The sequence below is a fragment of the Falco rusticolus genome, chromosome 13 (assembly GCF_015220075.1).
Source record: "Falco rusticolus isolate bFalRus1 chromosome 13, bFalRus1.pri, whole genome shotgun sequence".
Taxonomy (NCBI): domain Eukaryota; kingdom Metazoa; phylum Chordata; class Aves; order Falconiformes; family Falconidae; genus Falco; species Falco rusticolus.
This window is the reverse complement of record NC_051199.1, coordinates 8,871,280-8,943,368: the sequence shown is the minus strand read 5'-3', so window position 1 is coordinate 8,943,368 and position 72,089 is coordinate 8,871,280. Positions and strand designations below refer to the sequence as shown.

General features: G+C 41.5%; 1 protein-coding gene across 5 annotated transcripts; it reads right to left on the bottom strand.

Moving 5' to 3' along the window:
• Nucleotides 1-14,048: 14,048 nt before the first annotated feature.
• Nucleotides 14,049-71,517, bottom strand: PXYLP1 (2-phosphoxylose phosphatase 1). 5 transcript variants are annotated; one of them, XM_037407344.1, is made up of 8 exons: nt 71,392-71,517; nt 69,762-69,924; nt 64,580-64,725; nt 54,120-54,251; nt 30,213-30,374; nt 29,199-29,325; nt 18,743-18,882; nt 14,049-16,391 (listed from the first exon to the last, which is right to left on the bottom strand). In XM_037407344.1, the coding sequence occupies exons 4-8, from the start codon at nt 54,196-54,198 to the stop codon at nt 15,460-15,462; spliced, it is 1,440 nt and encodes a 479-aa protein (XP_037263241.1). In that variant the 5' UTR covers nt 54,199-54,251; nt 64,580-64,725; nt 69,762-69,924; nt 71,392-71,517; the 3' UTR covers nt 14,049-15,459. The 5 variants fall into 5 exon arrangements, with proteins under 5 accessions (XP_037263241.1, XP_037263238.1, XP_037263240.1 ...); XM_037407341.1 differs by lacking the exon at nt 64,580-64,725; XM_037407343.1 differs by lacking the exon at nt 64,580-64,725 and having other exon boundaries at nt 69,774-69,924.
• Between the last annotated feature and the right edge of the window lie 572 nt (nt 71,518-72,089).

Sequence of the window (72,089 nt, the reverse complement as noted above, 5' to 3'; positions counted from 1 at the left end):
TAAGAATGAGTGGTTTGGTCTATAAACAGCAAGAATATGCCATTGGTGCAAGGGTCAGAGAGGCAAGATGCAAATTAAATACAATTTCAAAGATGCTCCTGTACTGTACACTTTATAGCATCAAACCGGCACTAGGCAAAATAGCTGAGGTTCTGGCGAAGATCAGACAGACAAGACACTTTTCTTTCACTGCCCAGTCCATTTTGGTAAAAGGGTCACCTCTTGGAGTATACACACTGGCGTCACGGCAGTGGGATTTAATCTGATCTGGCAGTCTTATGCCTTAAAATACAAATACTTACATTTAAAAAAGCAATCGTAAGTAGGGAACTCAAATTATCATTCTTATTATCATGCAAGTTGGATTAATGGAGAAGAATCAACAGTGTAAACCACTATCCATCTAAGGCAACAGGAAATTTTTTGAGTTACCCACAAGAATTTAATACAGTCTGTAATGTTTCACATCCAGTGTAAAGTCAAAATTCAGGCTATAAGACGTTGGAAGTCCTGTGCATTGCTGTTAGGAGTAGTGCTCAACCTGTAAATCCCTATCCACAGTACAGTGAACCCTTATTTGAAAAGAAAGCAATGCAAATTTCTTAACCCTTCTGCACCATAAATTGCAAACTGGCTCCTTCAAGAAAAATCCACCAAAATCCTGTAAAAATATGCTAAAGCCAAACAGCCTTTCAGCAATCCACCATGCAGACCAGCCCTCTTACACCACAACCTACAGAGTGGTAGATCCTGGGTAATGCCTGCATTTGCAAAAACACTGAAAGATGGCACACACTCGACAACACCCAGCTGCAGATTACCTCTTTTTTCACTGCCTTTTCTCAGAACGGAGGATTAAAGCCTTTCTGTTCGAGGTAATTGCACAAGGAGAGCACATTCTTTGAGGGCGCATACACACCTGAGCAGCACACAGAACTCAGCAATCGCTCCTAAAGGAGCAGCACGGATTCTCTATTCAAACAATAAGATCTTTTTGCTGATGCTTTTACAAGAAGAGTTAACCTAAGCTCCAGGATACTGGATGTGTTCATATATTGATCATATGTATAGTGTATTTATGTTTTAAGTTTTAGCAAAACACACAAGAAAGCATAAAAATATAGGCTCCAAAAAAAGTTAACTCATCAACCAGGTTGACAAAAAGTCTCTTTTCAAATAGCATCTCATTTCTGCTCTGTATTTTATCCTGAGGAATCCTGAAGGGGCTTTGAAAAATGCAACAAAGCACTGTATAAATTACATAGATTATATTATCATTTACCTCTCAGATGAACTCTAGCACCAGTCTGACAGTGAGCAGCAAAGCTGCACAGCAGGCTACAGCTTGAAGCAGAACAGCTTTCTATACTAAAACTGCAGGTGGAGTTCAGAGCCGATGTAATTACAGAGTCTGGAATTTCATCAGAATGCTAAGGTTAAAATTCCTTTCACTACTTCTTGTAAAACTCTGTAGGACTTGAATTAATAAAAAGGTTTCCCTCTAGCCACTTGGACTTTGAATTTACATTTCTTCACTCAACTGGCAGTTTCAGTGGTCAGTAAAATCACAGAGGAATCTTATTCTCAGATAGAGCTTCCTGACAGACACTGCGTGTTGGAAGGAGTTCAGGATTTTTCAGTTGGGGTGCAGGTGAGCTTTTCAAAGTTTGGTTCACAGCTCTGAAGGGGCCACGCTCATTTGCCTGGACTGTTAGCATCCATCAGGAGAATGGCATGTATCAATTTTTTAATGCAAATGCCATGCTAACACTTTCAGCAAGATTCATTTGAAATGGCTTCTTCTCTTGACACCAAGAAAGCAGACTTCCATGTCAAAAACATAATTTGGAACTTAGGCACCTGCTCTCCCTACATGCACTCTTCAGAGCAGATCAGCTGTCTGAGACTACAGGCACAGATCTGGAAATGCTCAGTTGCAGTACCTTTACAGACAAATGCCTATTGATAGAGAACAACAAAGAAAAAAAAAGAAGGTTCAGGATTTAAGAAGCCTGGTGTCTGGGCATTTTTATCCCATCTCTGATCAACTTCAGGGCCTTCAGAACATGCTTTAACTTCCCCTACAGATGGAGCAATTGGAGGATCTCTTTCCTCTGCCTGGTCATATACTGTCACAAAATCTGAACTTGGTGACTTCTGCATTCCTGTCAAAAGTTGTTGAAATCAGCCCGGGTTCAAAAGTTACCAAGGGGAGACCTCTCCCCAGACCAGTGCTGGGTGTGATTATAGAAAAGCCCTCCCTTCTGTGTTAAAATGCTAGCAGTAGGCCAGATACAGTCAAGTGCCAGATTAAAGCACCAAAGCTTTATGCTTTTCTCTCTTCCATACATCCAACAAATAGGCGATTTATAGAGCTGGCCTACCAGGCTAACAGCAGCACATTGACATTCCGACAGACCGAGGAAAACTCTTCAACAGAAAAGGCAGCTGCTAAAAGCGTTTGACAAGAGGCACCTAACTCTCCTGTACTGGCAAAAGTCATCTTCTGTTCCTGACATCTCAAGAAGGCAATGACTAGTATCTCTGTCTGGCTTTATATAGATAAACTATACACCTCTGAGTAGGTTTGGTAGGTACTGAATTGATATATGCTGTAACAGCTTGGAAATTTAGATCAATATTTAACAGGACAGACTGTAATCTCCTCTTGCAGGGAAGTGTTCTCATTACAAGATCTACTTTCTCTACAGAGAACATTGCTGGAAAAATCACATAATGAAATTTTTAAAATTCACATTTAGAAGGGCCTGAGGAAAGAGAACAGTACACACAGAGCAAAGTGTACCATTCAAGCCTGATTCTGACTTGACAGATTGGAGAGCCAGAGATAAAGCTTTTTTCCCCCCATGTACTTATTTATGAGAAACCCCTATAAAGATCTGTATTTATATACAGACACACAAATGCACATGAACTCACAAGCACCATTTGGATTCCAGAAAAGCCAAACTTTGCAACAAGTTTAAATAAGAAGTTTAAAAATTTCTTAAAAGAGTGGATCAGGGATTCAATAAGCCCTTCTAAATTCTGTGTCTGGAGAAGAAACCTCCATACACACGCCAATATTTCGAAGTTGCTTGAGCTGTCACTGATTTAACAGAAAAATATTTCAACTTCCTTAGAAAGAGAGAATATGGGGGGGTGGGGGGGTGGGTGAAGGGTGGAGGAAGTAGTGAAAGGTAACCGGTTAAGGAGATACAGATTTCTTCCTTGAAGATGTTTTTGGCAGGAATCTAGGAATGAAATCTACATTTGCACGCTCCAGTGGGAACTGAGAGAAACACCATCCCCGCCAAATTCAGTGCCTTTACTTTGATGGATAAGAAGTCATCATACAGCTAGCTGTACATGACTTGAAGACTTTGAAGAAGTGTACAACTTCCAAATATCCAAACTGATGTGTAGTTTGCCAGGAGACTACCATTAATACATGCCAACAGTATTTTATGTGTTGGATATTAGGAACATATTTCCATAGAATCAAAGAAAAATAAAGGATGAAAGGGACTTGGAAGTCACCTGTTCATCTCCTAGTTGCCAAACAAAGTCAACAAATGCTCCTAGGGAGATGCTTGTACCTCCTGTTCCTAAAGACACTGAAGGCCTGTGACTTTATTCCCCTCTCACCAGTTCATTTCACCATTCCACTAGCCTTATTCCTGCAATTTTTTTCTTAAATATCCAAATTCAGCCTTTTTCACTAAAATTGGTTCTTATCTTAATCATACGAAAGAAGAGTTTATTTCCATCCTTTTCATAGTAACCATATTTGCACTTGATTGAATCCTTCTCCCCTTTCAGTTTTCTCTTCTGGAGTCTACTCTACTCTCAGCCTTTCAACCATATTTTTAAGCATCCTCACTGTTCTTGAGGTTGTGTGTCCAAAAGCGAACATGCCACTTGAGATAAATCCTTCACCGGTTCTGAGAATGTGGAAGGATTACACCATACATTTTGCAGGCCATACTACTTCTCTAGTATCCTTTTCTCCCTTTCACTCTCCCTCACGCAGTCCACACACAGTAACATCACTTGGCTCTGGTTCTCCTTCTCTCATATAACTCTAAGGGTCCTCAAGAACACAGCCCCATCCCCACTCTGCTAAAAAAAAAACCATTCCTTCCAAACTGTCCTTCCTTATCCATTTTATTGCAAAATATTTGTATTTTGCCTTAATTAGTAACATCTGCAGAGCCCTTAGCCTTTGAGTTATCTTTAGAGTTACTTTTAATAAATATAGATGAGAGAAGACTGCACAGTTAACATCTTTTCATACTGATAAAATAATACATTTAAATGTGCTCAAGAGTTTCAAGAGAAAAGGAATTGTGACTGTTTCCATGACAAATTGAAAGCTTAAGAAAATGAGGATGAAACTACAGCCATGTTTCATCCCATCTATATTCATTATTTAAAAGCACACAGGACTGAGAAAACATGACCTGGATTCTGTACTGATGAAACAGAATATCATTTTAAAAAGAAAAAAGAAACTAAACCAATATTACATCTCCTATTCCGGAGCAGTAAGTAAATTGCTCATAGTATATTTAGAGTTGGAGGTATTCATAATGAACCATTTATTAATCCATCATCTTTCCAGCCACAAATTAATCACAATCCAACTTCATATCTTAATTTGAAGTGCATCCAGAAGTATTCAAAAGGGATTCCATAACATATTTCAGTTCTGAGCTTTCATGCCAACTGTTCCCTGCACCTGCTGTTTCCAGTACTTAATATTTGACATTCTGTAGCTTTCTCATCTCATTCACATGCTATTGGTATTTCTGTTCCCTGAGCAGACAGGTTCCAAGTCCTCCATACAACTACCGAAATACCTTGATAATGGACAGAGCTGGATAAAATCCATACCCATATTTATAAGGAAATACACATTTGTACAAGAGCTGATTACTTTCTGTCAAAGCATGCCAGTGCTGGTTTACTCCCTTTATGGATACAGCATAAATACCCTCAAGCAATAAAAAAACATCATTTGAAGCTGGGGTACAACATCAGCACAGGACACAAATTCAACCTATACCCAGATTTTTTGGATGAAGCAAAAGGTTGATTGGGGTAGCATTCAAGTTATTTGGAAATACCTTCTGAGGATTTGTGGTTAGGGAGACGAGATCTTCTCTTTCTAGAGAACCCACTGGCTTGTACATTGCATCACAAATTATGGCTGCCAAGATTTCCCTGCACAGTGAGTAAACGTAAATACTCAGGACTGCAAATACAACTGCAAGGAGCATGCACCTTAGTCCATCATTCACCCACACGATCACATTCCACAGTTTCTTTACTGTCACATCTTAAATGCCAGCAACTTTTTAACGTGCTCCATTAAGACATTACTATGATTTTTATACCAAAAAATTAAACCCTTGTTGACCTTAGCTTTGCTGCTGTTGTGCTTTTCGGCAAAGCTGTGTCAGTCTCTGCAGTGGTACTCCAAGTCCTGTGCCAGTCCCGGAGGTTAAAGCAGGCCTGGGTGATGCTCAGAGCCCTGGAGGAGAGGTGGGAGCTGACCAGGGGTCCCCCAGCCCACCTTCGCCCATGGCGGCTGGCAGAACCGTGAGCCCTCACAGGTCTGCCCGGGCCCAGCTCCCGCTTCACTCTCACAGTTCAGCAACAACGTGCCATGCTCCCCATGGCTTCACCTTTTGTGAGACCATCACCCTATTATTGCACATCCCACAGCCGCAGCAGCAGGAGGGACTACGTTTTATTCTCATATTTACTTTCCCTACGCGTTCTCCACGTGAGGTGATGGCCGCCTGCCCACGGATGAGCCTCCCGGCCACTGGCCATGGCGCCTCAGGTGCCTGAGGAGTGGGGTGCCACCTCCCACCTCCCTCCCCTCCAGCCTCACCTCAGCACTTTCCAGCTGGAACTCGCAAGGGCCAGAGGCACCGGCAGGAGTGACGGCAATGGCGGGGCTGGGTGGGCGCCATGAGGTCCCTGCCCGCCAAGGGCCTGTGCCCTGCCCTGCGCCAGCCGTCCCCGCACGGCGCTGCTGGTGAGGTGGCACCGAGCCCTGTCCCCGGCGGTGGCGGGGCACAGCGTGGAGCCCCGTCACCAACAGCCCTGCAGCTGCCTGGCCTGGCACGGAAAGCCGCGTGGAAGGTGGCAGCAAGGACGAGGTCCATATCTAGCACTTCCCAAGTGCCCACGCAGACATCAGATGACGACAGGAATGAAAAGGAGGACAACCACAGGAAAAGCTGGAGCAAATAAGCCGGGTTTTAACCCTGGCAGCAGGAAGCCAGTGGCGCAGCTGGTGAAGACACAGGGCGAGGTCCCAGCCACCGCTGCACATCACCACTCCGATGGCTGGCAGAGGGCCAGCCCTGTGGCAGGGAAAGCCGCCCTGCCCGGCAGCTATGGAGGGCAGAGAAATGCCGTTTTCCCTCCTGCCACATGCTTCCAGGATTTGCAGCATTTCTTCCATCTAGCGGGCTGCTGGCCCAACAGGCAGAGGTGAAGGTCTGCATCCCAACGGGCTGCTTTACAAAAATTAAGGAGAGCAATCAGTCAGTCCTTCATGAAATGGCAAGATTTGGTCAAATCCTGCAGTTTCTCGTGGCTAGCAGGACACACGGATACTGCTGTGACAATTAACTCCTATTCCATGGCAGCCCGAAGCAGCACAGACACTTAACAAGCCCTTAAGGTTAACGAGATCCTGCCTACCCCTGTGTTTAAACCGGCTGCCTTCCTCCTTAAAACCGCCACTTCAGAGCATGGCTGGCTGGCTCCAGTACCCTATTAAAAGCAAAAATATTTTTATCACTCTTCTACAGTCTGATGCATTTCAGCATTCTTTCTTACCAAAAATCCAATTACCACACTGCAGACTGAAGGAGAAGTTAATTATTAAGAGGTAAAACTTTCAATAAACCTACTTAACTGTGGGTTCACGTCTGAAGGGTTAGGAACACAGCTGAAAGCACAATAATTGCTGACAAATGCCCTCTTACACTAGCTCTATTACATAATAATGGACATCATTTAAACCCCTATGGAAGAGGTTTAAGCAAAAAGATACCTCTCTGGCACTTGAGATAGGAATAAGAACACACTCAAGACATTATTGTTGCCCGCTTGACAGCTAGCAATGTCAGTAGCCACTAATTATCCTTCTGATACCTGAACTGTGCATGTATAAATGTAGCAGAAAAGCACTGTAGCCTGCTGCTTGCAAAGGTTTTGTTTGGTTTGTTTTTTTGGTTTTTTGTTGGGTTTTTGTTTTTGTTTTGTTTTTTTTTTAATGAAAGAGGTACTGAATTGGTCAAAGCCTGTTATAACTAGCATTGTCCAAGCATAGCATTAAGTATGTGACCAGTTCAAGGAGGAGAATGAAATTAGCAACCAGTGGGCCAATATCAGTTTGTCAGAAACTAGGCTTGGTTCCCTCTCTGTTGCTCACTGCTTTTGGGGTGGACAGACTTTTTTTCAGGAAGAAACACAGCTTTATCAGTATTACAGTCATCCCTCCCATCATTTCCATCTGCAGAATCCCCTTTTAGATGACTCTGTTTCTGATAACAAAACTGTTTGGAGCTGCCCAACCCAGCAGCCCTACAGAAGCAAGGCTGCTGCTGCTCTGCCTACCCAGCCCCAGCTGGCAGCCAGACAGCACCGCACCTACCCAGTAGGTGGTCCTGGACCCTTCGGTCTTCCAGTTACCTCACACACTATGTGCACACGCCAGCATTCCCGCGTACACACTATAGGTGCCCCTGTAACTGGCCTTGGGCATTCATTGCATCCCATAGCTGGGCCTGGATCCTCAGTCTCCTGGCCAGTGTGCTTAAAACAGCTGCCTGTTTGTACCTGCTCCAGGGCAGATACATGCAAGAATTTGCAACAGAAGCCACATTTTCTATTTGGGTTACCTATTTTTCTTCTTTTATCTTGCGTAGCCTTAAACAGCAACAACTTCAGCTCATAAACTTTTTCTCCCCACATTATCCAATGACCATTTTTCAATGGCATCTTAAATACCATAAAAACTATTCTTAGAGCAAGATCTGGACTGCTTTACATTTCCAATGCTATTGCTCTTTTTTCACCCTTCTTTTTTACTTTTAATAGAAAAAAAACTTATAAGGATGACTTTTGTCAGGGGATCCTAAAGGAATAGCTTAAGAGTAGTTAGAAATCACTTTTGAAAATGGCTGTCCAGGACTTTCGGAAACAAAGGGCTTAATGGTGTTTGTTTTCTGTTTGAAGGAACTTTGCAAAGTTCAGAGCCTGCCATAGCTCATCTACTTGAATAATGACATAGTACACACTTGTGACATGGCTCCTTTCATGTAGAAGAGGGGAAGCCAAACCACAAGACAAGCAAACTATCCGAGACCAAACCAGCAAACTGCCAGAGAAATAAATTATCTGCTTTATAACGCCATATACTATAGGCTTTGCTAACCTCAAAAATTGCTCTGCTGGAAAGCGCAGGACTGAATTTGGTACATAGGACAGCAAAGCTGTAACGACCTGGAGAACACACCTGTGTTTAGCAATGTGAATTACTTCAAACTAACCATCACAGGTGTCATCATTATTCCTACTTCACCCCACAAGATTTTAGGCATCTGCTATAAACAGCCAACCGTTCGTTTGAACCATGGAGAAGGAGGCCTCTTTTTCAGACTGCAAGATAAAATTCACCTACAGCTTACCTGGGTTTAATTCTACTTTTCCACAGTGTTGCAGTTTCAGAGCAAGTGCATAGTCTTCTCCAGTTTAATTCACACAAATCCATTTTCGTACAACAGAAATCCGCCACGAGAGGGCATTCTATTTTTTTTCTTCACATCTCTTACTCTCAGCATTTTCAAGAGAACCTTCTTTCTGTATTACTTCGCACCTGAGCATTTTGCATTTAGATGCCTTCACAGCCACTCCCAAATACAAAAACGGGCTATGACAGCTCAAACTAAGACATTTGGCATTCTTAATGTTCAAGGAGCCTTTGAAACTAACGCTATTCTATCAGAACTGAAACAAATGGCAGTGGGGGAAAGAGACTGCACGTCAGCACTGCACTGAGAAATAAGCTGAATTTTATGAGGAAACACTACACACATTTCACTCACACTACACATACTCAACGTGTTCAAACATCAGTACTGCAGTTCGCACACAAACAAAGCATCCCACTCCTACATCAGTTTCAAGGCAAGAACAAGATCTCAAGCAGCATTCCTTAAAGCAGCAGCTTCTATTTCTGCTCTGTCATTTGATTAAACTGTGCAACTGCACATGTCAACGTTTCCCAGACGGTAGGTCTAATTCATCAATGTATCCTTATAGAAAGAGTATTCATCAATTCCAGGATAAGTAAATTCCCACCAATTCCTCTTTCCATTGTTGAGGCAGTTAAATGTATTACCTTAGTCCAAATATAAATCCACTCACAACTGCAAACTGAATCAAAAATTAGGTCAAACTTTAAAACTCAATAATTAATCAAGTTTGATAATGCAGTTTGTGTATTTTTTCTCCATAGCCAAGTCAGAAGTTTGTCAGAAGGATCTCAGCCCCGCAGCTCACTCTTTTAGCTCTTTCAGTGGCACTGGAGAAGTATGAAGCATTTTGTATCCTCAGAGTATATGGCTTAGAAGAGACAAGCGTATCTTAATGGACTATACATATACAGAAGAATAATTAGCTTTTTGGGTTTTGGGTTTTTTTACCTTAGAGATTTGGTAATGCCTGTCCCACTGACCCTCAGACATACAAGCAAGCAAGTCCTAGCAACATGGCAAGTTAGTTCTTGTTCACACCAGCTGCTGCAGGAAAAAAGGAAAATTACTTATGTTAGCACAAAAATATTAAAAGACAGGAAAAGATACCTTTTGCTAACTGATCTGCATCTTCAGCCATCTAAATGATATGAAGAATCCGACCCTTCTGTACCTTTCCAAATTTTGCTCCGGATACTCCTTAAGAGTCCCCACTCCAGGTTGTTTACCACTGCCCTGGCCAAAGTGGAAGACCACTTTGTCTGAAACAGCTTTCGTACTCTTTATCGTGCCCAGAACAAGAGAGATGGAGCTACTGGAGAGTCCCCGCTGAAGGGCCATCATGATTAAGGAACTGGAGCATCTCTTACGTGAGGGTAGGCTGCGAGAGCTGGGACTGCTTCTCCCAGGGAAGAGGAGGCTCAGGGAGAATCTCATCAATGCATGTATCTAAAGGGAGGATCTTGATAAAGGGAATCTTTTCAGTCAGTGGTGCCCAGTGACAGGAGAAGAGGCTGTGGGCACGAACTGAAACAGAGGAGGTTCCACCTGAAACATAAAGGAAACTTTTTTTTTTTTTTTCCCCTTTTTACTCTGAGGGTGACCGAGTACTGACACAGGTTGCCAAGGGAGGTTGTGGGATCTCTATCCTTGGAGATATTCAAAAGCTGGCTGGACAGCAGACATACTGTAATATGATAAAGGTATTAATTCTTGTGGGAGTTCTGGAGGAGTTTCATTAACAACAATGTATATATATGTTTAAAGTAAGCTAACCATAAGAATACACCAAAATGCTCTGCATTTCCCATAGGAACAAGAAAAGTTACTTACCTGATAATTTTCATGTAACCTTGTTTCTTCTTCAAAGGAGGGACCAAAGCATGCAGGGAGATCAACAACTGGGAACAGTCAAAATAACTCGGGTGCCTTTTCACTACCCTGCAGGCATGCAGTACAAACTTCTACAGCCTGGATGCTACCAGGGAAACTGACAAAGACAAAACATCAACCCCTATTAAGTGCACTCCTCCTTTCACCTTGTTACAGTCTGTTATGGCCACACACCTCTTTTCTTATACTTTTCTCTATGAAAAAGGGTTTCATTCAGCCATTGCTCTTCCATTTATATACTGTATACTGGTTTGTTCTTTCTAAGTGTGGGAAAATTACTTGGGAGGGAGGGATTAGAGAAAACCGGGACCTAACAGAAGCATAATATTACAGAGCTTTTTTAGGGTAAAATCCAGTTATTGTTTTCAGGATGGCTGGCACGCACGAAATCTCCTTTACCACAGCTCGTTACGTGACACACTCTGCCAGCTTGGCACAGGCCGATAGGAATAACGGAGGGTGGGGAGGAGACACCGCGGCCGGGCTCTGCTGTACTCCCTGCAGGAACGGCAACTTGCTGGTACCACAGCTGGGAAGACGAGAAGGTGCCTGCTACTGAGCTACCAAGCGTGGTGAAACTGCTTTCCGTGGATGAGATGATCTCATTGTAACGCTAACACACGCCTCCATCCCAAAGTTACCTGCCTCCAAGGTACCACCACACCTCACTGGGCACGCAATACCAATCCGCAACAAAGATATGTACGACTAATCACTAAAGCTCCACCTAAATGTAACTGCTCTTGGGCCAAAATAACTCCAAAAGGGGGGAATTGCTGTCTGCGCTCCCAAATTACCAAACTCCGATTTAGTGTTTAACTATGTACTAAACATTTTGGTGCACATAGTTTAGGTCAAGCTGATCCAGCCTCTAAAGTCATCGAAACTGATGACTGAAAGGGCTTCTGATCCCAAGGGAGTCAACCTTGGGAAAGCAGATAAATGGTGTTCTTTTCCCCATCTAAATTATGCAGAAAGAAGCCTCCACGTGAGAAAGTTCTGGCCAAGCTGCTAAGGTGGAAGTAGGACAAAGGCAAAAGTGGTGGTGGGAGACTGCAACCTCCGACTCAAACGGCACACGCACACGGCGGCCCCCCAGGGAGGGAAAACCCCGCTCGGAGCCTGTGCAGCGAGCAAAACACATCAGCAGAGCAGTCTGAGGATGTGCACTGGTTTGCGCTAGAAGCGAGAAACTTGTCACCAATCCTGTGCGCGGTGATGAATACGTAACATACCATGAAGTGTAAAAAGTAAGGAAAGGAGGGGAGAAGGCAGGGTGTGGATAACTGACTAGCTGAAAAGGGTCACATAGACATAGTCCAGCTGGCTGGACAAAAATGCACATCGCTCTCAGCTTATCTGAAGTAAAGCAAAATACACTGTCTTTGGCTGTCCTTGTTATACAGTAACAGGAAGATTTCGGTGGGAAAAGAATGTTGCAGGTGGGAACAGAAAACTACAGAAGAGAAACTAGCGGCGGGCTTGGTATTTAGGCAACTAACCAATAATGAGCTTAACTTTTGTAATATGTATGAGCTAATTATAACAAGGCATAAAAGGTGACTGTAAGGTACAATAAACGAAGTCTGCTGATCACTCATATTGAGCGACTGTGTCTTCCCTCCGTCGCGACAGCAGGGGAGACTCCATCCTCACTTCTGGGATCAGTCGACGGGCTGAACCCGTCTTCTCCCCTACAGGGACTCCCGCCGGGCAAGAACTTTGTTCTATGGCCAACCATGCCAGCTGTTACCAGGTGTATTGCTTCAAGCCTGCTTTGCAGTCTCTATTAGCACCGGCAATCTCTGAACCTTATTCTGTCACAAACTTGCATTTTGCATCACAAAGATCTTCAGCTGAAGCTCATTTTGTGTAAGTTGCCAGAGATCCCAGTAGCTGACAGAAGGGACGTGACTCGGTGACACTGTCAGCGGAGGTCCCCGAACAGGTCAGTCAAGTCACCCTCCGATCCAGCGGGCTGCCAAAACGCAGGTAGCGGACGGGCTGGTCTGACACAAGGGTCTCATCTGTCTTGGGAGACTGACAGGCCGATCAAATATAAAGGGTTTGAGGAAACTCCCTTCTTAACGTGACAGTAAGTCATACAGAACCACGCTGACTTTCATGAAGGCTGAGGAAGAGTTAACATAAATGAGGAATTATCCATTCCCATACCTCTCTAAGCATAAGGAGAACTCTGGCTAGACAATAGCAACAATTCATTTTCACCATTACCACTGTTATTAGGGACATCCTTCAACACAGCAGCATTGATTTAGATTAGACATCCAGAAAAGACAAACACTTGACATTCTGCAGCAATCTGAGGAACTGCAGCTATTAATAGAACCTGATGTTTCTGCATCTGTCTCACTTCCTTCTTGATGTATGACAATACAGATGAACATATTTTCTGGCGTCCAACTTAACTGAGTTACCTAGGGGGATTAACCCCGTGGTCTACTTCAGACTTCAAGCATAATGCTTATTAGTTGACCAGCAACCAAAGGTCTATACAATCAGTGTATTTTTGCTGCTCTACGAAATAGTTAAGCTAGAAGTTTGGAAAACAGCTGCAATATCCATTAATATCTGGGACCTCAATGCTTCTTTGAGCCAAATAAATGAGAAATCCATCCAAATTCACATATTCTCCAATTCATGGCTACATTTCAGAACGCCTATAACAGACAAAGATCTTGCACGATCTCAGATCAATGGACAAGGAAATGAAAACACTTCTGTGGTCTGTCTTCAGGACAAAATGCAAGGTTAGATGATATTCTTAGCACAGGCTTTTGAAGACAGAAGACTGGCATTTGCAGAAGCTGTTAAGGGTTCAACGTTTCTAAATAACACACTTGAAACATCAATGATATGCCCGCAATAATGTTTTCTGCACTTCAGCATCATTCCTGCAAATGGTCACCAAACAGCATCGAAGCCCCAACAGGTAACATGCCGAAGAGCTATAGCTGCCTTCTGCTGATAGTTCGACAGCTCTTTGGAGTATCTGGTACCTTAATGGACAAACAGTCCAGTCACATCATTTATACCAAGTGAGCTCAGCTTTCAGATTCTCTCTTCCTGTTTGCCCTCCAGCACACAAACACGTACGATGACTAACAGAGCTAGTCCCTTAAAAAGGAAACGTTTGCAGAAGTTACACATTAGAATGTGGTACAACAGCCCCGGATTTTCTATCATTATTTCTACTTCAGTACTCACAAAATGTTTACCCGCTCCTCCTTAGACTGGGAACCAGAACATATTAAGAGCAGAAGTTACTAATGCAACAAGCTGCTTAACACCACAATACTTGACTTGTTACTGCAAACAGCTAAGGAAATCAGAATAAACGTAACACACAAGTATACAAAGAGTCCCCACAATTTTATTTAAAGAAACATGTCCAAATGCAGCATTGAAAGCAGAGAGAGTGGAATGCCAATAGTCAAAGAACTTATGCTGATTTATGCTTTCTTTGATAAACTAGCACCATTGAATCACAAGTCACAGGCTAAATTATTTCTAGAGGTATAAAAACCCTCCACCATTACAAAATTTCTATCAGTTCTATTAAAAATTGGTTCTAAATTTACTACTCCTAGAGATGAAAACAGTTTGAAGTACAAGTTTTCATATCTACTCATTGTTCAAGTTATCCATAAAAGACAGTTTATTCTTAAGTCTAAACGTCCTGATCAAGGGGAAAAAATGTTTAAAAGTGAGTTTCACAAGTCTTTACAAACTAAACAAGTAAGAAACATCTACTGTGTTATAAATACACACAGTACAATATGTACAAGTCTGATCTTACAAAATAAGATCTTCCTAGTCCATAAAAATACTAACTCAACTACAAAATTTTCTTAGTGTTAGACTCAAGCAGTCACTATATCAAATTCCTAAAACACTGATTTGTTCCACAGCACAGCAGTTTGAACACGTTCACAATGGGAAAGAGCCCAACACTTCACCGTAAGACTGATTTCTAATCCTAATTTCCCACTCAGGTCTAGTGGTAATGTTGGCGTTTGCTATCTATTTTAATGTCACAAGACCTTTACATATTTCTAGACTGTGTTTGAACTATTCAAAGTGCTGAAAGTGCGATCAAATAATAGAGTTTTGTATCCATTTTCCAGTACACCCTGCTCTGGCACTGGCAACAACAGCAAGGTATTTATAGGTCTGTGAGGTCAAAAAGGCACACGCTCATTTGTACATGCTCAGGTAAGTATGTACAGATACACACATGCACTTTGCTTTAAAGACGTGCCTCTAAACATTAAAAGGCTTGTCCTTCAGTAGGGAGCTTCAAGAACTCCTTACAAATGGTTTATAATGCAGATGCCTGGAATTCCTAAAGACCTTGATACAAACCGCTTAAAATGACTGTGAGATGGTGGTGAAAAAAAGAATGGTTTTGGTTTTAAACTTCTCCAAGTATTGCTCTGGAATACAGAGAAACAAAGTCTATGCTCTCTCACTTGTTATCAAGTGACGTCCAGGTGACAGTAGCCCACGTGATTTATCATTATAGTTAACAGAGCATATGTGAGCATACACATACACAAAATGCTTCCACAGTATTTGTTCTTCTATTGGAGACCATCTGCAGTCTGAATGAAAATATAATTATTTGAAGACCGTTTCAAGCAATATCCTTTTGTACTTACACGTATCAATACAAGAAATAACAAAACTGAACCACGCCTCAACCAGAATACAGACTTTCACCGATACGCAAGTACTATTGCTTCCATTTCATTTCCCTTCCCTACAGCGGTCTTCTGCGACATGCATCATAATAACTAGTGCTATTAAAAATTAAGAACATATCCCTCTTAACAAAGTTGACAAATTTTTCTAGTGGGCACATTGGCTTGTTGGAACGCTTATAATAATCCTTGCAAAATGAGGTCTGGAATGTGACATCAGCGCCATTATACAGGATACGGATAAAGTGTTCTTTGGGTCTCTTCCCATCCTGCCACAGCTCAAAAACTAATCTGGCGGCAAATCTAGGAAATCTGGCCTCTGTAATGCCCAAGGCACTAAGAACAGGTGACAACGTGACATCATGTGCCGAGTAAAGAACAAATACTTCTTCTTTCTTGCCTTCTGCAATACGCTGCAGCCGATTAACAGTTTGGTTGAGGAGAGGATGAGTAGCCAATAGTGCATACAAGAAATACAGTTTCTTCTCCTGTCTTTCTCTTTCATCCTCCAGCTGATGTCTTTTGATTACTTTGAAATGTTCCATACCAATGCAGCCAGTTTTGGTACACGGAAAACTGACATTGTGGCAAAAATAGCACAAGAGAGAATCTATTGGGTTAGAAGCTCTCAGCTGCCTGGTGGGAATGCCTACAATCTTTGCCATATCCACATATATTTTCTCCAAATCATTGTTTTTCACCCGTAAACTGTACTGTCTGCGCTGCTCCTCTTCTAGGTAGTGGTTTCGCATAGGACAGTCGCAGCTTCCGGAGCAAAAAATGGTGCTCCACTGATGCCTCATGTTAATTTTCTTCCAGTCAAAATCTGGCAAAAAAGTATAGAGCAGTGCCAGTGCACTCTGCAGGGTTCGACTTTTTCCTGTTGTCTCCAAGTAGAGCTGTTTTGCTGTCCAGTCACTCAGAAGCAGCTTATGTTTGTTTATATAAATTTCTCGTAATAGTTGTCCATTTCGCAAGTGTTGCACAACCCCTGAAATAGATTTTTTTAAGAAATTACAACACATGATTAGAATCTTCTTAGTTCTGCAGAAAAAAAAATACAGCTGGCAGTCTTACTAATAAATGAACAATTAGTTAAAATTGTTATTAACACCAAAACGGAACTTCACTTATGCTTGACTCTTAGAAAAATTGTATGAAATATGAGATACCTGCTATTCTTCAGTACCTCTCAGATTCTAGGAGCTAAACTGAGATACCGATAGAAAGAGCTAGCTCCACAACATTTGTTTAAAACCTTAGTGGTTTAATGTTTGTTCTTTGGACTAGGGACACAGACTGAATGGGTCTCACATGACTATAAAAGTAAGATGGTTATGAAAATGGATCCAGACTGCACCCAAGTCAGGTTTCCAGACAGGCAGCGAATTTGCAAATTTATAGTAGCCAGTAAAACTACCAGCAGTCAGGACATGAATACACAGAGTGTAAACTAGTGTGTAAACTCACAGAACAGAGTGGTGAGGTGTGGCAATCGCATCGAACTTCCTTCTCCATCTTCCTTCAGGCAGTACTCAAACAGCTTGTTAATTCTTACCCTAACGTTCTGCCTTTACCTAGCTGGGAAGCAAGAGGGTGTGCATCCTGCTCACACACCAAAGCCTTTACTCCGGAATCCACCCCGCCTGCGTTATCCTCCCACAGCAGCAAAGCAACAGGCACAAACCGTTTAAGCACTAGAACATCTCTGTAACTTGCTACAGGCAACAGGAGCCTCAGGTACCAACTCGGTTACAAGCTGTGTGCACCGATGAACCCAGTTTCACACACAATGTGCTGCACTGGGAGGAGTTCCACTATGTTACACTCTTTCAGTCATTGGTATTTAAGATAGAAAGAGCAACACAGTTAAAAGCATGGTTTGGGAATAAAGTGGAACAGATCAATGCTTAAATTCGAAATGACACAGGAGAACGGAAAAGTATTACTGATGTGAATTTTCAAATTAAAGTAATGAATGTTGAAGAGAAAAATCCACATGTGACTAACCCTTTTCACAATCGTGTTTCTAGCCAGTTGTGCAACACTATGTTTCCACCTTTGTGGGAAAGCGCTTCTGTATGTTCATTTTTGAGGCACTGTCATGAATTAAGTGCAGCAAACACACACTGGGACTTGGCCAGTTCACCTGGCTATTCCGGCAGAACACAATTCCAAGAGCTGCAGAACCTGTGAAAAATCTGTTTCTTACGAAGGGGCAACTTGTTTCTATACTTCTGTCTTCTTACCTTTTGTTCCCCTCCTATTTTCTATTGCCTGCTGACATCAGTCCCAGACCTCTTCCAAATGGCCCTTTTATCACTGCTCTGATCCAGCGGTACCTCCAGTTCCTCTCTCCAATCCCAAACGCTTTACCTCCTTCTAACATTTGCAATGCCCCCAGCACCACGATACTCCCAGCTCTCCACATACTTTCTTCTACATAGTCAAATCCCTGACTGCAACACTTCCAGTTACCTCCCATCTCCCCTACCCTCTTGGTACACATAAACCAAATAATACGTTCACTACCAGAGTTCAGCAGTCTTTCTCTCAGTGGTAGCATTAATAAAGTGTCAAAGCTTAACTTTTTAAAAAAGTTGGCTGGAATTTAATTGCTGCTAGTTCTACCTTTTCTCCCAAAAACTAGCTCAGCAGAACTGATAGATGACAAAAAATAAGTTTCATTTTCCTGCAGTGAAATTATACACAAATAAATACGCCAGAAAACATGCTCCTGGAACTTCATTATAAAGTTTGGAGCAGGGTGGGGGGAGAAGGAGAAAAGCACCAGACATATAAAGTTTTTCTATTTCCATGATACGAGCAACAAATTTGTCTGTAACATCTGAATCTCTTGCAGGGCACACAGTAGTTACATCGCAGGTAAAAACTGGCAACTAAGCCATTGTTCTTCAGTTCCAGGGCCACTCCGAATTACAAACCCATCAGGAACAGAGGACCAGAACTTCCTCAGGAGAGACTGAGCGATGCTGCTGTTGACAGGGGTGCCAAAGCAATTTTGTGGTGGGGAACAACACCAAGGAGAGGGGCTCAGACTTGTTACAAATAAAAGACAAAAGAGATGCCAAGCGTGATCAATCTGTAACAGAACTGGCAAGCTATAGGATAAAGCATGGTTTCTAGAACTGTTAGCACTTTCACAGTAGAAAGTCTAATACTTTACTCATATCCCAGCTTCATAACCTAGGCTATGACCAACATTATACGTTTCCCATAAAAAAGCATTTGTTTCGATATAAACAAAACCAGAAGATCCCTTTTCAAGCAGACTGTATTTAACACTGCAGAAGTAAAGACGGAGCTGCTACAGAAACTTACCTGTCTGTGTAAGCTCTCCCATTTCGCACAAAGAATGACTCGGGTAGCGAGGCAGGCTGCTCAGGGAACCATCCATTTGGGCTGCAGACCCTCGGGACATGTGTTTAATGAAAGCTTCAAGCTCTGGATGAGAAGGTTTCCTAGAGAGATAAACCAAAATTTGAAAACTTCCAAAAGCATGTGGGAAAACGGCTCAAGAGAGTCAAGTATTCTAAGTATGTCAGCTCTGAAATTTCATGCTCTGAGGTTATTTCCCACTGAGACAACATCTGCTCTTACTCAGGGCTTTTGCAAGTATGCAAAAGAAATCTAACTACTTACTAACTACCAAAGAGCTGTAGGGAAACCGATGTCTCGTTACATTAAAATTACGATACCTTTCCATAAGTAATCTGGAAAGATTTTTTGTTGGGTTGTTTTGGGGTTTTTTTAATGCAGTCACTGATACTGTTGTGAATTTTTTAAAAAAACCAAATAAATTCCTTACCAAAAATACATTGTCTCCAGTTTCTGAAGTACCATTGCACTTTAACACCACAGCCAAAGGCACTAACAATCTAAAGGGGTTCAATTAACCAGTATTTTAAGTAGATGATCTTGAAGGGATTCTCAAGTTTTGTATTGTAGAATGCTGATTACAATCTCAGCCTTTACTTTTAATTACTCCAGGCTTCAAATCAAATAGCACATGTAACCTCAATTAAGTGGTACCTGGAAAGTAGTATCCAGTGGCCCCGTTAAAATTGTAAGTCGTTGTTTTGGCTATTGTACTATTGTACCCAGGAAGAAAGAGTCTAGCACTTAAATGGATCAGATACCCCCACAATGCAAGTAATGGAATACAACGGGAGAAGAGATATACCCAAAAATGTCTGAGTTAACTCACTGAAACAGAATTCAAGTCAGTGAAAAAATGCTTAGATCTCTTAAAATGTCCTGCAAATTTCAAATTCACTATAGACTTGTGCTGAAAACTACATATACAAGAAGTCCACAAACAATGTAATCGAAAGGGATTAAAACCTTAAAAAAAAATAAATAAATCTATGATCACACTTCTAAAGTAGGGATTTCTTCATTAAATGTCACACAGTCATCTCTCTACTTCAGTGCAGAATTAAATCTGAAACTGTTTGGCAACCCAACTCTGCCTCAGGTAGTTCTCATTTTAATAGGACTTTCAGCCTGAATATGGTAAATATTGTATATTGCTCACCAAAAAAAACCCCAAAAAAACCCCTCAAACCCAAACACAAAAAAGAAGACAGACAGATTTTGTCAGAGAACTTTTACTGAAGCCCGGAGGTTGTGTTTATTGTTCATATTTACACTTTGCTAGAATGATAACCTACTTTTGATACAAACACATCACGTCTAAAGAAAAATAATAATAATCTTCCAGAGTTGCAGGAACCACAAGAGGGAGCAATAACACTACTAAAGTATCAATAAGTGTTTGGAATCAAAGTTTACCAGGAGAAAGACGTTCAGGCTCACATAGAAGAGCCAACTAAGAAACTCTCTTAAATGAGAAAGCACCCCTTGCAGAGCTGTGCTCACAGCACGCATACAGGGGGCTCGTGAAAATCACTGCCTCCGTCATTAGAAAGGTAAGCTCATTGTCCTGTCATTTGATAAAATTTGAATTTTCCAGTATATTATTTACCGGGGGGTGTGGGGGGGGAGGAAATCTTGGGAGGAAAATGTTACAGTAAATTATGGTACAACTGCCAGTGAGAAAAAATGCCAAATGAGACAAAAAGCAAAAGGAGATTAAAATATCAAAAGAATTTTTCATTTTTACTTCACACTGAAAGGAAAGCCAGCCAATTTACAACAGTCTAAATCCACAGCTGCTTCTGTACCTTATAATTTTAACAACGCGAATGGAGATTAATATCTGAGAAGCAGAGGCACATCAAAAAGGCTTTGTTCCTTCCTGAAGCAGTGGAGCCTCCCTGTTGCACTAAGCATACATTAGAAAACTTCATCCAGCTCCAGATGTGGATTTCAAACAGTATTTTTTGTACGTTTCACTATTTTCACAGTCCAGCAGTGCAATCTATAAATGCAATCATCAAATTGAGAAAATCAAATTGAAGCCACTAGCAAATAGCTTTTTAAGCTTATTACAGATGTAGCAGGCTGAACTACCAATTTTCTAACCTTTGCACTTTAAGAAACTCTAAATATGAATAAACTGTCAATCACAATTTTCCTTAAATCCTTTTTACTTAATTATAGCAAGTTCTACAAATACACGTGCAGGAAAACGACAAGAACTCCACTCTGTGTCTTTTGCTGCTTTGCTTACAAAAACCTGAATACTAATGGAATCAAACCTATACTGATAAAACTGTCAGCAATCACTTGTGAGAAGGAAGAAAGGAAAGAAGAAAGAAAAATATCAGGTTTTGCAAAAAGATTTATCTACAAAGTGGCAAGCAAGATAAACTAACATCCAAGATGAAATAATAAAAATGCATGATGGTGGATAAAGTTATATTCCAATGTATTAATATACACGCACAGGTGCAAGTTACTTAACTTTGGATTATATTACTTCTTAAATGGGCACAGGTTCAGCACATGCTTGCAGAAGTGAATTATGAAATATGACTGTCAGACATAATGCTGAATTCAAAGCTTACTTCTCGTTAAATATATTGTAGGAATATACTGCAAGAAAAAAAATGAAGATCAAACAATAGAAGTAAGGGCCATTCTGCCTGGAGGGGACAGACATCTTCAGCTGCAATATGCTTTTATCCTGAATGTAATCCTCACGTATGTAACCAAATTCTGAACATACCAGCAATTCTCCTGATTAGCCCCGTACAACTGAGCAAATGAAAAATTCTTTTTCTCAACAGCAAAATTTACAGCACTGCTCAAGCTACTGGAAAACAACTGATTCCCCCTCCCTGCCCCAAGATCTGTCTTTTATTTAGAATATGAATCCCCCTGTTGAATTGGCCAATTTACAGATGCCGCAGGAGATGGAGTATCTAGGCAACACAGCTAAGACTGCTGGGACTGTTTGATCAGGAAGCAAAGAAAATTACTCAGTTGTATAGTTGAAAAGATGGAAATATCCTTAAAATTTTATTTCTATAAAAGTAACCAAGAAAATAAAAATGGGCTAAAGAGATACCCTTCTGTAATTTGCTGCACATTATGAGGGTAAACTACCACATCTGGGAAATGTATTACTATAATAAATATTTCAAATTCTGCCAGAACGTGGAATGTCTTTTCATCCAACACCACTAGTAATAGCCACACTTTTTCCTAATTTTGAACATTCATTTCCCATGTTACTGTCTGTTAATTTGCCTTTTAATGGTTTTATTTTTGTAAAATAAATGTTATCTGTAACAAAACTGAGGATGCTTCTTTTCCCTCAAATAATGAATTCAGCTTACCTTTTTGTTATTTACAAACTAAACACTGGGATAATAGATCCTAGATCTAATACTGTAGTTTTCATGCACTAGCATTAAAACGGACCAACATTTAAATCCTTATTCAACATTTAAATATCTTGTTTGTAAAGATCTTAAAAAGCTTTAATACCAAAATGTCATCTCTTCATTGCTACACTGTAATAAGTGCACACAAAAGAAATCGTACTGTGCAATTACTTGAACAGCATGTGTATTTCTGCCATCAGCTGGGCTGCCATCCAGAGGGAGCCTGACAGGCTGGAGAGGTGGGCTTGTGCAAACCTCATGAGGTTCAGTGCAAGGTCCTGCACACGGGTCGGGGCAATCCCAAGCACAGACACAGGCTGGGCAGAGAACGGACTGAGAGCAGCCCTGAGGACAAGGACGTGGGGGTGCTGGCTGACGAGAAGCTCAGCATGACCTGGCAATGGGCATTCACCGCCCAGAAAGCCAACTGTATCCTGGGCAAGCATCAGGTCGAGGGAGGGTATTCTCCCCCTCTGCTCTGCTCTCGTGAGACCCCCCTGCAGTGCTGCCTTCAGCTCTGGGGCTCCCAACGTAACAAGGACATGGGCCTGTTGGAGCGAGTCCAGAGGAGGCCACGAAGATGGTCAGAGGCTGGAGCAGCTCTCCTAGGAAGACAGGCTGAGAGAGTCGGGGCTGTTCAGCCTGGAGAAGAGAAGGCTCCGGGGAGACCTTATGGCAGCCTCCCAGTGCCTAAAGGGGCCCGCAGGAAAGCTGGGGAGGGACTTCTGACAAGGGCATGGAGTGACGGGACAGGGGGAATGGCTGGAGGCTGGAAGAGGGCAGATTTAGATCAGATATTAGGGAGAAATTCTTTCCTGTGAGGGTGGTGAGACACTGGCCCAGGCTGCCCAGAGCAGCTGTGGGTGCCCCATCCCTGGCAGTGCCCAAGGCCAGGCTGGACGGGGCTGGGAGCAACCTGGTCTGGTGGGAGGTGTCCCTGCCCATGGCAGGGGGGCTGGGAATGGATGATCTTGAAGGTCCCTGCCAACCCAAACCATTCTATGACACTCTTCAATAAAATTTTCCTTTTTCCTTGAAGACTACATGCAACTAGTTACATTTAGTAATTTACATGTTCATAAAAATTTAAGAGTGGCATCAATAATATACCTTCGTCACCACATAAAATTCTACAGACACAAAAATATGTTGGTCAAGGTTATGATTAAAAGAGGGACTGCTATAGAAGAAATACTTTAGTTGCTGAGATCAATTACTGAGAATCATTTATTTAAAAGCTAAAACCGAATAGTTAATCAAGTAGAAAACTAACAGCAGCTTACGGATGCATCACAGAATTAAGGACAGGTATATTTTTTATTCATCTTACCTATGTTGCTGCACAGTGCTGTCCTCTCACAGCACAGTACAGTTCTGCAGGAGATCTATATACTTCAGGAAAGAGCTTGTGGAGGTAGATAATGATACAAATGAGATACTGATTTATTTTTTCCCTTTACAAATGGGATTTACCTATGCAAATGTCACTTATGCTAGTGAATGCAGAACTTGCAAAAGCCAAAAGGACCAAACTTCTCACAAGGAGCTGCAGAACCTTCAGTGTCACTCGGTGAGTAAACGTGACCATGCCAGGCACACACCAAGCTTCTGACAAATTCACGTTACCTTTTTGTAACAATACCAGATTCTGTCTGCTAACTGTGCCTAAAAGCAAGTCCCTTTTCTCTTTATTTAAAATGCAAATGACTATTTTATTACTTCAAGCAAAAATAACGTGTTTTCTGTGAAGTTCAAATAGACCAAAAATGTCTCTGCTCAAAGAACTATACTGTTTCCTTTTTAGCAGGCAGATGAATGGAAAGAGCTACTAAAAACAACAAGAGATTATTGTAGCCTACAAAAGAGATCCCCAAGACAGCATTAGTACTGTTGGGGCTTATTTATTCATAAAGGTCTTACATTCACATTACATTCACAAAGCTCTTACATTTTTATAACAAACTCTGTAGTTATCCAGTCTACCTCACTGCTCTTCTGAGTCTTTACGGAAGGCAGAAGAGGCCTCAGGAGGCCTAATTCACTTGGAACTGCGTTTTCAGTTCACAAATTGTATAAAAATATTTTTGAAGTCATGACAGTTAATTGAGAGTCTGTTCTTCCTGTTTTGTCCCTAAAACTTGCATTTCCAAGTCATTTTACTAGCTATTATTTAGCTGATGAGACGTAAGTCAACACCCAAATCCGTGCATATAGTAAAGATCTCAGATTTTTCTACAATATTGGGTGATGTCAAATTACGTAATATGTGGAACTGTATACATCTAGCTTAAATGTGACTTTAAAATAACATTCCATATAGTGTTTAATATGAATGATTCTTCACCTAATTCTTGTCTGGATCATGCTTTGACCTCGTTCGAAGTCAAACCCACACCTCCTTCAGCTCACAGTATGACACTTGCTTCCCCCACACTTTTCTCTCTCATTTTCCTGGCAGTTTCAAGACATGTGCATATTGAACCTAAAATTCAAGTATTTGTTAGTAAGCTGCTTATGATTAACATCAACACCTCTCAAAATGCCTTAAAGCATATGCTAATTAATTTAGCATACTATCACATTATAGCAGTCTCCTGAAATCATTTTAGCATCTTACAAAAAGCATTTCTTCTCTCTCTCGCATACAAATTCAATGAAGAAACAATGTTGCTTCTTTTTTTTTTAAAAAAAAAAAACTTTTTACACTGTAAATGTAAGATACAAAGGGGAAAAAGAAGTGGGAGATAAATTATTCCCCCCCATAAGCAAACACTACAATGAAAGGATTTCCATAACATCATCCAATTAATTTTCTTGAGGAAAAAAGTACATATTATTCAGTTCCCTTTGGAAATTTGCATCCAGAACAATGAAAATAATAATAATAACATTAATTGAAGTTTTAGATGGAAGAAATCTCCAAAGCATTTAATCCATTTGTTTATATTCATTCCACACTTATATGTCACAATCCATAATTCACAAAACCGAAGCGTGACCACAAGGCTATTCTGCATACCCATTAGAAGTCCATGGGGCTGTAGCATAATCTGCTTAATTAATGAATTCCATCAGCTGAATGCCAAATCAAATAAAGAACAGACTGAATATGAGCAGCATACTTATCTGAAACTCAAGTCCAGAAAGCTTAAACAAGCCAGAGTTTCAATCAGACATCTCAACTTCATTATATAGCATCAAGAAACCTTCAGTCCAAAGGTAGCAATTATATACCTTGTAATACTCTCAATGTAGACATTTACAGTCCAGCACCAAATTTATATCACAGAGAAATATAAGCCTGACAGCCAAATGCAGCAAATAGCTTCCTGATGCTAAAGTAATAAATGTTCCATTCCAAGCTATGGCACACACAGTAGCAATTCTAGGTTTATTTAGAAAGGTCAGCATTAACACATCTGGACAGAATGGTACAGAGCCAGCTCCTCTCATCTTCCTGCTGCCCTTTAAGTCGGCCAGGAGATTCTATTTTACATAACCTTTGTTCTCAAGGACAGAAGGTCTTTTTGGATCTCCACTCATTTTTAGTGGCTGTGAACTGTAAGGGACGTATCAGCTATACATTGATGCTCTAACACTTCATAAACCAGTAACAGGCAAGGGTATTGACACTGCTGGCCTCCTCGCGTCCCGACACTGCCCTCTTAACCGCTTCACTTGGTCGTTCTGTTGGCAGTGGCAAAAAGCTGCACTACTCTCTTGCCTTTTACCGACAGTTTTTGTGACTCCAGGGCCTTCACGTCATATTCCTTGCCTGAAACTGAAGTGGAAATAGCTATAAAACCTTCTCAGACAAACAGAAAACTGAGGCCTCATGTGGTACTGCAACACTGAGAAATACTGCTACTCATCCAACATTGCCACTTGCAGTTAACGTCTTTGCAATAAAGTTTTCTCACATTCATTCTAATGTGACAGATATTGAGCAAGATCAAGAAGATCAGAGCCTTTAAGAACTCCAAAAGGAATCTGGATCATACTTTACTTAGTATTTCATGCTGAATATACTCTCACCCCTTGAAGGCAGGTCATCATAAATGTTATCAGAGCCATTAGCAAATGATTCATTTTTCATCTTGTTAGAGAAATTAATTGCCCACTCAGTTCTACGGTAGAAAGAACTGGAGTTTGGTCTCCTGCCTGCATATCTAACCTCAGAAAGCCCGTCAGCTTACAGCAGGCACAGCACGCTGCTGGGCTTGGGCACCTCTCAAAGAAATCTCACTTCTCGTGGAGGATGTCAGGTAAGACCACTGAACGCCACTTCTTAACAAACCAGCATTTTGGTGGAAGTTGAATTATGACTACAGAAAAGAAGCAGCCCACAGGATAGCAGAGGAAACAATAATAAAAAAAAAAAAAATCGGACTATTTAGAAGTTGCCAGATCACTATCACTTGTAAAACTTAGTACAGTCAGAAAAGCGGGTATTTCAGTTTGTACTCACAGAGGCATTCCAAAAGAGTGGTCTCCTTTCAAAAAAAGGAGGATATGGTTTTGCTCAGTTTTGGATTTTGATACCTGTACCAAGCAGCTAAGAAAGGTGTGGGTACATATATACACTCTAAAACCAGTGAAATTTGAAGTTATTTGCATCTTCTACATTCCAATGGCTTTAGCTATAAAAAGCAGATTCCTCGTATCTAGCCTTCCCATTTTCCTCTCGAAAATGTATACATAGGTTTTGGTATGTATACTTCTGTATGTTGTAGACAAAAGTGTACCTACGTGGAATACTGTACTTTTTCCTCTGTTTAGAGGGGAAAAATATTGTAAATTTTCCTCCGTTTAGATATTCATACAAAATGTAGGCAGATAGATAGGGCAGCCTGAATATAACTTAGGAGCTCCTAAGCCTGTTTCCTACGAACAGGCAGACACATGGATGGGCTACAACTGATGATGGTTTCAAACTTTCATAGGATTACTCCCACCACCACAACAGTAGCTTGATTCAGCCATAACATTTACTTTTCAATTACTCACGCCAAATAGCATTACAACACTGGCTACAACTGAAGACACCATTGCACGACTTGCAAGTTTCAGGACTCCTACTAATAACAAGGGCAATTTCTTTTATGCAGCCAGATATCTGAAAATAAAAGCAACCTATTTCAGTTTTCTTCAAAGAAAGATCCAATTCGCTGATCATTTTCTGCCAGCTTTCGTGTCCACTACCGTATCTATCTAGTTAGCAAGCCTCTTTAATCAAGCTTCCCATCACCTTTACAAGTATGAGATGAAGGTACACTTAACTAGTTTCAGGTGTTCTTTCATGTCATTTCAGCGTATTTTAGCAACACTCCTACTGTGTTTGCGTTTTAATATACTTGAGCCAGAAACTGACAAAACTGACACAGGACCAGATATGAAAACTGGTTCGGTTTTTAAATGCAACTGCCCCAGACTAGCTAGCAACAAACCTAAAAAGCACACCATAACCCATCTTCTCCTTCAGAGACGTTATTTTGAGTCAAGCCCACTGAAGAAAAGCTGAAAGCACAGAGAATTTCAGATTTAAAAGATAAAATCATAAATGCTACTGATGACAGGAAGCTACAAAAAAACGTAAGGAACACAGCCCACGAATCCATCAAAAAAGAAATGTGCATTTGATATACCCAAGTCAGAAATATACTTTCAGTGTGCTGTTAGCACTTTCAGCGTAACAAGAGTAAAAAGCCAATTCTGAATAATTCTACACCAGAAACGCAAGAACGTTATTTCTTTAAAGACTGAGGATATTCCACACTGTTCTGGAAAAAGGTATTTATTGGTGTATCTACCCTGTTTTATATACCAGTAGATCAGAAGACGTACTATGCCTCTTTTCCCAAGTAATTAATGTGCAGGCACACAAAGCAGACACAGCCCCCAGTCCCTGAAATCGCCACATCTGACACTGCAGAGTGGGCAGCAGCATTAAGGCGTAGATTTTTCTAGAGGATTTGCTAACACAACTGATAGAAAATATAAAGAAAAAATTTTAACTGTAAGTATTCAGTAAGTTCACTGGGAAGTACTCAGTAGGAAAGAAAAAATTAAGTAATACCACAAATCCTACTTAACAAGAGAAAAAACATGTGTAATCAAGCAAGCTAGGGTAAAGGTTAGTGATTTACATCATCAGCGATCATTTCTGGTGCTCTGTGCTAGCTCTACACCATAATTCACCTTCAGTGATGAGTAAACTCTAAACAGGAAAGAAAGGCTCTTCCACCAGGAAAAGCAGCAATTCCCACCATGTCTACAGCTCAAACTGGCTCAGGTATGAAGACAAGCATCAGCAAGCTCCAAAGACATGATGTCAGGCAGAAGATCGCTATACTGAAACAGAAAGGTCAATGATGCTTTAATGGCAGTCAGACAGGACTAACTTCTGTGGGAGTTTTGAACGGCGAGTGGTAGCTACAGGAAAATGGTAGTTTTCAAGTAGCAAACAGCACACTTTCTGTTTAACTTGTAATTTAATAGTTAAATGTGCAACCCCCATTTTTTCTCCCAACTTTGAACCAAATCATTAAAGGGAACCTGATAACCTATATTTCTGAAAAGTCAAAGAAAAACAACAGTAACATAACACACAAATATCAATTTTCCTATGGTAATGATGAACGGGGACCTTTCTGCATTCACACAAAAAGGAAGCACGCTTACATTTTGAAAACGTGTAGAAATTTAGACAAGAGGAACAGTAATCTAAACATTTGAGTAAACAGCTTCTGCTTTTTCAAGAAATACCAAGAATTTCTTCTGGTCTGAACTGGTAACAGGTAGTAGTTCCTGTTTCAAAGGAAATACTGTAACCACTGATTTTATTTTTTTTCTTAATCCACGACACCACACAAAGATTGGAAGTCTCAATGTACTTCAAGCAACACAAATTATTTCCTGAAGAGGAAAAAAATAATTATCAAGCAAAACACAGGCTTAATAATGATAAAAGCAAAGAATCTTACCTGCTAGGCAACAACATACAGTCAATGTCAGGTCTCTTTGTCTTGGGAATGGCATATAGTGGATACCTATCACCATGTCGAATCAACACTTGAACTGACACTAGCTTAAAATAATGAGGTGCATGACCTAAAGTGAAGAAAGAAAGAAAACAATAAAAAAAGAAGGAAAAAAAAAAAGTAAAAATTTAAGTAAATTTTACCTAATCCTTCCCCTGCACACGTTTTCTTTAAGAAAAAAAACCAGGTATAATTAGCTTGATAGCTTTGGTATTGCTAGGAAAAAAAAAATCAGAAACCATAAGAAATGGTAACTTACCATCTTAAGAAAGATTTTACTTTACATTCCAAGACAACCTATACAAAGACTCAGGTTCTTAGCACATTCTCCATATTACATCTAAAGTCCAACAAGCATACAAGCCATTACTCAAGCACTGAACTCTGCCAACACAATAAGGTTACCCTACTTTTATGGTGCCTTTCTTCCGGACCCCTATCATAACGGCAGATTTTGAAGCATGCCTAATGTGGAGGTTTTTGATATACTACTTGGTAATTCATTTTATATGCATTAGTGGGATATGCTAATAAGGACATTCATTCAGACTAACTTGCTGCTGTATCCACTACAGGGTGAAGAATGCAAATGCACCTTCTAGCTGACTACATCTAATGGTTTGGAGTCCCAAAATTAATTACTTCTGAGATTTTTATCAGAATTCCAAGTCAACTCCTTGCAATGCAGCTCACTTGTAATAAGAATTACCATTCAAACTCTCTCTCTCCCCCATCCCTTTCAAATAGGCCTCCAGTTGACCACTGACTAGAAACAGAACGACTTCCAAAACTCAGACAACAGCAAGGAAACAAAGAATAGCATATTTTGAATGATTTAACATTATTCAGCAACCAGTTGGTGTTTGCTGTACGTCCTCCAAGCACCAAAGAACTGACAACGCACAGTTATTGTTTCCAACAATCCACTAAACCGTCATTTGCATTCACAGAACTTACCTTCCATGCTGCGTTCAGCAATGGTGGGAATATTGCAGTAAACATGAGCTTCATAAACAGGATCTATTACAGGAGGCTCAGTCAGCAAATCAGGCATTATTCTCTTTCGGCTCTTTGGATTCAACCCATCTTCCCTGACGGGGTTCACTGGGATTAAATGCACTGAAAGATACAAAACATATACCATATACCTTTAGAATTATGGTGGGGGTTTTATTATTTTTTTTTAATTGTGCACAAAGACTATGTTTTTGATGAAAGGATGCCACTCTACAGGATAGATCTCTGTTGCGAATTTTTCATGATTTACATAGTCAAGGAGGCAAAGCCAGAGAGCTCTTTAGCAAAGTCGATGCTTGGCTAAGACTCCAGAAATACATCTGGATGTAGAACAATTCTGTCTTTTGCACTCTTCCTGAAGCTGCTTTGTCTGTCAGCCTCTCATGAAGCTCTAAGAGTGTGAGCAGCAAGAAAAGGGCCATAAGAGGCACAGCTGTCTCTCATCATTTTAATTTAAAAACTGATGTTGAAACACATCAGCCAAAGACAGAGCACAGTTACGATGATAGTACTACATACCACAGGAAACACAAAGTAGTTCAGATTAAAAGGGCTTGACTGTCCATCATTTTCCTTACTAATCCCCACCCTTCCATGGCTACCTTGCCAGCCTTCAATAGTCTGACTTACCCAATAAAAAAAGCACACAGAATATATTCGTTGAAATGGAACCGAGACCACCACAAAAAATGTCAAATACAAAGAAAAGCAGTTAATGCTTACCCACAGCTGGGAAATCAACAGAAATACCACTACTACATCTTCTGACATAGAGAAACATGCTGAAGTATATCTGAATTTAAGGCCAGGGTTGTATTGACAGCGTCTCTTTACCTTGTCTTGATGTGAAAGCACTAGTTAATTTATAAGCCTTACAAGACTACACTTCCATAACAAATGCACATTTTTTTTTCCTATTAGTATTTTCTGGTATTTGGACCAGAGGATTCAGAGATGAAAATGAGGAAGAAAAGTGTTCGTACTTTTACCCCTATTAGTCTTCTGTGGTGAGAAGAAAAAAAGAAAGAAAAGACGAGAACAAATTTCGAAGTAGAATTTTATTAATTCTGCTGGCTCAGTTCCTTGGTTGCATCTTGACTCCCAGTCCTGATTTTAGCAGTGAATTTGTTCCACAATACAGAGTTGTGCGGACAAAGAAAACAAATGAAGACAGCAAACTGAAGTGAAACACAGATTTTAAGAGCATGTAGCCGTTAATGTAACACAGGCTCTTCATTTTTAAACTACAATACACTACGCTTTAAATATTCTTATGTGGTTTCTCTTTGCCTGCCAAAACCAGAATTCAAGCATTCTCCACACCCTTGCTAGTGCTGTTGACATGGGTCATACCCACGAAGTGCAGTGAATTTAAACTTTTCCTTAAACCGTTTCAGATTTTGCATGACTGCCCACAGGCTTGTGCAGAGTGAAAATATTAAACTGTAATTTTGATTTCGGCCACTTAAACTGAAGAGCTCAGCTGCCATTCCAGCACTTAAATTTATCAGTCATTTTTAAGTTCGTTTTGAGGCTAAGACTCACATTATTATGAGACATTGCAAACCACTGACCAAGAAACTCTTGCAGTGACACAAAGCCTCGGCAATTTCTATCAGAGGCTGGTAACTCTGGCTTGAAGGGGGCTTGTACAAATTTGTATTTGGGGTATATACCCCAAACCTAAGAATTTGTTACAACAGTTGCTGGACCCTCCAAATAAACAGCATTACTAAACTACAACCACCCTGTCCACGGTCCAAGTATCTCAGATAGAGACTGGGCTAAAAGATGTTCTAACTTGGAACCCACCTGGGACATAACTGTGTCTCTGGATCTCTGAACATATTTGAGCAACCTGATCTGGTGAAAAAGGTCCCTGCCATGGCAGGGGAATTGGACTAGATGATCTTTAAAAGGTCCCTTCCAACACAAATTATTCTATGATTCGACTGAAATGATTCAAATTGGTTTTAGGCTGGACAACAAAAATTACCAAGGTCAAAAAACTCCAGTCGCCTCAGTAAGCACTGTCACAACAAGTAGTATTTACTTTTAGCACACTTGAAATAACACATATTGGGTGGGGAGGGGGCAAACGTCAAACCCCAAATCAACGAAACTACCAATGCAAATACCTGGGTCTTCTATTTAACTATGTTACATAGAAAAAGAAAAAAAACCCTGTATGATCTCGGCACCAGTCTAGGCAGTGTACTGGAAATTTCCACAGAACGTATGCACGTTGCAAGTATTTGGGGGAAGACACGACACAGGACCAAGGACAGGTGAATTCCAGTTGGAAAGCTGTCTTCTGCTTGCTCATCCTTCCCCGCATGGTGACCCTGAAGAGCTCACCCAGCGAGACTGGTCCTCCCCTCCCCTTGTTACAGCTCCTCACCAGCTGTACCAGCCCTGCAGTTTCAGTGCTCTGGGATGAAGACCCCAAGTGACGCAGCCCCTCTTCGTACTTCTGCCTGGTCCAAACCACGACAGAGGGCTTTTCCATAGCGGCAACCAATGTCTCAGTGGCATTTCAACTGTTTTCTCATCTTCTGCCATTCCCCAGACGTTGTTAGTGCATCACATATTTGTTTTCTCCTTTCTCCCTCCCTTTTCTTTTCAAGCGTTTGGGCTTCACTCCCTGTCTTCATTTATCCCGCTTCCTAGCTGTCATGTCCTCCTTTGCACACCTCATCCACTCCAGCTTTCTACTGCACAGACAGGTCAATTTGTTTCTCCATTTTGGTAACCCTTATACCACACAGAGCAGTTATTTAAAGCCCTTTGAAGAGCTGACTGTCCCTCTGTATCCCAGTGTTTCATTACTGAATGTCCTCCTCTGCACTGACAATCCCACCTCTGTCTCCCAAGTGGGTTCTCTGGTCCATATGCAACCAGCAGACCTACAAATAGTGATGGACACAACACAACTCAGAGACAAACAAAAAGAAGAAACACACACAAACAAAAAGAAACACAAACAAAAAGGAAAAGGAAAAAGTCCCTCATAGGGAGCTGAAATTAATCTTTCTTCCAAACTCTGTTCTGCTCTTTCAGCTGTAAATCATTAGAAGTCCAGAATTCTATTATGTAGTTTTCACATGACTTTTTATAGCTTAGCACTATTTTATATGACTTGCTGTACTAGTTCACAGTAACATGCACTTGCCCAAAACAGAAGTCTGCCAATGTGTATATAGTCATATTTAAATCTTTGATTAAGGGCGTTTTTGAACAGGATTTTTACACTGCTGTGCCCTTCAAAGCTCATGTTTTACTATGACAGGAATACGACAATGTAAAACAGAAACGAAACAGATGATTTTGATGTGCATTTCCTACAGCCAGGGCAGTTAATAAAATATATCTGGAACATATTTGGTGATCTAACTGGAAACTTTGCAAACACTGAAACTATAAAGAATATACATATTATTATAGAGGTAGTTTGACAACAAAAAGGGAAAAGAAAATACATTTTATCTCCCAATATTCATAAACCTATTTTTAAAACCAAAGAAGCTACGTAGAAACTACTTTGAAACATTTGTTTTGAGAAAGTTATACCTAGGAAAAAAAGTAGAAGGCTTACAGAAACAATAAAATGAGAGAGACCTCAATACAACTGTGCTCAGTGTCCTACCAAGTTAAATTGTTTAAAACATGAAGTAAAACTAAACACACAGGCTGGTACCAGACACAAGAAAGACCTGGTCCAACAGCAAACAGCAAGTGCTGTCCTGCGAAAGCTGGGCACTGGTCACACAGGAGAACAGTTAAACTGCTGTAGAATCATTCCTTTTTTGCAGCTCCAAACTGAGAGATGATTTTTTTTTTTTTTTTAAGACAACAAAATTCAGAGAAAATAAAATCTGAACTCTGATACTAAGTTTCATTAAACAAAAAAACTCCAGTAATTTTTAAGTCAAACCACAAAAGCTGAAGACCAAATTTTAAAATTAACTGTGTGACTATGAAATGTCTTTATGAACAAAACCAATGGCATCTGAAATACTATGACGTGTGATTTTATTCTCAAGGTACACTAAATGTGGCCTATTTAAAGACCAAGAAGTTAATTTGTCTGACTTCCATACCCCCCGGTTCCTGAATGCCACAAAGTCTACCAAAAAAGACAAATATTAGACAAGTAGTTTCTAAGCAGGAGAGACAATCATTGAGAAGTGCTTTCAGTATTGTAACATTTACTACATAGCAACTAATCCCCTCTGGAAGAATGTCAAGTTTATCAAATCAACTATTGTACTCAGAAGCCCAAGCAGGGAGCCAGGCTGATCTGAATTAGCGCTACAAAACTGACACGAATTTGACAGAATTCAGTACAGCAGAAAAACAAACACAAAGCAAAGTGCAGTTCATGTAGAAGAAACACCAAATTAGATGTTAATCACTCCATTATCAGTTTCCCTCCCTCCTGCAGTCCTAGTTTCAGCTTGAAAAATAAAAGGTATCACCACTGTTTACCAAGGAGAAAAAAGATTTATCCATGAAAAAAAGCACTAACATTTACCTAAAACCAGAAAGACAGGCAATAAAACCATTTTCCAGTTCTGTTTTCTCTTGTAGCTCCAACCAGCCTGAGAAGCTGCTGCACAAGTAGCCACGTTGGTCTCAATTTTCTGACTAAAGAGACCTGAAATTTTCATCTTTCCTAAAACAGAAGGCTCTTTCAGCCCCATGCAAACATACTATTTTAAACAGTCACATGGAAATGAAGCCACACAGCAGAAATGGAAGCAAAACCCAAAAAATCCACCTAACCACCAAAAAAAACAAACCACCAAACCAAACCCACTGTAGGTAACCTTATGCTAATGGATTAAGAGAAGCAAATGCGCATGTCAGAGAGCACAAAAAAGTTATTTATACTTCTTCCACCTTCTCCCTTCCCCCACCCCCCTTTCTGCAACTAACAGGGCACTAACAAGGCTGCCCAGCACAGAGGAACACTCAGGATGCTGAAATTCTCATGGTGAATAGAGACTTCTCCCCCAGCTGAGCTCTCTCTGAAAAGAATGGAAGCCAGAAAGGAGAAGCGTAGGGAAGAACCACCAGAAAAAGGCAGGAATGCTTCAAAACAACTGAGATGGGGAGAAGGGGGGAAGGTGAAGATGGGAAGATGTCTGCAGCAAGAAAAACCACCTGGTACGAGACCAGGCGCACGTGGGCTGAAGGGCACGTAGTGCCATGCTGGGGTACCCACCACCGGTGCAGAGGCAAGGCAGCCTGGGCACACGCCTGGGCAGCGCATCCCCGGGGTCGCTTCCAGAGCTCTGCTTCGGCTTATAAATGCATATTTGGACATCAATGCAGTTCAAATACGCCTGTGCCACACACAATCCACCCGTCTCATTTTATTCTTTTGTACAGCTAAATAAAGGCTTCGCAAGTCTCGGAGGTAAGATCTGTATTAACAGTGGGGGCCTTCATCCATAATGCACAATGCCACAATCACTCATATGCTGCATTTCAATGCTGAGCAATCACACAAACAAAAAAGGCTTATTAGCCTCACACTGGTCAAACTATCAAATACTATTAAGAAAAAAAACCATGAAAACCTTTAAAAAGGCTTTCTAAGCCTGTGAACATAAACTTCTAAGCTTCAGATATCACATTTATATAAAAATATAAATGGGGCTACTAAATGTTTACGTAAGCTTGTCTTAAATTTTCACTGTCTTTTAATTTATTAAGATTGGCCCATCTAATAAAAAACCCAAAACCCTTAGTCACTTTTATTCTAAATCAAACCACTTGCCCTACAGAACCCAATGACAAATTTCATATTTACATGTAAAATCTGTCCTCAGAGAATTTATGAAGAAGTGACAGCCCTCAGTATCTCTGCAGTCTCTGCTCCTTAACCACCTCCATCTGAACCTACCTCTTTCACCACGTACTTGCTTTCCCTAGCACGTGCCCTTCCACTTTCTCCGCTTCTGCTGTGCCTTCTGCCTGTCCAGGAGCAAGCAGGGCAGGGCTCCCCAAAGCACCACTGTGTTCTCCACAGACAGCTCCCTCTGCCACGGCTGCCCTTTCCTCTGCAGAGCAGGCTCCAAGCGTCAAGGTTTTCTTCCCAGAGCCCTGCCAGCTTCTCTGAGCACCACTCCGAAGTCAAAAAGAGCAAACGGAGCTATGGGGGAGGTGGGTAACAGAAAGAACAGTGTGGGGCCGGAGGGGACACACTGGAATTTAATCTAGAATAGCAACAACAAAATGCTCCACCTTGACACGTCCCTGGCAAGCTAAAGAAGATTCCTCCGAGTGTCATTTCTCCATTATACTTCAACCTAGCAATAGTACGCGTTTCAGGTCACATAGGTACAGCTTTCAGATTGCAACTGTAGCTGGGCAACAGAGGTAAGCACTTCCCTTCTCAGACACTTCAAAATGTTACCAACCCAAAGGTCCAAAAATGAACCACCCAAAGTACAAATTCGCCACAGCCTCACTGCAGAATTGAGCAGGAATTTCCACCCTCACAGTATTCACTGAGCAGTCAAATGGGAGTGAACAGACACTACAGATCCCTTCCTCTGAGTTTCCAAGAATTTGCAAACATTCAGCACTAGTGCCAAGTTATGGACCGAGACGTGCCCGGACACTCACACCTATTTCACATACGTTCAGTTTCTGGATTGCTGCTACAGTTCTCCCTGCTGTAAGAGAGATCACGGTAATCTTCAAGGAGTCTGTTGACTTACAGCACAATCCTATTGCCAGCACCCTATGTTTCAAGTTCTAAGACAGACTTTAAAATACACTCACGAGAAGTATTTATCAGTGTAGTAACCAAGTAGCAGATACTGCTGAAAAAAACATTCTTTTCAAGCCAGGCTTCTAATCAAAAGCCCTGAAAAATGCTTGCTATGGCAGCCTTGAATACGTGCATTTCACACTCCAGAACTGCAGATTTTGGCAGTATGCTTCTTTACAGCATATTCTGACACCAGAAGATAAAGCCCACTAGAATAATTCTTTTGATCCTATCAGGTAAACAGAGACATCTCTCTTCCAACAGCAATAATATCAATTACTTGTGAAGACGAGGCATGCTGCAACAGACTTCTGGAACAGAACATTGTATTTTGAATTCTTACATGTAACCATTAACCTGCCAAGAGAAACTGGCTAAATTCACAAAGTTGGAGGAAAGTTCCATTTTGACGCACTGATCCTTGTAGGGTGATTATGTGGGTCAATATTAGAAAAGTGCTGCTTTAATGTTTGTTCCTTGATGCCAAGCTTGTATTTCCTCATGTTCTTTAAACTACATCTTCTGTTTCAAAGTGACAACAGAGAAGTTGCAGTCCCATTTCCTTCCCAAATTACTGCTTGGTAATGGTAATTACTCTTTTCTTTTCCTCTTGCAGACCCAGACATCACAAAGCCTGAAGATTCAGTTCCTTCACTACCTTCCCTCCACCTGCAGAACTCACTCTTCATCGCCAAACACAGGGGGATGGGAGCAGGGCTGGTGACATGAGGAACCACTCGCTTTACACTGGAAAGATACTCAATGGGAAATTTGAATTAAGGTTTAGCAGAAACAGGTACTGTTTTTTCACCCTACGCACCCTGGGAATGGGAAAACCTAGACAGCAGCTTGCACAGCTCCACGCTGCCCACCGGAGCAAGCGCATCCTTACTGTGCCAATGTTACTCAAATTAAGTTACCATCATCAAGCTGACCACTAGAAAACACCAGCCCAAGCCACATTTGCTGTTAATTGCTGTTGCCTTCAAAGTAAAGGCACTTCAGCTATCTATTAAAGACTGTCAAAAATATCATTGAGGAAAAATTGCAACAAGACCTGCAGCTATAGCAACTTGCTATTATTCAGCTCACTGAAAATAAAACAAATGCTCTTTTTGGCTTGCCTGCTACGTTTTCATTTGTAACCCGAGGAAAATCACCTGTTCTTTCTACCGGAATAAACAAAAAAAAAAGACTAAAGAAAAGCTACCTAAAGTTTTCTATTTTCCATTAATTTTTTTTCTAGTTCCTTAAGATTTCTTTTTTTCTTTTTTTTTTTTTTTTTTCAGTAACTTTTCTGTACTACAGGGCAATGTTCCCCTTAGCAGTCTGAGCCACTTTTAATTAAAGTAAATAAAAATCCTGTTTCTCAGTTTAAAAGGTAGGAAAAATAAGTTTTTAGAACCACCCTGTATGTCACAGGTTTACTGGCAGAAAATGGAAACTCCGGAAGGCTAGGAGGCTGCAGATGCACCTCAGCTGATCTACTGCAAGTCAGATCTGATTGCAGGGGAATGAGGAGTAAAGTGTTTGGATTTTTAATGTGTGTGTTTTTAAGAAAAACTAACTTATACTAGCCTGGGGGGGGGGCGGGGGGGGGGGCAGGAAGAGAGACTTCACAATGGTCTCCTGCCATGCACAACCTCAAATACAAGATAAGCTAAATTTTAGTTGACCAGAATGGAACTCTATCCATGCACTCCCCAGTATGAGCTTTCACAACACAGCCCCTTCGTTCCCCCCAGAACAATCAGAACGATTGCAGCTGCAACTTGTAAGTGCATCCTAACTTCACCAATCAACATTGACATAATTTTACTGCATGAAATGCAACCACAAGCTTATTATTTGGTCTAACGTTAGCAGAGTTTTCAGCCTTCTGGGTTTTCAGATCCCTAAAGTTTCTCACTGGAGATGCAAATCCCCTTACGGACAACTGAGATCTACGATGAACTGGCTGCTTTTCTTAGCTGTTTCTCACAGCCTTGGACAGAAATAGCCAAATCCCCGACCCCTTTCCAGGAGTGGGTCAAGGCCTATTTGCCTATTTTGTGGATCACAAGTTGGGAACTTCTGTAAAGCTTTTCCTCACCTTGGGTTGATTGCCCCGGGCAGCCTCCCACAGCGGACCAGGCTCAGGCACAAAGGCCAGATCACCTTGGCTGTGTGTTCCAGTTCAAAAAGAAATAGAACAACTACACACGACCACCATGCATGGTAGCCCTACCAGCTTTAAACGGCTCGCGCCAGGGTTCCACAGAAAAGTTTCTTATTTCCAGCTGTATTAGCTGCGTGCTTTGTGATTTATTTTTTTTACAGGGTCCCAATCTGACTTACACAAGGAAAACAAATATGTTAAGAAAATCTTTCTTGCACCAAAGCACAACGTGGCAGGCCTTGTCGTGTTATGTATTTGAGACCAAATTTAATCAGACACGTTAAATTATACAATGGGCGCTTGCATTTATTGAGTCCAGATGTGGCTCTGAAAAGAGCTTTATAGTATTAGGGATTTTCCCCCCCCCTTCCCCAATTGTTTTTCAATTGACAATTCAGAAGGGCATATGGCACTGCTTAAATAGCTTCCAGGATTTTCAGCCTGACAGCAGTAACACAGCAATGCTGACTGCAAATTCGAGCCTTTTCAAGTTCTGGAGAAGACAGTTATTTTCCACTTCCCAAAGTGAAAAATTACTCTCTGTATTTTATTCTGTTTTCCTACTACACTGAAACACTACATTGTTTAACATGGAAAAGATGGATATTTCCATCAATTAAATGCACTCCTTTCTTTAAAAAAAAAAAAAAAAAAGCGCCATAATAAAGCTTTCCGTTGCCAGCTTCGTACTAATTACCTTACTGCCTGGCTCTCCAGTCGATTTGACAGGGATGGGGGAGGTTCCTACTGAGCATCCAAACAAGCAGACAAATCTCCTGCTCTATGAACACACTAAGTCAGGTATCACTTGTGCTCCAGCTTATTTACAAGATACATAAAAAAAAACAAAATCCCCACCACTGCTTATGGTGAAGCAGTTATGTTGATCCCTTGCCTCCCACGGGCTCATCAGGATTCACAAATGAGATGTGTTACATCAACTGCACCGCAATGCTATAAATGAAGCCATTCCTATAGACGTACCTGCAATAGCTGCCACATCTCATCTGGCTGCGAGATGGCTTTGACTGTCTCAAATCAGTGTCCTGAGGGCCACCAAACAAGGCTTAAGTATACAAAGACTAAGTAGGAGTTTTTTTATGGCCTGAAAGCATGCTTTTAAAAAATAACAGTAGATCCAGCCATTGTTACTTATCTAACAAGATTCATGAGCACTACAATAAGATTTTAAGGCTCCGTCCTGCTTCTCAGGCTTTTTTTTTTTTTTTTTTTTTTTTTTAAGGCTCAGTCCTACAGAACTCAGCAACTGGTAAATGAACTAATCCAGCTGAATTGTCCTGGAACAGATTTTCAAAACAGCTTTTATCAGCTGCGTTCAGGAACTGTTGGCAACTCTTCCTATTTCCATAGTACTGTCTCAAAATGAAGGTCAACATAAAAAGGTAGCTGCAGGACACAATATACTGAATGCCACTGCCACAGTTTGCCTGTGGGTGGTGACCTTTGTTAGTTTCTTTTTATCCTGTATATTTTTTGGATGTGATAAATACTAGAGTGGGAAGCTGTGCAGCAGTGATCACATCATGACTGAAAGAAAGGCGCTTGGCAGATTTCACATGTGAACCAAACACAAACATAGAGGCTGGCTACACCGAGTGTTCAGCACAGCAGAAGAAAACACGGCAAAAAGTATTTTCTCAGGAACGTGGACTGCAAATCCTCTGGCTTCAGTGATGTTTTCATCTACAGCAGCTGAGAATGATACAAAAATATGTTCCATATAGTAGAGTTCAAGATAGTTCAACAGTCACTCCTGTTCTGTTATCTAGCAAGCTGTCGCTAACACTACCAAGTCTTTGACACGGGCTCTCTGCTGCTGAAACATTCGTGCTCCCCTGCACGTATTCTTTAACAAATTCACTAACTCCTGCTCCTAAGCTCTTGCTCCTCAAGTGGATATAAAGAGCAAGTGTGCACAACTGTTTTCTATCATCCTAGATAAAACGGGTGTGTCCCCCCCTTTAAAAGACTGGACGATAGGAGCATATAGTCATCTAGAGCTTCAAGGGCATGTCATTGCCTCTTCGCCTTAGGCCTCTCCTTAGAGAGCATCCCAAAATACTCTGAATGGCTTTTTAGATTCAAGTCAACTTTTATTAGGGTGTGTACCAGAACATCAGGCTATTGAAACAGAAATCACAAAATAAACAAGTAAAACTAAAGAAACAAAACAACTTAAACACACACCTTCGCACTCTGCCCACTAGACCTTTACAAGTAGTGTTGCTCCGCTGGTGTCATGACACCAAGTCAGCAGCTTTTCGGGCTGCAACAAATTCTGTACATCTGCTCACTAGTAACATCATCTTTCTGTCACCTCTCAACACCAACAAAGCCGCTTTCTGCACCTCTCAGCAGTATCTGTGTCTGCACACCTGGGCCTGACAGAGTAATCCCTCTTCCTCTCAAAGGGCTGCCACCCAAAAGGCAGGAAAACCCACCATGTCCACAGTTCACCAGTAGCCTCTGCAAAGGCGCAGGACACAAACTCTTTAATATGTTAATGTCATCAGCCAAATACAATCCACAGACATCTGGCACTTCTCTACATCAGTGTCCTTCCAAGATAAAAAGCCTTACAAATTCAAATCAATATTTTAACTACTGCATTGAATTAGCACCTTTCTGTTTCACATCTAATCCCAACTGTTTTCTGTCCACAAACTGACCTGCTCGGGGAAGTGATCTCAACACCATATGCCACTGCTTACCCAAGCCAAGCCAGCTCGCTTGTCTGTCCTTGTCAACACCAGGGCACAGAAAGCTGCCACGGATTTGCTAGCAGCAAACCCCACAACAACTTATTTAATACAGTACAGCCTGACAGATTTTTGTGCTGGGGAAGCCTGTAATGACAGACGTAGTCATTAATCTCAGAAATGCAGAACAGTGTTCTCTAGATCAGAGAATTATTTGTATCTTTAGGACACTTGCCTTAAACCATCTTCGAGGAAGAAGGCGAGTCTTATTTCTTGATTTCAGTATTTATATGCAGTTAGTAAACCCAAAATTACACCACATACCTTGGGATTCCAGCTCTTTTAATCCAACCATCTCACAAAAATCATAAAGGGCTTCCGAAGACTTCATATTTCACTGCAGTAAGTCCACAAAAGCCTCAGTCTCTTAAATAAAAAGTACTTAGACCCTACCTCATTAACAGATAAACCACAATACCATTTAGTATGTGCAAGCACTGCTTTTGCCTCAGTGAGTGAGCTTTGAAAATCTAAAAGGGAAGTAACTTCTGGAACAAAGATCAACCTTTTTTTTAAAAAAGCGATAAAAAACTGCTTGCAGGCTTTAAAATCTTCGAAATCAGTACAGCATAAGAAACCTTATTGATCACAGAAAATACACAAGCCCAAGAACACGTAATATTTTTTTTCAAAAATCTTTACAGTGAAGTGACAAGACACTTTGGATTGAGCAAGTCACTGTATCGTTTCAGCCATAAAAGCACAGTAAAAGCACAGATAAAAGAAAAAAAACTGCCCAGAAGATAAATTGTAAGAGGAAAATTAAGAGGACTAGGAAGAAACACGAACAATAACTATTCAAAGAATATTAGGTATTTCAGAAACAAATACATACAGGAGAACTAGCACATCCATAAAACCTGTGGTCTTCCACCCAAATTTGCAGCAGCACAGTGGTGATTAAGGCAGGCACAAAGCACCGTGCAAAAGAACAACCCTATCATCAAATCTAAAGTTTAAGTAGTCATCCCTGCTTTTCTGAAGACTGCACATGGCCTATAAACAGGGGGAACAGGACTGCATTGTACCCACTGACGTTAAGATGGTTTTCCTGGCACTCTCCAGTTGAGACTGTGTCTGCAGCCTGAAGCAGGAGAGGAGGCAGATTTGGGTCAGAACACTCCTCTGATGCAGATGCAGAACACAGATCTCAAACAAAGGGCAACAATTAACATAGGAGGAATCCATCTGCAATTAACAGATAGCATTGTCCTAAAAGCCCTGATAAAAGTAAAAGAGGGATAAAGCTCATACAGCATGAATTGATTGTGAATTCTCAGAAAACAGGTCTGACATCAGAGTAGTCAGCAAAGGATTAACAAAGGGCTTGTACTAAAACAAAGCAGGGTGACAAGGCTGGCTGTACCTTCTTCTTAGTTTAAGACACCCAGGTTTTGTTTCGATGCCATCATCTCTGTAACAAAACATGAAAAAACCAAAGGAAGGCAGCCCACAGCAAGGAAAGGAGCAGCTGAGAAATTGCACATGGAAAAGAAAAAACCTTCAGGGATGAGAAGCACTTCCCACTGCCCAGCCAGCTGGACCAGGACAGCTTGGCAGGGAGAACCAAAGGGAGCCACAAAGTCAGACCCAGGCAATCCCTGCCCTCGCCTACAGGCCAGCAGAGCCCAAAGCTCCCCAGAGCACGTCTCCCTGGCAGCTGCGAGGGCTGGATCCACACAGCTGCCACCACAGTGCTGCAACTTGTCACCCCAAAAATCCCAAGCATGAGCTAGACTGTGAACCCCATGCAGGGGGGCTGTATTCCTGGGAGAACCGAGGGCTTACGTTGTGCAGACTCCACCTGCTGCAACTAACCCTCGATCACCAAACCAAATTCAACATTTCTGAAGAACGTAACAGCTGCATGTTAGAAACAAAACTAACCCTCTTTACCATTTCAACAAACAAAATAAGGTGAATTTCAGGGTTTAAAAAGCAATGTTAGAAGTGTTAAAATAGGGTTCGGGTCTGTATACAACTAACCTGTGGAAAAATCCTAAGAATAAGTTTTTTGAGCTTTAAAAGACAGGCACGCCAATCCAAAACACATCTGCAGCTACCTGTAAGGCAGCCTGACTCAGCATGACAGAGCTATGAAAAAGGAACAGCAGAGAACTGGATTAACGAGGTCCTGTTGAGCTGATAAGAGTAACACTCCTGAAATACCAAAAAACAAAAAAAGAATTTGCTAATAATAATAATAAAAAGAAGACACCTGATCTTCTGCCACACAATAAACTAATCATTTAGGCTTGGAAGGGACCTCTGCAGGTCATCTGCTCCAGCCCAGCCTCAAAGCAGGTCTAACTCAAATCAGGTTGCTCAAGGCATTGTTCAGTCAATTATAAATGGTTTGAAAGTCACACATGTTGGTTAAAACCATCTACAGCTTAGAATGATAGTAGACAGACTAAAGCTTGGGTATGACTAAGCAACTCTTAAAAGAAAAAAATAAATAAAAGTCCAAATTTCTTCACTGTCCTTAATGACAAACTGAAATTGGCCATCACCAAACTGATACACGCTGAAGTACAAGATACTCAATTGACATAAAGAGGCAAGCAACTACTGGCTCACAGAAGGACAAAAAGGAGGGAGAAAAAGTGGAACAGGATCAAGAGGCATACTCCCTATCAAAAAAAAAAACAAAAACCCCAGCACTCTTTTAAAGCTCTACAGAAAATCTGGGCTACTTACTCTATGCAGTATATCTCAAATTCTCTGCAAGTGCAATGCCAGACAGTCCCAAGCAACGGTTCCAAAAAAAATCCCTATTGAATTCGTAATAGAATAACACAACATAAACTCACAGGACTGTCAGATGAACGCAGTATCTGAAGAGGTAGGAAAAAAACTATAAAAAACCCCCTGTGAGTCACCAGAAGAAAACACGGTGCCATCATCTTCTATCAGCTCCCCCAAAAGTCTATCACATGCCCACAGACCTTCATGCAAGGAAACTGGCCGCGCACGTGGCTGCAAGGGTTCAACGGCACTGGAGCTCCTGGCAGTTACACCAGCACAACATTGATTTGCAAGAACCTGAGCAGTGCAGGTCACTAAGGAATAACCCACTCCTCGAGGAACCACCTGGTCTAGAGATAATTCCACCTTTTGGGCCTCCACAAGAACAAGACACAAGAGGGCCATGGCCTGAAGAGGAGCTTTAGGAGAAGCAAAGGCCTGACACACACCTTCACAGAAGAAACCAACAGGTCTCTCTCACAGTCACAATGAACACAATTTATATCCTTCCTCATGTCATATTTCACCCTCATTTACTTTTACAACCCCATTCTGGTGATAAACCCAAGTATCTCAAGACAGCTCCATAATAAATAGAATGACAGAGGTATTACCCACCTCCTTGAAAGAAAGGTAGGTCAAATTCACTTAAATAACATACAACTACATATAACATACAAGTCATCTTTCGGTGGATCCTATTTGTATCGATATCTGCAATCAGTGCAAGAGTCCAGTGTGGCTGGAAGCACGAACAGGAAGGATTTAACTACAGCACAGGTATGCCAAAGGTATCTTAACCATTAGCAACAAAACTGAGCTCACTCCCAGGTTAAATATACAGAGCGGGAATTAAAATCAATGCATTGGTCTCTGTAAAGACTGAGAGAAATATTAATAACTGTAAGCATAACATTTTCTCCTACTAGGACTATGCATTTTCCTTGGTTGTTTACTATCCATTCAAAACTCAAACAATTAAGGACAGGTACGTACCTACAAGACTGCCCCTATAACAAGTTGATGACTTTTCATATGTTTAAAATAATTGCAGCATGTATCACTGTAATTATTAAAGGACTGGAGCACAAACTTCAACACTTTCAAACTTCCTTGCAGGTTTGAGGACCAAGATGTGTGATGGATTTTGAGAGAAATTATGTTAAAATGCTTATTACGTCCCAGTCTTGCTTCATTCCCTCTAGGATTTAACTCAATACTGTGGTAAGGATTTGCAGACACCTAACTAATAACTCGCTGTTAGTTTTTCTGAAGTATTGGGCTTTTTTTACAGTAGCCTTCAACCATGTGTTTTAACAGCTCATATTAATCTCTGCTTAAATGCAGTTCACCTAACCATTATGGATGAAGCAGAATTGCATATTTAAAGGCGATTTATGAAGTTCAGTAGCCTGCCAAGTAACTTCTACTGGTCAAATCCTGTCCGAAGCAACTTAACCTGACCTACATTTAAAGCAAATATTTTAAAAAGATTGCTCTATTTTTGTGGGAGAAAATAAGAATGTCCCATAATATAGTTCTCAAGTATTCTTCACGTGTCCCACTTCAAGGCTTAATTTCTGGACTGGTACATTGCACTACCACTTTCAAGAATAATAAAAAAAATATTTAAATCTCCAGTTACAACAGAGCAAGCGTCTTTAACAAAAATCTGTATATTTACCATTACTTTTCTTCATTCACTACTCAAATGTACACAGCCTTGGATGTATTATTTGTGGGTTGTTTTTCCCTTTAATCTTAAATTCAGATTAAATTAGTACTTTCAAAAACCCAGAGAGACTTCTCACTAGTGGAAAATCTGCCATGCTTGTGAGCTTGAAGGCAAAATTCAGGAAGGGAGATATCTGGTCTGCTTTTAATCTCCTATGCTGGTAACACATGACAAAAACAAGTTCTCTGCACCAAAAATTCTACAGTTGTGGCTTTTCAAATACAGTTAGTTGTATAAATCAGCAAAATGCAACAGTTTAATATTTTTTTTCTTTTACTGAAGAAACTATATTCTTAAAATCCAAACCATGAGGAGTTACTGTTTGTTGGTAAAGAACTGTAAGAGATGGTGCGGAATTCACCTGAGAGAGATGATATGTATTCTGTCCAGAAACAGCCAGAAGCTTAAATTCCCTTTTTATTTAATGCCCTGGGGGTTTCTCCCCACTTCTCCTTCAGAAATTAAGTTCTGGAAAAACCCTGCTCACCTACTCTTTTTCCACAGACTTTGCATATCCCAGCTCCTCCCAGTGCCCCACAGGCAGTCTCTGGGCAAGGGGCTGTGGGTGCAGCTCGCACCCCCGTTCTGGGTCGGGGTGAAGATCAGGAGCTGGTGGCAGCTCTGCAGTGCCACAGCCACAGCATCCCAAGTTGAGGAAGCCCATCCTGCTTTGCAAATGGCAAGGCTGAACAGGGATGCAACACCCCCTCGGCTTCCACCTCTGTTCCCACCTGCAAGCCCCGGCTGAGCGTTCGGCACGGGCTCACGCTCCCCAGGACCCCAGATCCAGACCCCCAGACCCCCCCAGCACCCACTGTCCCGCAGCTTCTCCTGCAGCAGGAGCTCAAGCGAACAGCGGGGAGGATATGGAGCTAAGCCCCAAACGCCTCAGCGTTGCTCTTGTACAGCTGTGCTGGGCCACCAAGCAGGGGTGCAAACAGCAGCAACCACACCAGGGGGGCTGGCATTTAAAAATAAACAGGCTTCCAAAAGGACCTGTGCAGCAACACAGCAATTCCCTCCTAAAGGCAACACCCGGGGGGGCTGCATACGGTGCCCACAGAGTCCTCATAAAATACAAGCAGCCCGCAGCACTCAAGTCGATAAAATAAAACTCTACTGCTATGCCTTGTGGAGAATCCTGATTTCTGTTTCCTATGACTCATCTGTAAACCCAAAACCTCCAGTTCAAAACCAGATGACAGATAGCAGAGGGAAATTATTACTCGAAAAGTAAAATGTCATCTCCAGACATGCTAAAACACCAAACACCCAAGCCCGAGCCATCAAGGCAGAGAAAGTATTTAAAAGAAAAAAAACTCCCCACACTTCACACAGGAACCAGCACCCTGCCAGGGCTGCAGATGACATCCTAAAAGTAGTGGCAGAAACCAAAATGCATTCAATTAAAAAATTGAAATCCACAGTCACTGCCAAGTAAACTTTACAGTGATTACATATGTCACCTTAACAGCTAGCTTTTACATTTCCTTTCAGTTTGGTTTATTCAAGGTAATTCAAAGATAAATAGTTGAAACATCCTAAAAGGACCCACCTTCAGGCTTCCACACTGTCAGTCACAGCTGTTCTAATAGCTTGGAAGGTCTGTGCTTGCCCAAGGATTGAGTTCTCATGCACTACACCAGTCTTCCAAGGAAAAAAGAAAGCAGCTCTTCAGGCATACTTGCAACCTCCTGCTCCTGAGCTGACCTATGGGCTAACCAATGTAATTAACATTGACCGGGTCCTGAATTATGCCTTTTTCCCTCAGTGTGAGGCTGCAGGGCCACAGCTGGAATCTGACACATCCCTTACACCACACTTGAATCCAGCTGCACTGCCATCCGCCATCTGTACTACAGCAGCTCTCCCAACCACCGCACTTACTCTGGGCATTTTATACAGCACACAGGAAGAAGAAAGACCTCAACCACTGCAACCCTTTCCTCTGGCAAAAAAGAAAAAAGTACCTCAACATGCATTCACTCTGCACAGAAGCAAACTGCCCAGTTTGTCAACAGCATTACAGATAATACCGACAGAGACAAAAACACAGCCCACAATCTAGCACAGGTTATTTTTCCATTCTGCATATTATTATTTTTTTGACAAAGCAAAACTCTGAAGTCCTTTAAAAGAAGAACAATGTACTTCCATTTTAGAACAGTTTAACTGAAAAGTCTATTAAAACCAGTTCTCCCTTTTGTCTCTAGTACTGAAGTTTTAAATTGTTTTAGAACCATGACCATTTACATAAACAAAGAGGGGAAAAATAAAAACATGTATGGAGTGATAAATACTATAAGGAAAATACATCACCACTCCTTTCCATCTGACCTCAAACATAAAACAAGAGGGAAACAATGACTAGCCCCAATAAAACTTTAAGCTGCCAGTCATATTTGGTTTGGAAGTCAACCAGTCGCCCTACCCAATGGGTTTCCCAAACAAAAACTCTCACCGCTATAAATTATCCAATGGAGACATCACAGCATGCTTTCAGCAAGCAGTGGAAAAGTTTAGGAGTTTCAGCTTTTTACACTGTCATTTTTCTATACTATTTGAAAATTAAAACTTATGAAATTCCGGGGCATTTGCCACTCAAAGAAAGCTTCCCTCTGTTGCTGATCCAGTCCATGTTTCACACTGTACAATTAATTAATAGCCAAACTGAATTCGAGAACACACCCAGCTCCCAGTTTTTTGCTTCAAAGTCCAGGCCACACAATTATATAAAGGATGCTTAAAACCTTTAAGACTTGTATGTTTTCATCCAGCTTAAACTTTTTATAAAAAGTGTTCTATGTGCCTACTAGAAAAGGTAAAGAACCCTGGCAAAACTATGAATACATTTTGAGATATTCCAAAAAGTTTTCAAACTTGTTTCAAGTCTCATTCTCCTGCCATCCACCAGATATGTTCAGAAATAAAATGTGAGGCATTATTTATGTAAATAAATGCCCACAGCTTGAAAACAGTAGGACTTCCTGAAGAATGTTCCCTTACCCTACTGCTCCAAGTGAAATACCCAGGGAGCCAGCTAGGACCTCAGGCGGACAAGCCTGGCAGTGGGAAGCAGCGTACGAAAAGACCACGCTCAGACCCCGTGCCCCTTGCTCCTGTGCAAGGGCACAAAGAGCAGAACTGGTCGAGTCCCCCATTGCCCAAAACCTATGTGACAGGAGGTAGGAAGGAAAGCAGCAGGAAGGAAAGTATCATATGGGATCCACAGCAACTGCATCATCTTTGAAGAATGACTATTACAGTTTAAAAAAAAAAAAAAAAAAAAGTCCTTTCTCCAACTGTTTGGCAAAGTGCAGTCTGCTTATGTCTCCCTCTTCTCAGGATAAGGAAATGAGGAAGATTCAGCTGGCATTTGATCCAGAAAGCCAGTCCAGCACACAATGTTTGACAAAACGTGAACCGACTGCTCCACAGAGCTGCCTCCTGTACCTCTGGTACCGTGGCACTGCAGATGCAAGGCAGAGGGTAGCTTCTGCTCTGGTTTAAGCGATCCTTGCCAACTGGTCCACGTCCGTCCACTGCAACTGCTGGTGGGACAGAATATTTTTAGCATTCGGAGCTGTTATTTGCTGTCAAAGAGAGACTGGGGGGGAAACTTTCTCAATGATTTACCCTGTAAGTTAAAGAGTGCTAGTATCCATGTAAAGCACCAGCCTTGGGGCAGAAAACAACACAGGAAAGCAGACTGGAACTCATGAACCACAACAGAAGAGAAAGGGACCAAGAACAAACATCAAAACAGGACAGTTTTCTGTCGATCCTGGGTCCATCCCCAGCCTACCAACACTAAAGACTCTGAAGTCCAACAGTGGTGGTTTCCCCCAGCATTTCTCTCCTTATGTCTAAACCCACGATGTGACAACTGCTAGCTCTGAAACAGCTGCCTTGGGAGTTTGTCTTAATGGAAGGACAGACTTACATTAGGACTGCTGACACGACACCCACCACCTCCACTTCGCCGTGGCTGCAGCAATCACTGCTCATAAAGCAGTTCCAGACTCTTCACAGCATAGTCTGTTAAAGTAAACCAGCATCGATTTCTGCCTGACTAAGCAGCAAACTGCTGCAAGCAATTCCTGAACCCTCACAGCTCAAGCGTGGGACAGACTGATCTGGTCAGCCACCCCAGTGTGGGCTGTTTGCAATACTGAGTCAGAGCCTATGGAAAACCAGCTGAACTTGGCCTTGACTACTCCCTTTGCCTCAGAGTCAGCTACAGCTCACACGTCTGGCTTCAAATCACCACAGTTCCATTTGTGGACTAGCAGGGATTAAATATCAGGCATTTACAGGAGTGATGCTCTGCCCTCAAACAGGCGTTAAAAAAAGGAAGATACGTACCATTATACATACGGATAATTATGCATTTAATGTTACAGCTTCACTTTTCTAAACAAATTTAGCACAGAAAGGAAGAGACATTTTCAACATTCACTGCTCAGAAAAGCAGTTTAGAATTACTAGCCCTCCTCCACAAAGCTGTGCACTGCTTGCTAACTGGGAATCACAATCTCACAACAGCGTAAAACACCCACTTTATTCCAAATGCTTCAGGAGGTAACCCCCTTCCAACAAAACAAAACAGAAAACAAAACCAAACCAAAACCAAACATCAGTGGCTTGGGCATTTTGCCGAAGTCTAAATGTATAAACTCTCATTATCATTCCATGACCTGATAGAAATTATAGAATCATAGAATCATTTAAGTTGGAAAAGACCTTGAAGACCATCAAGTCCAACCGTTACCCCAGCACTGCCAAGCCCACCACTAAACCCTGTCCCTAAGCACCGTGTCTACACGTCTTTTAAACACCTCCAGGCATGGTGACTCCACCGCTTCCCTGGGCAGCCTGCTCCAACCCCAACCAAAGCTCAACAATGCTCTTGGTGAAGAAATTTTTCCCAATATCCAATCTAAAACCTCCCCCGCTGCAACCTAAGGCAGTTTCCTCTTGTCCCATCACTTGTTACTTGGGAGAAGAGACTGAGCCCCCCATGCCTACAGTCTCCTGTCAGGGAGCTGCAGAGAGCAATAAGGTCCCCCCCGAGCATCCTTTTCTCCAGGATAAGCAGCCCCAGTTCCCTCAGATGTTCCTCATGACACTTGTTCTCCAGACCCTCCACCAGCTCCATTGTCCATCTCCAGACACACTCCAGCACCTCAGCATCTTTCTTGTAGTGAGGGGCCCAAAACTCAGGACAGTATTTCATTATTGTAAAGCAGCATAACCAAGCTTTTTTCTCCAGGCATATCAGAAGGGATCAAAATTCGGAAACCAAATTTTACAGTCTGAAGAAAAAGAAAAGCAGCATCCTGCTCTCAGGAAAAAGCTTTATACATAAAACAAGACTACAGTGCAACAGTGAAAATCAAATTGCAAGGGATGCATGCCTCTGAACTGTCACGTGTTAAGAGGAACAGATTCACTGCAAGGAAGGACCTTCAACATGGCAATAGGAAACAAATTGTAAATACAGATCTGCTAAGTACGTAATGTCTATGTCCCATGGAGCTGGACACTCAAATTTTCTGTCCTTCAATGCTCTATTGCAGTAAAGTGCTCTGTATCATGCAATATCAGAGGGGCTGACAGATGTTTTCTGAAAGATATTCTGAAATTTCAGAAGGCGGGGGTTAATGCCTTATTGAGTCAGCTTGTGGGTCACCATGTGCTAGTCCTTGGCCCACTTTTACCAAAACAGCTTTTTTATGTATTTATATTATCATGGACATTGACTAAACACTCTGCTCTAAGACAGTACTAAAACTACGCTTCCATTAACATCACATTGCAAGTATTCCCTTAAATATTTGCATGCCCATTGCATTAAAAGCTCAAGTTCAGAATCAAATGTTTTCTTATTTAATGTTAAACTAGTCAGGAACTATAATTTGGAGAAGACTAAAAATTTACAGCTAGTTTAATTTGAAAGCAGCTCATCAAGCACTTGTAGATGCTAATGTAATTTCGCAGGTGGTGGATTGTTTTGCAGTTGAAGAGTAAAAATTGGTTTTGGCTTTAAGACTTCAGTTTTTAAATTCTCCAGACTCCAGCTGGTTTCCATAATTGTTTTATACGATGACAGAAGAGAGTTTTGTCTCTGTCTTGGAGATGGTCTTCCAAGTTTTGAACTAATTGCTCTACAAGCTGAGGCTGGTAGAAATTAAAATATCGGGCTACCTGTATGTCTTGAACTACTTGGTTTGTGCTACACTGTATTGCAGTTCACATTATGTAAAAACATCTATATGCATTTTGGTATTGGCACTAAGCATCACGGTGGCTGCTTGCTGTAGCTTAAGTGCTTTTTAAAGCACCCCTCAAATATCTTTATCTCCTGGAATTCCTCTTGCACAAATGTTATCTCTTAATTAAGTGGAAAATACTTCCTCTTTTGATGAAATGCGACTTACTCCTATATGCCTACCTCCTCATCTCCAAATAAAGCTCATTTTTTTTAACAACTCAGTTTCGTATTTCAGCTGAAGTTCCTCTACAACCTTCACCCTATAGACAATCCACAACCAACCCTATAACATCAAGGGCAGAGCCACAAAGAGCCTAATGGGTTCTTTGCCTAAAGGGCAAAACCAGCTGCAATCAGACCCACTGGCATGTACCCACAGCAGGCTGGGAAAGCAGTTCAGAGCCACAGGTCCCAGTATTACACGATGAGTTCAAACACACACAAAACAATAACATAAAACCACAAAGTTTCTTTCCGCTTCACTCCCCTCTTTTTTTGTTGTTGTTGTTGTCCACCATATGCAAAAGACATATTCTAAATCCTCTGGCTTGGGGATTTTTTTAACACTATGCAAAAATAGACGAGAGGGACCACACTCTTACATTAAAACATGATGCAAGACAAGAACAACACAGAATGTTATCCTATAATATGGATATGCATTTTTCCTTGCCTTCTAAGAGCAATTAATTCCATCAGTGTGTATTAGTATGTATTAGATTTACACAAAACATCTCTTTACCTAGCAAACATTACTATTCCTGAGCTAGGTGATAAGCAGTCATGTGGCACAATGCTCCTTGCATTCAGCACCACCTTCCTGCTTAGTCATCACCAAGTGAGGGCCCTCTGGACTGACCTACAATTACTTGATCTGAAGCACAAAATAATTTATCTTTTCTTAAACAAACCGGCCACTTGTGATGAGCCAATTCAACTGTTCACAGTTTCCTAATGTGAGGGTATAAATAAGAAGTTCCAACACTCAACCCTCACAGCAGTTTTCTCAATCCCAGCTGGTCTGATGCAATGTAAAATAGGAATTGCAGCAGCTTTTACCCATACCAAGTGTGTTTTGGCTACTTTCATGGAAGGATTCAATCACATTCAATTACTTAAGTGCACTACAAAATTAAGATTTTTTTCTGAGATAACCTGATTTGAAAAGTGTCTAGATTGTATAGATCCCTATATGGCACACTCAACTATTGTTCTTACATTCATTTTCCTACTTTTTGAGGAAAAAAAAACCCAAAAAACAAATCCAACAAATATTTAAATACAGAAAGAATGTTTAAACAACATGTACGCACAGTCCACACACCTATAGACTACTATATATATAAAACAAAAGGGAAGGACACTTACAGAATTGTAGACTGAGGCTCAAAAAGGCTAGTAAGGCTGCCAAAGCCAGCAAGAACAGAAAACGATTTCGGAAAAGCATTATTATTCGTTCTGCTTTCTCTTCATGGTTTCATCTTCATATATCAACGGTTCCTGCAAACAACAAAACATTGGCATATGTATTTCAGCTGTGGAAGCATCAGCTACAGCAAAGAAAATTCAAATACCCTTCTGACAGTGTCAAGTTATTTCTTAAAGGAAAGCACATGAGGCAATTCAAATTGGCAACAACAGTATCAATAAGTTATCTTCACCCCAGTTACGAGAATAACTATATTTCCACAAGATAGAGCTGTCAAGTAAATTTAAAAAAAAAGTCACCATTTCCCATAACATTTTATCCTGATAACACAGGGTTAATGCTTACGTCACAACACTGTCAGCAGTTCTTTAACAAAAGTCTCTTGCCCCTATGCAAAACAAATCACAAGAATATTATTACTTAAGGGCTCTCAAGAGCAATGCGGTAAATCATCCCCAGAAACAAAATAATCCCATAACATGTTAAAAAGGTACACACACACATGCTTTTAAATAAAAGTTAAAAAATAGTTTCTCTAACTGGGAGCTCTTTTACTGACATGAAGTTCATAATTCTTACTCAAGAGAATAAAGAGTAAGAAAAACTACCAATACCACTACAGAGAAAATGGAAAAGTATATTGATTTAGGATTAACACCTGGAATAATTCTGTGTAATTATTTTTAAACAACTGTTTTGACAAGAATCAGGATAATACATTTCAAATCAAGAGTATTTAATAAAACTTCAGAACTCAAATAACTCAATACAAAAGTTTAAAAAGGATAAAAAAAACCCAGCGCTCTCCTGAAAATACCCAAACAAGAGGCAAGCACCGTTAGTAGAGAACACACTTTTCCTTGCAAAATGACATCCCGAAGTGCACAGAATTTGCTGAGTGCCCTGTTTTTACAGATGTCCTTTCTCCATTGGAAAGTGGCTCTATATAATGGGTGTGTGTGTGTGTTCTTTATCACTACACACTATTTGTTTTTTTTAAACCAACCAGCTGCTCTTGGGTGCAAAAGATGCCTTTTCCTAGCACTGACAGCACGTTGCAGGAAATTAGTTAAGTCTTGAAAGAAATCTGAGATTCCCAGATCCTTTGAACTGAGCTCTGTTTATGCCAGCACATTCAAACATTTTGACAGAAAATAACTTTTTTTCCCTACCACTGTTTCTTTTTGCCCCAGCACTTATTTGCTTACAGAAAGAGATCCCTCAGGCTTCTTTCCTGCTTTTGAGAATGAAAGGCTTACATATACATGTAATAAATACATACTTGCTTATCAAAACTCTTCTTTGTTAGTTTATCAAAAAATATCTTAGCAAGATTTTAACCTCTGTCTCTGACCACTGATAAACCATGTAAAAGCACAATCTCGAAATTCAGATTTTTTTCCCAGCCATTAATTTTCTCATTGGTATTTGAAAATGTCTCATGAATCACTGAGCTTATTTTACCTATTGGGGTTAGTCTTAAGAAAAGTTCTGGGATCTACAAGTTGTCCCCAGGTGACTTGTATATTAAGAAGCAACGGGACCCAGAGCATAAGTGGTGATCGTCCAGAAATAAAGGCAGTGGGACTTGCCATAAGTGAAATGTATTATGCATGGACATTTTGCAGGATTGAGGTCGTTCCATTTCATTTTACTTGGAGAACTACCTTTACAACTTTTGGAATTTGTGGAAAAATGGAAAGAACTAGAGATTCTGGGAAGCAAGAAACCAGAGCTATTACAGTATTTTTCCAAAATGCCAACAGCACCATAAATGGCATGTGCAAGCAGTCATAAAAACAAAGTTTTAAAAAGAGAGAGAGAGAGAGAAGGAACTATTTTAACAGTCTCAGTTTCACAAAATCATAGCTCATCCTGGAACATCTTCGTGAAAGTATGCTGAAACTAAACTGAAATTAAACAAAGCTGCACAGGGGAGAAGGTATAAGGATTAATGTATATAAAACACCAGGAGAGAATAAAGCAGTTAAACAGATGGCAGAACAGAAGGGGAACCACAGGAAAAAGCAAAGTTAGACTTAGCAGGGAGGAGAAGGTAAAATCTATTAAAAAGCTCTCAGGAACAAGAGGTCTTGTGCACAGTCTACATTCATTAATACTGTTGTTGCATTAAAAAAAAAGTTGCCACAGAAAAGGAAAATTTACAAGACTGGAAAAAGGCAGATCATACACACCTCATATTAGCAAAACACTTTAAAGAAAAAAATTAAATCGGCTTCCAGCCCTATTTGCAAGATCAGAAGCTTTAAAACATTCAGTTTTAAATGCAACACTCAAGAAATTATAAACCAGGTGGAAATATTTTTCTTTTAAATATACTTTGGCCTGTTAACAAATTCAGAGCTGCTGTGTTAGAAGTTTTGAGGCATAGGAACAGCTCCCGTGGAGCAGCTGCTAAAGAAAAGCCTGTTGATAGTTTGTCATCAGCTCCGACTTGAGGCCAAACTGCTGGGAATCAGGTGAACGTACGTAAGACCAAGCACTGAAGCCTCTGCTCCTCAGCGCTGGCACATAAGGTTCTCCCAGGGCACATAAGGTTCTCCCAGGGAAAAACAGCACTTAGCCAGCACGTATTAAGTGAAGGCAGTACAATAAGCATTGTAAGCACTCACTGAAGTGAGCACTTCTAAGCTGGAAAAGATAAAATTGAGCCGGGGGAAGTGTGGATAAAAAGCTAACCAACCTTATCTCCCCACAAAGCTATTTTTACATGCAGACGGAACAAAAAAAAAAACAAACCACCACCAAACCACACAACAAAATGCATATTGGGTCTCCAGAATGTACTACCACCTAGCAAGAGGCTGCAGAGCATCTGCCGCTAACGTGGCATTTAGAGCACATCGATCTTCACCCACTTACTCTGCGCAGGGGCCAGGCGCAGGCGGTGCCCCCAGCCGCGCCAGCTCCGTGCCCGTAAGCTCTCGGTCCTCAGAGATCAATTCTATCAACTACTGGCAACGCCGCCTCACTCGTCTCCAGAGATGGGCCTCGGCGCTTTGCTTCAGAGAGAAATAATGTAGTTACTGCTTTTAAAGGTGAGTAAGCACCGAACCGCTGCAGAAGAGGAGCAACTCAGCCCTGAGAGCAGCAGCGTTCTGGCAGCAGCATCTGACGCCTGTCAGAAGGAAAGTGATTTATACTCATCCCTGAGAACAGGTCTTCTGCTTAAGACCAAAACGGCCTCAAGTTGTGCCAGGAGAGGTTTAGATTGGATATTAGGAAAAATTTCTTCACTGACAGGGTTGTTGAGCATTGGAACAGGCTGCCCAGGTGGTGGAGTCACCATCCCTGGAGGTGTTGAAAAAACACATAGATGTGGTGCTTAGGGACATGGTTTGGTGATGGACTTGGCAGCACTAGGTTGATGGTTGGACTCAATCTTCAAGGTCTTTTCCAGCCTAAATGATTCTATGAATCTATGTTTCTATGAATGCAGGACTTGATAAAGACCATCTACAGAACCCCAAAATTATTTTGGTAACACTAATTATAAGCGTGGCACACACAAGCAGTCCAGACATCCTGAAGGACAGTTATTAATAAAGCATCCTATATATAAAATGCAGATAAACAAAAGGCTACTTCTGAGCTACCTATTGCAGCATACCTACCTACGCACAGAATTTATCTTTTTCTTTTAAACCTGATCCAAAAGTCTCAACTCATCAAAACATGCCAGAATGACTCACAGCATTTAGAGCACCTTCAGCTCCTACCTGATCTCACAAGACAGTGCCGACACGTGCTAGGGTGAGCTGCTAGGCTATTGCGGCTCACGCAAGGGTAACCACAGCCTTACAACTGAAGGCCAAGCCAGGGAATCAGGAAGGCAGCCAAGCCTCTGCTAGGCTCTTGGAAAAATTTGGTCAAGTCACATTCTCCGTTTCAGGCCATTTCACCGGAAGAGTTAGTAGCTACCTGGAAATGCTGGGACACATCTGCTAAGAGCCCAGGCTAGGCACCCCGCTCCCAGCAGCCCAGCTGCCACGACTAACCTACTTCTTGCCCAGCTAGCTGGGTATTGCTAGCTAGTGCTCCCCAGGGACCCTGCCCCCAGGAAGCCCTCCGCCTGTGTAAAATACAAAGATGATGGTTTTTGCAGGGCTGGCTAGCTAAGCTGTTTCTTCTGACTATTTTAAGTCAGGTCCTGCAAATAAATTGACATCGATGCTTCCAAAGCACTTGTGACGTTAGACATGACACTAAACCACCACTGCCAAACTTCTGCGCCAACTGACTGATACTGTTCCATCCTCCAAATCACGCGCATCCATCTAGAATACAAACCCACTGTCTAGCATGAAGCGTAAGCACATTATTACACTGACTCACCATGACAGCTTAAATGAATTTACTTGATTAAAATAGCATGTCTCCATAAATAATCAATAGTACTCTTCAAAGTCTGCCTCAATAAAATTACTGTATTTATCTGATGTGGTACATCAAAATGACATTGTCTACTGAAAACACAAGCAAGAAAAAGTGGTTGCAAAGGAACAGGAAAGAGAAATGGTGACTTTGCCCAAAAAGGAAGGTAGCATTAAGTCTGTACCTAACTATATGCCAAAGGCAGACAGAGGTATATTTTCTAGCAAGTTTACAGACCCTAGGAGGGAGAGCAAAAAGCCTACAGACAACATAAGGTTTGGTTTGGAGTAACATTCACAGATAATTTTAGAAAAAGTCACGTAAGAACACTGGGACCCACTTACTCGTCTGAGGTCTCTAGATTGCAGAAGACAGTTTTTAATTGTAATTGCTGTTTGATGCATCTTTTATCTTTCATCTACAAGCTTATTTTCTGAAAAAATCTGAAGACATCTGAAATGAAGGTGACAGCTCCTGATACAATTACAATGAAGACTTCTGCCTTTACTTTTTAACTCATGATGCTCTATCAATTATTTCCCAGACATTTGGCAGCAGACTACTGGGCAGTACATTTTTAATCTACTAAAACCCACAAGTCCAGCCGTCTGAGAATGTCTGGATGCTGAAGCACTTCATACTCTTGAATTGGAAATTGCAGAAAATAGTTGTGTCAGCAAGTGGCACAAGCCAAACCTTTTCTTTGGTGCTTCAAAGAATTTGCTTTTTTTCCTGCAGAAATGAAAAATAGTGGCTAGGATTTTGTGGTTTGGAACAAACTGACCAGTGCTACAGTGATCTATGGCAAGCACCAGAACAGAGAGGAGACAGAAAAACTCGGCAGAACCAATTCTCCAGTCAGCACGACCTGCTTAGTTACTCATGCTTGTAATCATCACATTAAGGAAACCCTCACAAAACCCCTGCAGATGACTGAAATGTCAGCAATTTGAACTGGACATATGATTTCTGCAACACCGAAGTTGCATTTTGAATAGCATCAGAAAGTAAAAAGCTAGCCTCTGCAATATCGTTAATCATAATTCTTCATTTTTCTATCAGAAAGAAACAAACATTCCCCTTTTTTAAAAAAGCATTTATGAAAAATAGGTCACTTGGCATTTTTGAAAGAAGTAAAACCAGCTCATCATCAAAAAAATTAAATAAAACCTGCTCAGTACTGTAACTTATGTTAACCCACCCCAAGACTTAAACTGGAAGTTAGCAACCACAGGAAACACGGAACTTAACTGACAGTACAAACAGGTCAGCAGCCTCATATAACACACAAAAAAAAAAAAAAAAAAAAAAAAGAGAAGGAAAGCCATGGTAACAGAAGTTGACACGTACCACCCCATGAAGGAACAGCAGGAAGCAACACCTATCCAATAGAGCATATCTACATGTTGGTATGTAAAAACTAACAGCTACTTATAATTTTATTTTCAAAGTACTTAAAATTTTAGCAGCAAGCATCCAATTAAAAAAAAACACTTTTAGTATTTAGAACATTAAAATAGTTACAGCTACATTTCTTTTCTCTCCTGTTCCAAGTTTCTTCCTTATCTAGGCAGTTCTAAAATCCTCATACTAGCACATCTGGTCTGGAGATGTGCAAAAGCTATTGAAAATGGCACAGCTGTATTGCCCTGTCTGTCAAAGCAACCAACACAAGCTCTCACTTCATAAAGCTAAGGGATGAAACAGAGCTCTTGCTCGAACAGTTTTGTCCCTCTCTACAGCACTCATTATTTTCACTGTGCAGCAAACCTACCACTGGATTTAATAAGGGGAAGAGTTGCTTGGCGTTCAGAAGTGATGAAGGGACCATTAGCCATACCAAAATTTGACCACACCTTGAAGATAACCCACTCTTCTCAAAATAAATGGTCTGCTTGCCTCTCTTAGCTTTTAAATCTCAAGGTGTGCAGGCAGATAACATAGTGAACATTCTGAGCAACTTTCTCCTAACCAGCTCTCAGGTTTGAGCAGGACTGCCATACAGTTTTACGCTGGAAATTCTGGGACAGCAGCCTTCAGCTTACAACTTCAGCCTACATCCTTCAAGGGACGTTCTCCAGCTTTTCAAGTCCTACTCAAATCGCCGTTATGAGTTGCCTTCTTTCAGAGATCGGCAGCTAAAAGACACAAGCAGACCAAGTTTTTACATAGTTTAGGCTTGCATTTGATTTTTGTCAGTCCAAGTCTTTAAAATATAATTCTTTTATTTAAATTAGAACCTACAAGTCTATGAATCTCTTTACACTGGGCAATAAACACAGTCATGCAGAGACATAAATATTCAAGTTGTGTTTAGTACATTAATGTTGTAGTTAATGTAATGTAACTTTATAACATTACAACTACACTTTATGGGTTTCCCAGCATTAGAAGTCGACTTATTTTTCAGACAGAGATCTCCCGGTTTCTGGAGTCTCCTTCGACATATCAATTTTCTGATGAAATTATGCCCATGGTTTCTTGAACAAAGATAACTGGGGGAGGGGACGGGACTGTTAAAAAGCACGAAAAGCTCATGAAGTGTTTGATTCTTTTATCTTTTCACACTTCTGCAGAGCACCGTTTAGGTGCACCAGCTTACCTCCCCTGTACTACGACCGCTAACCACCTTGCAAGGAATCACTTCTAAAAGCAAATGCTTCTGACAATTCAAACAAGAATTTTTGGAAGAAATACCGTAATTGTGACCTGTAAACATCCTTTTTGTACAGAAACATTTCAAAATCACACTTAAATACACTTGAACACCAAAGCTATTTTTTTTAAGACTAAGCACAGTAATTTTTGGTGTGTAGTCACTAAAGGGCATCAGTACTGCAGTTCTTTCTACATAATCAATAGTTTCTAGGCCAATTAATAAGGAAAAAAAAAATGCATGAACCAACAGAGATTATAGAGACAAAATATAAAGTACTATAAATACATGACTCCTTTGTGATAATGCCATTGCCTTAGACCCCTATTTTGCTTCTCCAGCCTCTCTGCTATTCCTAAAATTATCAGTATACAGCTGCAATTCAAATATAATTTCCACGTCCTGCACATCCTTCCCATAAAAATAAATAAATAACTAGAAACATTTTAAATTTAGTCTCCCCCTCTTCGCAGAACACTTAACCTTTAGAGATTCAGCCTGGAGACAGTTCACTGCCTTCGTGCCCAGGCTCTGGCAGCATTCTGACAGCAAAGGCATTTTTCCTCCTACCAGCTTCCCTAGTTTGTTTATAAAGAACATGAAGTGTTCCCATCAGCCAGGACACAGAGATGACATTTCCCTGCCTGGAGGAACTTACAAGAGTCTAAATTAGCTCTGACTGTAAACAAAGAGGAAAAGTAGGATTGCACATAGAAACAATTACGGACCATTCATTGCAACCTGTCTGTAATCTCCCTGATGTTCTACTTTGTGCCAGATTTCGAGATCTGCTCAGATCAGAGGACAACAGGATGGTCAGCATCAAAATTCATGCTTGCCAGCTCATGCATTCTCTCTCTTTTGATTAGTGCTTTTAGTCATACTCGTTAGTCACTGATGCTCTGCTGTATCACTTCACCCCAGGGGGCTCAGAGCTGAGACAAGCACCCCTTCTGCTGAATTCTGCTTCACGTCAAGGGGAACACGCAGGTAAAGCTCCACACTGTACTCCCAGGAACCTGTGAACTCCAGCCCTTCAGCAGAGACCTACACTGGTGATGACTGACTACTGACTTTGGGGTTCCACATGACAGGTATGCGGATCCTGCTTTCCACCAGCTGTAGAGAAGTATTCCTTTACTTTAGTAAGTGCCACACGGTTCTTCCCCTCCTTGCTAACTCTGTCATCTATCACTGCAAACCATCTCCACCCTTTAACCTGGTCCCTTTTACAGTCTGTACCTCCACATATTTTCAAGTCCCCAACTGATTACTGTCTCCTCACCCTTCCTAGTAGGTTTTGGATAATCTCAATTCTGTCAGTACCTATATATTAAAAGAAAACGTCAAACCCACACCAAAAAAACACAACAACAAAACCTACATACAACATGTACCTATGCCAAAGGTACATATAACACACAATATTTCTCTTTCCTTGGTTATTCACCAAAATTGCTGTAAGTGTACAAGTTGGAAAGAAATCTTAATCTCTTTTGGTCAGCATTTTTTTTTTTTATTTAAGTCTGTATTTATGTCACTGCCTGCAAATACTAAATATGACCCAAGCTTTAATTTTGCCATTGTTGGTTGCATCCAGCACAGGACGCACAGGACTGCATTTGTAGGATGCATCCAGGAAAGACCTGGTGACGGATGCTGCGATGCCACACGATGTATCTGGGTTACCTTGCTGGGCTTGCCTCTAAAGCAGCATGCTGCCGAGCAAGCCATCAAAACATAGGGACAAAACCACACAAGCACAGGTTTCCATTGGCTTTTCCTGCTTCAGAGTTTACAGAGATCAGGTGCTAACCCCAAATACGCCGCCGCTACAGCTTGTTACAGTCAACTTACACTGCTGCAGTTGTTTTTTAAGTTGCAATGGACATATAATCAATTTCTACAAACATCAGAGCAAATTACAGGCCTTCACACATCCTTGGGTTTCACACCTCTACATTTTAATAGAAACAAAACTCTGAAGTCAATATGCAGTATCTTTCAGTTTTCCTAATGATGAATACGTAATTAAGATGTCTTGAACTCCTACTAGGTAAAAAGCCTACAAAGTAACAGGAAAAAAGCATCACTGAAAGTTCATTAGCAGCATCTCCTCCTGTAGGAAGTAAAAACAAACTGGAAACCAATTGGAGTATTTTGAACAAATATTTTTGTTTTCTGCCTGACAATACAGAGAACCTGCATGTAAATACAAAACTTTATAGTTTCTAGGTTACACACTAGTCTGCCTTTGACCACTGCTTTGAGGACAGGGTTTATACAGAAACATATTTGCTGCAGATTGATTCTCTGATATAGATAAAAGATTTTAGAATGTGCCCTTGCACCTCACTAAAATAAGAAAAAGAGCCCCATGAAAGTTCTACTACTAACAGCATCAAAAACAAGCACATGCTGCTGCCATGTGCATTTTTGTTACACTTCAGAGTTTCTCTTGCTGTTGCCTTCCCAAACCTCCTTTCCCTCATCTCTGCCTATCAGGACTACTCATTTTATGCTACACCTGCTACCAACCTGCTCAAATGAATCGAAAAGCTAAAAAAAATAAAAAAATAAAAAAAGTCCCCAGCCCTAACGAACTTACACTTACACATTTTAGATTAGCAAAATGAAGACTGAGAAAGACCACTTCATTCAACAGGAAGAAACCCGCAGTTCTACCACTGCTGTAAGGTCTCTCCAAGCGCAGCAGATCCTCTGAAGATGGATGTGGTTTTGAATTTGAAGCTGCATTTTGAAGAGAACATGCTATAGCATGTGCTACTTCTTGTCAAACCACCGAGAAGCTTCACCGCTGTGTTAAGCCTATCAATAAAATCCAGTCTATAATAAAATCTGTCCAATTACAAAGATCTAAAAAGTCTTTACATAACTTTGGAACACAAACTGTTCCCCTTTTTAAAAAGTCAGACTTCATGGCATTCCCAAATCATAAGTACTATGAAGACTACTGCGATTCCTTTGCTAGCTGAATACCTCCTCTCTCATTTTCACATTCCTTCTAGGAATTTTTGAAAGTTCCCACGCTTTGGGCTTTGGTTTTCCAACTATGGTGATTTTATAGGTCTCATTTGGTTTACTTGTTTGAACAGCAAATGTATGAGAGCACGAAGTATTTCAAGGAGTAGGTGTCCTTAGCCTCAGTTTCTTTTGGTCCATTTAAACCCTTAGTTCAAGAGATCCTTCCATTCAGACCAGCTTCTCAGTCAGCGCTTTGATCTGGCCTTGACCACCTCTTTTTGGTCGGACATAAGGTCAGTGTCCTACAACTATATACATTACTCTCTAGAAAACTGAGAAAAGTCAAAGTCAGTAACAACCCACCAGTCCAGCACATCACTTTGAAGGCCCTGTGGAAACAAAATTTTACTCTCCAGGAAAATCTGTCACAAGCCCAACTCTTTCGTCATCCACTTCAGGATATTCCTCCTCGTTTTCCTATGCAATAGTAGGTCATACATGTCTCTGAACTGCAGGGAAAGTAAAAAAAAAAACCCAATAAAGGAAGTGCTTTTACTTCCTTTAAGGAAACTGAGCAACCCTTTTTAAACATTACTATGAAACTTGAAAGAAACCTTATGAATTTGATGGCTCCAGGCCAGAACTGAATCTTAATTGGCAGCAAAATCATTTCAGAACATACAATTAAATAATTCTTAAAAAACAGCAGCAGAATGTAATTATTTTAAACTTACAATTTTAAAACAGTGTACCATATGCTCGTAATTGTATAAGCATAGATCCTAATCGCACACAGATCACAGCCAGTGGCTGATCAGATAACATCACAGTTCCAAAAAGCATGCAAAGGCAAAGCAGTTAACATATTTGAATAGTTTCACTTTTTTTTTTCTTTTTTTAGTTAAACAGTATAAATTGTTAGAACTCCTCTCTCTCCTACTCTAAAACTCCACACACCCCCCCGCATGCATTTCCAATACAGCCCTTTGAACACATCTCTGAACAGGAACCGGCTTCCCCCTGCCCGGGTCAGGGGTGTATTCTGCTGCAGATACCTTCTTCTGGCACCAGCTATGAAAGGAGACATTGCAGGGATGCACTCAAAACCAGTGATCAACCAGTGAAGTCCAGCTGACTATATGGATCAATGAAAAAAGCTCATAAACGTAGGAAAATGTTTCTTTTCCCACACCAGGTCAAATTTATCCCATCCAGCATTCGAGATTACGTTAGTATGAAGGACAATATTTTCCTCTGCATCTCTGCCCTTCCACTCAGGTTAGACTGATTTGAGAATAACACCTGAGCTCCCAAATCTGCTCTTATTCTTTTAATTCCAGATGATCTTACACTGGGTCTGTTTATAAACTGTCTGCACACGTATAGATTCTAACGCTGAAAGGCTGCACGCCCACAGTTCTCAGGGCTTCACACAAGTTGGTTTTCTCGCAGTATGTATATCGAATGGGTTTGGGGAGATTCTAGTTAAGTCACAAGAGCTTGCTGATTTAATTACTCCAAGCTCTTCAGCCTACTCGCCATCCCGTCGTGATCCCCTCTTCAACTGGTTCTTTATCCCTCACGCTCTGGAAAACTGGTAAAATCTGAACCCACCAAGTTCCCCTGGCAACTCACCCATGGCTTCACCTGTAACCAATAACTAGTCATGCCTTCGGCTTATCTAAAGCCACAGTGTTTTACATCTGGTGATGTGGCCATTATTGAAAGCTTTCCATGAAGTAAAACACAATTGTACTAAATTATCTAAATTATACACGTGAAAAATGGCAGTGCAACAACCTGATATTAGAAGCATTTGTGCAAGAGCCATGGAAGGACTGACATTTATTTCCTTACTGACTACATTTCTATTCTAACCTTGTGATCAAGCCACATTTTGGCCCTCATCTCAAAATATTTTTTCTCCTGACTGTGGCCCTGCTATGAGATCTGTTCCATCCTATCATCATATGCCAGGTCACCCAACACTTCCATATTCAACCACCTCTACGCAGTCACAAGGATTCACAATTACAGGGTTGATACACGCTTCTGTTTCCTGTCTTCCAAATGGAAAACTTGTGTTTCTCTCCGCAGGCGATACCATTACCCGCTGCAACACCAACAGCTGGCCGCTCATACTGGAGAGGAAGGGGGGGGGGGGGGGGGGGAGGGGAAAAAAAAAAAAAGGAAAATAAAAGACTGAACAGACTTTATTCAGCACTTTTGCCATCTTCCTGCAATCTAACCCCAGAACGGTGATTACACAGATGCATTAGCAGACAGTCAGCATTTTCCGCTGCCCTTTCTTTCCTGCAACACTTCGTACAACTGCCAACTTGCCTGGCTGCTGGAAAGCTGAATGGGGAATAACACAGGCAACACACTGGGAAAACTGCAGTGCTGCTAGTGAAAGGGCATGCCTGCTTTTTTCCTTGATCCTCATGGCAGCACCACAAGCTAACCTCTAGAAATATGCCACCTTACAGTTAAAGGTGGCTTGAACACAAAGGTACGAGCAGACAACTTATTTCTTCAAGGGGAAAAATAAAAATACGTTTAAGTAAATGGAGCTAGCATTAAACATGGTATCATTTGAAAGGCTCTTTGCCCACATTTGTGTTGCTTAGCTCCACAAAGTTGTGTTCACGGTGTACTGGCCCAACAGAAGTTCCTCATGAAGGTATCTATGAAGTCCTCGCGGACAGAAATGTAAGCCTGTGTTCAGGCTTCTACTTCAGAGGCAGTTGGTAACCCAACAGCATAGCCACAGATGTGAGGAAGATGAACAAAGCACAAAAAATATGGCAATGTACAAGATCCAGTGTCAGCACTGCTTTGTCCTTTTGAAATAATCATTAACAACAGGGTGTACCAGGTATTCACACGGCCTCCCTTTTTATCGCCAGAAACTATCAGCATTAGGAAAACACTATACGGTATCTTCCATTGTGTAAGTAATTGTGGAATTTATCACAGCAATCAGTTAAAGTTATGATGTCTATTTTTTTTACTCACAAAGGAAGCCATGAATCACGTGACAACTTTCCAGGGGAATGGGACTTCATTCCTGGTACATGAAATAATTTAAGGTGGCTGTAGGAACTGAATCAATGTCTGGAAAGGAGTCACTGGCTAGTATTTCCAAACAGCATTTCTGAACAATGTCTTTACCACGTGGCACAAATAGGTAAGTCTAATTATTTCCGCTTTAAAAAATCAGTTACTTGTAAGACATCTACCAGCTATCTGTCTTTTCAATGTCCAGTTTACCTCTCTAATCAATACGAAAGAACCTGTCAATCTTGCTCTGAATCCTTAGCCTGTCATCAGAACCACTCAGCGCATAAGCACACGTTTACCATCCACCTTTGTAGCCCTCCTGGCAAATGTTCCTATTATCACCTTTCACAATAAAAAAAATGCTTGTTTGCTGCTTAGAAGAAATAATTACATTTATGAATCAGGCATTACCTAAACCCTGGAAAATGACATTATCTGATTTTTTAAAAGGAATCATAAACACTGATTGTCACAGCACACTTTCCCACTCTATTTCTTCACTGAGCAAGAACATGTCACCCAGCTGTAATCAAGAGATCATCTAGTAATTTCATGACAAACACAAACATTACTTTTGAATTCTAACCTAAACCCAATGCCACAAAGCAAGTCATGTGGGCAAAGCTCACGTGCCCCTGTGCAGACATAAGTCAAGACTCATGTGTCCTCCACTACCATTTTTTGACAATAAAATTTCCAAAACTTTCTGCCCTAAATGGTTTGCAAAGCCAAATACTAGCTTAAGGGGATTCCATTTGGGTTTCACCAAAGTGCAGCCTGATTTTAACAGAACATGAAGCATGTCATGGTCTGCATGACACTTCTACTATCTTTCTGGAAAGCTGCTACACAAACCATCAGTCATCATCATCCTGTATGTAAGCTTTATGATCAACTGTTTCCAATTCAATTTCTGTGTAATTTATACCATACATCAGCACGCAATCATTATGGAAAGCATTTCAAAGGAGGAAAAAAAAAAAAAAGAGATGTATTTTAAAGCACAATCTTTTGATCGGTACTGCAATGTTTTAGTACAATTCCAGTAAAATTACCACGACACTAAAACCCATGCAAGTAAAAATCTTGCATTAAATCTACATTTAAAGCCTCCTCCCAGGCATTTGGCATTTCTTCCCTTTTTGCTACACAATTTAAGTTTTCATTTTTATATATAATTTACCACCCGAGCTAGAGTATTTTTAAATACAACCTTCTGAATGTGAATCAACGCACAGCTCATTTATTGACTCCCTCCCCCAGTGAGTCAAGATTAAAGGCTACCTTTGAACTCTTCCCAAATGTGACGCACCACTTGAACAGTGGTTTTGACCCAAATCACACTGTTTGTCCAACATCTGGACCATCAATGCTCTTTTTAGGCAATTCTTTCCTCACCCTTGAGGCTGCTGTCTAGCAGTATTTATGTGTGCTGGTAAGTAGCTGCCGGCACAGCTGAGCTGCCATGCTGTCTTTGCATGCATCTTACCAGTAACTACCTTGTGCATCTACCAGTAACTCCCAAAACCTTCCTGTATTACCTGTAACAAACTTCATGTTCTTTAATCTTCTCATACTTCCTTCACTAAATGATTTCTTTAGCACCTAAAGCAATAGCTGTATGTCTTCCGTGTGCTTCCCAATGCTCCTTGAGAGGGCACCTTCATCATTTTGGTAGACACAGATGTGAAGACTCCACCCTCTCAAGCTATTAAGGTACCACCATCTCCTTTGTAGTATCCATCATAAACCACAAATCTAATCATATCTAAATCATAAAGCATATGTTAGTAGGTGGCTTAACATTTAATTCCTACATTCACTTGATGTATGTTTGTGAGCAGCACGCATCTCAATGGTGGTTTTTTGCATATTAATTGCCAATATTTTCTATTAGTTAAAAGAGAGTAAAAACCTTTGGGAGAGGAAGAGAATATACAACTAGAACTGACCATAAATCCAGATAAAAGCCACAGTTAGGACCACATGAATTCATCATTCCTCTTTCAGGCAATAATATGCAGGTACACTTAAGATACAAGCCTTTTTTAACTAAGCAAAATTAAACTAAAATAAAAACTAAAAAAATAATCTGCAACTTCAGCAGAAAAAGGACGCAGAAAAATTCAGCCGAAGTCTAGTTTCAAAGGTCTCCTATGAGATTATGAAAACGAACAAAGACCTACATAAGAAACCTCACATGACAGTCAAGGTTTCTTTCATCTAAGGAGTTTGTGAGGGAAGATAAATATGTAAAAATATACATCTCATTGTGCAACCACTGGAGAAAGCAAACTTCACATGAGATAGTAGTTTTGCTAAGCCTGGAGCATTGCTTTTTGCGTGCATTCATTCCACAAGGCCTGCTTTTCAAACAAAAAAAAAAAAAAAAAAAAGCCCAAAAGACAAATGAAGGCAGTTAGACACAAGCAAATTCACAATTACGAAACTGAAAGAGTGTAACCAAGGGCCTGAAGCCTACCCGACGGCACACCTCTGTGCAGGGACGTGGGGACACACGTCGGTTTAGTTACAGCAACCTGGGTTTATGGCTCTGTTGTGGTCAGACCTTCACATCAGACCTTGCTGTTCTCCAGCACCTCCTTTTCTGCAGAACGGGGAGCTCATTCAGTATGTGTCGAAACCTGCAAAAATTAATGTTTCGCCACTACTGAGTTTACATAAAATATTTAAGAGACTATAAATAAAAGCCATTAGAGAGACGAGCGCCTGTGTTTTAACCATGCACACTACTTTTAGTTACCTTTTTGAGAAGATTAAAATAAAGCAGCTTTTGCTTTTCATCCCACTCACACCCTCCCACTACAAATTCTGTCTGAGCTAATCCTCCTTCTACAGACGTCAAAATAGGGCGTAAGTATTACAGCTACTTACTGCCAAAATGTGTTGGTTTAATATCCCATTACCATTGTAATACTGGCACAATAACTTATTATATGCGACAGCTTTTGCAGTTAGTCAAGGATAGAGCCACTTACTCTGTAGTTTTTTCATCCACGTGAAACTATCCTCGTAAAATTTGTAAAAGAGAAAATTTAAGGTCTGAATTAGATGCTTAGCTCAGACTATAATGCCAGACAAAATAAAAGGCTTATAAGGTCCTCAAGCACACTCCTCCCACCCTGTCATTTCCACTGTCCCAGCCTTTGTGTAAAGTGATTTGTCCAGAAATTCTGGTTTCAGTATTTACAAACACATTGCTTAACCCCTTGCTTCCCAGCATTTTAAAAAATACTTTCACTGATTTTTTTATATATATAATTAATTTTTTTTTAGTGCAACTTTCTGCACGAAGGCCAAGACAGTCACCAGGTCAGAACATGCTTCCGATGAAGACTCAAGTGTTTGTCAAAAGGTTCAGGATAATCCTTCAGGAACCTGCAGCACAGAAATACGCAGAAGAAACAGACAGCAGCCTGTTCAAGGCTTTAAAAATATGTAGGTTAAAGTGCACGTAATGACACGGGCCGCTATCAGACACACTGAAGTCAACAGGCATCCAAAAAAATGGTAAATTCAAGTAAGTTCCTCCACTCCAGCGACAGCAGATCGGCCAACAGCAGAGGACGGGGTTCCAGGGGACGCCCCGCCGCCCTGCCACGGCGCTGCTTCCCCAGCGCTGCCGCCCGGGGCCGGGGCACACCGGCCGGGGGAGGCGGGACGGGGGCGGCCAGCGCGCTGCAGGCTCCCGCCCGGCACGGGGCGGCCCCGCCGGCAGACCGAGAGCCCCGCCGGCAGACCGGCAACACGGCAGCCCGCCCGCGGGCACCGTCCCGGGGCAAAGTTTGTGCCCGCCGAGGCCTGGCGGAGGCGGCCGGGCTCCGTGCGGGGGCACCGCCCGCCGCCGGCCGAGCTGCCCTCCTCCCTGCGCCCGCCGGGCCGCTCCGGCCAGCCCGGCCGAGGCACTTCTGCTGCCCCCGCTCCCCGCCGCGCCCCCACTCCGCCCCGGCCGGCCGGAGCCGCCGGGTGTTTAACGGGGGGAGAGCAGCCCCGCGGATACAGCCGGCTCGTAGAGGGGCGCCAGCCCCAGCGCTCCCCGGCAGCGCTCCCAAGGCACCGTCCCACCTGCCCCCGCCCGCCGCGCCCCATACCTGCCCCGCCGCGCTCAGCGCCTCCTCCCGGGGCCGGGGCCGGGGCTGGAGCTGGAGCCGCTGCCCGCCGCCACGCCACGGCTCCGGCACGGCAGCCCGCCGAGCGCCCCGGCCCCTGCGAGCGCCGCCCCCGCGCCGCCCGCCAGCGCCCCCTGCCGCCCGCCGCCCCGCAGCGGGGGTCCCCGCCCGCCGGCTCCCGGCACCGCTGGCACGGCGGCACAGCTGGCACGGCGGCACGGCCGGGCGTGGGGAGGGAACGGGGCGCCCGTGGCGGTCCCCGGGCCGGTCCCCGCCCACCGAGCGCCCCTTTCGGGACCGCGGCTGCACCGGAGCCCCGGCTTTCAACTTGGTGCAGCCTCCAGCGCCGGAGCAGCCGGCCGGCGGCTCCCTGGGAAGCCAGCACAAACAGCGGGCGCCGCGCAGGGAAACGGTCGCTGCCGAGGACTCGTCTGGCAAATCCCTCCCATACTGCACTAACCGAGACGTACAGCTGGAGTTGACGCGGCCCTTTGTAAGAAATGCCAGTTTCAAGTTCTGGTCAAAGGAGAATTCCACGAATGTGGATCAAAAGATAAAACATAATCCCGTATATAGCTGATGCAAGTGAAGTCATTTCGTAACTCACAAAGTACTCACTAGTTTTATTGCCAGCACAGCAGCTCCCAGTTAATCAGCATTTCCCCTCGCAGGAGCCGATT

What these genes read in the sequence shown, in the direction of transcription:
- PXYLP1 (XM_037407344.1), bottom strand. Translation starts at nt 54,198, where the DNA reads ATGCTTTTCCGAAATCGTTTTCTGTTCTTGCTGGCTTTGGCAGCCTTA. An exon ending in TGCTGAACGCAGCATGGAAG is followed by an intron (nt 29,326 to 30,212) that starts GTAAGTTCTGTG and finishes TCTTCACTTTAG; the next exon opens with GTCATGCACCTCATTATTTT. An exon ending in TGTATGTTGTTGCCTAGCAG is followed by an intron (nt 18,883 to 29,198) that starts GTAAGATTCTTT and finishes TTATCTCTCTAG; the next exon opens with GAAACCTTCTCATCCAGAGC.